Source organism: Mercenaria mercenaria, chromosome 18 (genome assembly GCF_021730395.1).
Source record: "Mercenaria mercenaria strain notata chromosome 18, MADL_Memer_1, whole genome shotgun sequence".
Taxonomy (NCBI): Eukaryota; Metazoa; Mollusca; class Bivalvia; order Venerida; family Veneridae; genus Mercenaria; species Mercenaria mercenaria.
Genome location: NC_069378.1, coordinates 53,333,757 through 53,403,415, shown reverse-complemented (window position 1 = coordinate 53,403,415; position 69,659 = coordinate 53,333,757). Strand labels below are relative to the sequence as shown.

Below are 69,659 nucleotides of genomic sequence, written 5' to 3'. Positions count from 1 at the left end.
TGGCTACATTAATTAATAAGATTTTAGACATTAAACACATTGTCTTGGCCTAATATATGTCACTGTCAATTTTAAATTTGAATTTTGTACATCTCATATTTTTCGTGCAAGTCGTGCATAATTACCATCATGGAAATACAGTTATTTTGTTGCGCGTCTTAAATGGATATTCGTTTGAAACAATTTTAAAATCACGTGATCCCGAAGAATTTCCGGCCGATTACGGAAAAGCGATAAACACGAAAGTAGGACAAAATGACCCCCCCATGTCAGTCTAAGAAAATACAGAAACAATCATTTGTTTCTCTGTACATATGTTGATTTCAAGGGAATATTGCACGGCTATCGTAATGTTAAGTACTATATTTCAAAATGTGTAGTCCTTTTTTAAGATTTATGTCTATTCATTTGTCTTTATTTTGCACCTTTAACAATACTTGAAAGAAAAAGAAAACAACAACATAAGAACGCATTTCACAGTTAGGCATGAAAATATCAATATATCAGACTTTTCAGTATTGACAAGCCACTGAGCATGCATCGGTTTTATGACTGATTTTGACACCACTCAGTTCGACACCAGTAATTGACAGCTAATTTCACCCGCATAATACTCCTGAATTCGGCTGAACACATGATTTGATGATTGTCTTTCATAATGGGGAGCTTCTTTACAAGTGTATCAGTTTGAAATTGGGAAATAGATTTTAGTTTTGCGTGCTTTATTGGCCAAATAAAACATTGTTTTGAGTTCAGACGCGTGGTGCCGAATGCCTGAGTGATTAGTTACGACGCATCTGAACGAAACAAAAATGTGTTTTATTTGTTAACAAAGCAAGCAATATTAAAATCTATTTCCATTCTAACACGTTCGAATTACACCTGGAAGGATGCGGTTTTAAATACGAGGGAGTAAACCGGAAGTAGGTCATTCTGCGAAACGTGTTCTAATCGACCGACGGTTAAATCCTTCTTTGTTTATATAAAAGAAAATCTGTTAAAGAAAAGTGGCAGAATTGTCAATTATAGGTCGATATGTCAAATGCGACAGGTGTGGAAAAAGAAAACGTATACAATACGTTAACAAACATATGTTAAAAGAAATGTATAGACCGGTTTTGAGATCAGTGATGTTTTTTACTCTACTTTTAATAATGGAACAGTCAGTCCATATAGGTAGTATTATAGGTAGTATTATTACTGGTATTAATATTATAGTAGTCTATAAGTAGTATTATTCATTACGATAGTGGTTATTACCTTAATGAGGCAAGGTAAATCATGGTTATTTTCCTAATCGGCTGACGAGTCTATAAATTGAACTCTCAAACGTCAAAATCAAACTATACAAGTGATTAATGAGTTTGTTAAATAGAAGGTGATCAAAACTGTGTAATATGACATTTTCATTCCATTTCATTTTGATTTGTGAAGCGTCTAACTTATAAATGTTGCGTGCAGGACGTCTTACTGTTTAATCGAATTACATGTATGTACTACAATTTCACGGATTTAAATCTCAATCACTCGTAACATTATCATTGATTCATTTTTGACAGGTCGGGAAAAAACAGCAAGTGGTTTAGTTTGGCGATGTTTTGACAGCGGGTTTTATTTTTGCGGTTGAGAGCTATAGATAGCGCCAAATCTTAACACCGCCAAAACAAGGCCGCCAACATTTGGCCACGCACATATAGAGACGGATTATGAATGATGAGTGGAAATTATAGATATCTGTATAGTATTGCAAAACATTGTTGACTAGGTAAGTTATAATTTAACATTTACCCTGCTAAGTTTCCAAAATGGATTAGTCCATCATTCAATTTGGGCAGTACCACTTATTATTCAAAGAGGCGTTCACTGAAAATTTACTGACTAGCGAACAGTGCAGACCATGATCAGACTGCAAGGATGTGCAGAGTGATCTTGGTCTACACTGGTCGCAAAGGCAAAATCACTTGCCGCCAGAAGGCTAAAGGTTATAATATTACCATTTTAATGATGTATGAAATATATTTGATAATATTTTGTCGAAAGTATTGATCAAGTCGATACCCATAATCTAGTTATATGTAATTACATCGAATGCGCAAGAAGAAAACCAGACACTATTTTTTGGTTCATGGTAATTGTCTATATTTTGTAAAATTATAAAAAAATTATTAAAAGAGGTTTCGGCTCAAATGTTTTAAGACACACCACATGTTTAGTGTTCAACCCGTTTACAGTTGAACGCTACGCTTCCCTCTTTGATTGTGTGCGACTTAAGAGGAGGAGGACTCTGTGATAAGCAGTTTTAAAATCCCGCCAGGGCTGAACTGTTTTCAGTTTTGTCTTCTGGCCTATTTCGTCGTGCCCTAAAGGGTGTTTCTCTTGATGCTCTATTTTCTGCAAAGGCATTGAGTACAGCATTTTTGGTTCTTATGATTTGCTTTTTATATAACTATACAGGAACATTTTTATGTGCCTTCTGTTGCATTTGCGTGCGTTAGAGTGTATTTTAACGGGCGGGGATTACTTTTACTTATGCTGTCCCTTGACTTTGGAACATGGTGGAAGTAAGAGTGAGATTAGGTGGTGGTTTAAGCTGCCCATACCGTTCCAGTACTTTTATTAGTAGTTTCCTCTTTTATCCGCTATATTAAATGAAAATCATGATAGGACAATGGAGCAGATGACCGCCATCTTTATTGAACAAAATTTGTAGAGTTGCAATAGAAAAAAATATGCTCATTACTGTGTACAGTAACAAGGTGGATAAAGCTCTTCTGACCTTATGTTATTTGTAAATGTCTTCCCAAATGTCTTTTCTTATCTTATCTTATCCTATCCATTTCTGTTATTCATCTCAAACAAAAAAATCAAGCTAACGTTTATACTCATGATTTTTCAGACAATGAGGCGAGTGGATATTGATCAAGGAAACGATATACTACAAACCAAGCATAGACGGGTTATGCAATTGACAGGGTAAAAAAATCTTTATGACTTGTTATTTAGTGTTTTGATTACTGATTAATTAAGTAGTAAACAAATTGTTTGATAAGTAGATAGAATATTTGATAAGATAGTATATGTACTATATGTACTGCTGGTAGCCAACTTCTAGTGGATGGTCAATTTGTACGATATCTAGTGTCGATAGCATTTTATTTTTCAATGGTTGGTGGTGAAAATTGAATAAAAAATGGACAAAGAATTAAAAGCATTAAATAAATGAGATAAAACAACTGTTCGTGGGAAAAACGTCAGTAAGTAGTTAAGATTATGATGGTTTTAATACAATTTTGACCTTTGCTGACCGTTCCCCTTGACCCTGTTGACCTCGGCTGACCAAGTAAAATCCCTTGGTTTTGACTAAGTGAAAACCCATAGGTTTTGAACCTGGTGAAAAAAAATCTGAAGTAATACAGAAAGTGAAATAGAAACTACTATAAAACAATATTTTAAATACATATAATATCAATGAATCAAAAACAAATATATTGTGTAAAAGAGAGAAAATTTACTGATAGTATCCTCAATATGTTACAACAAAAATGGCGAATTGATGTTAAAAGTAACATGTGCATCTTGCGGCAGACTAAAAACAAAGTTTGTGAAACGTACCGGAGGTGCAATTGATATTCATAAAGCTATGTTACCTTTGTTAACTAAGAAAGGTTTAACGATTCCCGGATACAACTACTGTGGCCCCGGTAACCCTTCAGAAACCAGAATTCCTGCTAATGAACTAGACGCAGCATGTATGAGCCATGACTATTGCTACGACAGTGGTGTAAATAAAAGTAAATATGACAAGAACATGTTATCTCATCTAAAGAACACCCAATCAAAATCAATTGGAGAAAACAAAGCAAAACACTTAGTAGTAAAAGCAACAATCGGTATGAAATATAAAATCGAGAAGTCGAAATCAAGAGCAGGTTAAAAAACGGAAAAAAGAGGGAAGCCTTCAAAATAAAATTAATGGCTGGATTTCCTGGAGTAACAAATTAGCAGAAGAATAACATAAACAATTAAACGGAAATTTTAAAAACGTCGTGTTATGGTGAATAATATGGATGAGATTTGGTCAGCCGACCTGGTTGACATGCAGGTATTTTTTAAGTATAATAAAGGTATTAAGTACTTATTAACTGTGAATGTGTGATAGATGTTTTTGCAAATATAAAGCTGGAGAATCTGTTACAGAAGCATTTAATAAAATAGTTTTAAAAGGAAGGACTCCAAAACATTTATGGATGGATGAAGGGAAGGAAAAGAAAATTATAATAAAACTTTTCAATCATTTTTAAATAAACATCAAATAAATATGTATCATACATTTCACGAAGGGAAGGCAGTAGTTATAGAAAGATTTGATAGAAGTTTGATAAGAATAATGTGGAAATACTTTGCAGCAAATAATACTTAATATACTTATTTAAATAATTTAGAGGCAATGGTCAATAAATATAATAACACAAATCATTCTAGTTAAAAAAAATATGACACCGATTGAAGCCAGTAAAGATTCAAATAAAGGTATTGTTTACTTTGATTTATACATAAGTTAAAAGTATTAAAGAGTAAGCCGAAGTATAAAATTGGTGACCGAGTTCGTTTGAGTAAAATCAAGAGGAATCTTGAAAAAGGTTACACACCAAACTGGACAGAGGAAATATTTACAATTAATGGAATTCGCAACACAAAACCAAGAACATACCAAAATTAAAGATTTAAATGACGAATAAATTGTAGGCGCATTGTATGAAGAAGAACTTTTGCCTACTAAGCAAGGTTTTAGAATTGAAAAAATAATAAAACGAGACTATAAGAGAAAAAACAAGCCTTAGTAAAATGGAAAGGTTACAGCGACAAATTTAGTAGCTGGGTTATAGTTATTTTTCAAAATATATAAATTAGTTTAAGTTTAAAATTGATAAACAACAATGGAATAGAAACGACAGATCAATTCATTTAATCTAATTATACGCCACTAAACTTGCAGCTGCTTACAAAAAACGTTATAAATTTTGTGGAAGAGTAAATACTGCGTTACAAATTACAGCCGGAATTTGGGTTGTTCAGCTGCTTTAGCAGTAGTTCCTGCTATTCTTACATTTGTTGCAATTGTCGGAGCTGTTCTATCAGTAATTATTATATTTTCTAACAAACTGAAAGCAGGAAAAAAGAAAAGTTTTTAACTGTTTTAAAATTACATCATCGCAAAATAAAACAACTAATATCTCAAACTCAAATAAGAAGACAGTAAAGTTATTGAAGATATTTTTACAGCACTTTTAGAAATGCAGAAAGAAAAAAAACTATTCAATGCCTCTTGAAATGTATATGATAGAATTTAAGCTGAATGGATACAGAGATCTAGCTTAGTGTGCCTTTTTCCAAGTATTTTTTTCCATAAGTATAATATATAGGGATGGTTAACAGACTCAACTCTAGGATTACAACAAAATTGGCATGCACTTTAGCTGAAATAACTAATCCAGACAAAAATCATATATAATGGTACGAAAAAATAGAAATATCATTAAATCTAAACTTGAACAAATATCAAGCGATGAAATATTATTAACGAACATGTAATTGATAAATTAGAAAATGTTATAGATCCTTATCTTTTAAACAAAGAAATATTTGAATGGAATTGTGGTTGCTTAATACCAGAACAAGAAAGTACAAACAGGATATGTAATTGCCACAAACAGAAGAAAAATAATAAGTTACGAAACAATTCTAAAATTACTATTGCAACAGAGTGTGGAACAACAAACGAAAAAACATATAGAAGCACTAACGTAGAATCCAAAGACCTTGGAATAAATTCTGGGTTTAACTTTACCAAAATGTGTTTTGAAGGTAATAATCGAGTAAACTGTGGAATATCAAAGATTGACGGAAAGAGATATAGTTTTAGATATTCAGAGTGAGTTTTTCTTAGAGAAATTTTATATAAATATATATTATATAGATGCCTGTGAAAGAAATTGAGGAATCTTCAAGACGATACTTTAAAACAATTGAAATTACATATAGACATGATCCAACAAAAAATCTACATTTAACTTTTAAGACTATTTGAATATTTTAAATCTGAATTAATACTTTGAATAATTCAAAATTAAAAAATTTTTTTAAAAGAGTATCATTAGCAAAATTTCTAACATTATTTACCTACAAAATAGAACTAAATATTAAACATGAAATTATTTTCAATCAAAAAAACTTAATATTACCAATTTGAAAATGAAACTTAAAAAAACTTTACGTCAAGCATTTGTTGAAATAATAAATAGAATTGGTAACTGGATTTCAGAAGGTAGCGGATGGAGAATAGAGTCAGTAGATGCTCATTACATACATAGATATAAATATAGTCCCTTAGCTGCTTCAAGTTATTTAGAATTACAAAAACCTTTACAGTATCCAATGAAAGGAATGATAAATATCAAGAACAATGATAATGAATGTTTTCGATTGTGTCATTTAGCTTACAAATTTCCTGTTACAAAAAAATACTCGAAGAGTATCAAAGTATGAATGTACATTGAAAAACTTAACTCTACTGGGATGAAAGTTCATGTAACATTAAATCAAATACCAAAAATAGAAATTCAGAATAATATTTCATTTAATATATTTGGTTATGAAAGTAATAACATTTTTCCATTGTATCTTTCAAATGTTCAGTATTAAGAACATTGCGAGATGTTATTGATTAATGCACATAAAATAAATTCGAAAACGAAGTTTTCTAAAGAGCCACAGGTTCTGACTCACTATGTTTGGATTAATGTTTAATAAAACAATAACATCAAAATAAGAAGCATGATATTAACATTTATTAGAAAATTAAGTAAATATCAAAAAGTGTAAGGTATTAAAAAGTCAGTGGTAAAGAAAACAATAGTACGTGAAAATAGTTCAGAAAGAATTGAATGTCGTTCAGTATGCGACATTTCGCAAAATATTGAATGTTGTGCAAAAATGACATTGGACAAACGACATTCGAACTTTGACAAAAAAATTTAAATGCCGTTCAGTACGCGACACAATACATGCGGTATTCGAAAACAAAATGTTGTGCAAAATACGACATTGGACATACGGCATTTGAACAAACTTTGAATGCCGCTCAGCACGTGACATACGACATACGACATTCGATGAAATGTTGAATTTGGTGCAAAAAACGACATTGGACATACGACATTCAAACTTTGACAAACAAAATTTGAATGTCGCTCAGCACGCGACATACGACATTCGAAAAAAAAGAAAGTTGAATGTCGTGCAAAAACGACATTGGACCTACGACATTCGAACTTTGACAAACAAAATTCGAATGTCGCTTAGTACACGACATAGACATTCAAAGTTTGACAAACAAAATCTGAATGTCGTTTAGTACGCGACATACGACACAGACATTCGAACTTTTACAGAAAAAAATTTGAATGTCGCTCAGAACGCGAACACATACGACATTCGAAAACAAATTGAATGTCGTGCAAAAAACGACATTGGACATACATTCAATTTGAAACATAATTTGAATGTCGCTCAGCACGCATTAGACATACGACATTCATACGGAACGAATTCCGAATCATTTGACAAACAAAATTTGAATGTCGCGTACTGAACGACATTCATTTTTTCTAATTCGTGTGTCGTTTGTTGCAAGACATTCATTTTTTTTAATGCCATATGTCGTATGTCGCGTACTGAACGACATTCATTTTTTTAATGTCATATGTCGTTTGTTTAGCCAACTTCACAGAACTGCTCAGATTTATATTCTGCAAATTTACTTGAAAATGTGTCTAACAAATCTTGATTATTTTTTTGTTATGTCAGTATTAATTTTATTTATTTCTGTTTTGGTTTCTAGCCGATACATATTTTGCAACTTTTTCTCAGCTTCAACGATCTGGTCTTTTAGTTCTTCATGTTTAATCATACTATCTTTTAATTCCCGTACTTGCTCGTAAATAATGTTTAAATTGACCCCGAATACTTCTTTGAATTGACTGTTTGTGAAATCAGATATTTTTTCAAGTTCTTTCATTATATTTTAGTTAAAGCTTTGATTTATTGATCAATTTTATCTTATAACTCAACTATTATATTTTCATTGTTTTTCAAGTCTTTTGTTAATTTTCAACATATTTTACTCCTCCTTCAAGCGTCTGTTTAAGACTTTTAATGTCATCGAAGTTGTAGTCATAAAATAAATTTTGACATATTTTTAATAAGAACATTGTCCTATACGTTTTGGGTGAAAATACTATACACCACAAGAAGCGTTTGAATATTTTTATAGTAGATCTGAGGATCCTGAGAAAAAATGACAGAAAATGAGGTAAAAGGTTAAAATCTATTATAATAAAACCCTAAACAAGGATATAAAAATAATACTAAAGCAACGTTTATATAAAACATAAAAAAGCCAACAAAAGCTGATAAAGAAGAAGCAAAAGATTTAAGATATAAAGTAGATAATTTAATAAAATACAAAATATGATCAAAGACATTCTTAAACAAGGAAAGTATGTGGCAAAAAGGAATTGGAATGAAATCTTAAAATCCTTAATAGATAAATTTAAAGATAAAACAATAATAAAGAACATTTCATACTTTCTAGAAAAATATTTAAAGAATTAACAGAAAGATCAGGATTACCTATTAACAAAAGATCTTCGAAATTTAAAAAAGTAATAAGAGGCAAAGAATATGATATTTGCTTTTGTGATCTTGGTAAATTAGCTAAGGAACTGGAACTTATTTGTGGTTCTATTGATGCTGGAAATAATAATCAAGAACTTCAAAAACAAGATATTAATATGATAGATGAATAATTAAAAATGGAAAAGTTATCAACAAAAAAACATGACTTTTTCATATAAAAAATATTTTTTAGAAATTTATAAATGGAAGAAAAATGTTTTTAAATTCTACATCAGCTAGACTTAAAAATGATAACAATACCCCAAGCAACTTTACAGTTACATTCAGTCGTCCTTTGGTTTTAGATAAGAATAAGAATTATGCTGTTGGTTTGGATAGCATATATACCATGACGTACTCTTGGCATAATATTAGTGAGGAATATGACAATAAAAGAATTCGTTACAATAATGGAAAAAATGATAATACATTATTTTTAAATGGGTCTTACAGTTACACAGATATCAATAATTATATCAAGGAAACATTAATAGCTAATAATGGGTTTGATGGAGATTCAACTATTACGCCTATAAATTTGGAATTTGATTTAAGCAGTTTTGAAAGTTTGATATCCGTTAATGATTGTTTTTTGTTGGACTCTCAATTGTCAAATGTTCATACATTGCTTGGTTTTGAAAACAAAAAATGATAAACAAAACTGAATGGGGTCAGTGACACCAAATATTACCAATTCTGTGGACACAGTTTACATTCATTGTAATCTAAGCGATAATTCACTTGTTGATGGACAATTTGGGGATGTTTTGTATGCTTTAAGTACTGCAGATCTAACAAGGGCTTATCCATTTACAGGAGAATCAAACAGAGTAGGATATTCTGAAATTAGTAGAAAAATAATAAATTCAATTTAGATGTACATCACAGATGTGTTTGGTAGAATAATAAATCTTAATGGAGCTGAATTACGTTTTACATTGATCTTAAAAATAAATAATATAATGTACGAAAAGAAATGACGAAAACAGAGGAATATTTATTTATTTTAATCCTTGGACAGCAACGGAAGTTCCTCATGAGCATTTTGTTGAAGACTCGGGTATCTTTGACACTTTAGCATCAATTGGTCAAAAATAATTTTCATCTTCTATTGGTAGTGTTGGAAAAAAAGAAACACTGGAAACTGCAGGAACAGGTCCTTGAAAGTGGTACAAAGAAAACTGGAACAGAAGTGGGAAATTTGGCTGCCGATAAAATGATTGATGTATTTAAAAAGAAGCCAGTAAAACATAACAAGTCTACTGGTTATTTAATTGTTAAGGAATTAAAAAAAAAATTCTAAAGATAAAGACGATGATGATGATGATGATGTAAATGTAAGAATAAATAGAATATTATAAGGTAGTGGGTATTATCAAAACAAACCGCTTTGATATCTGTTCTGGGGAATACTGTCAAGTAACAAAAATGTAGATATCACTTTACCATTAATGATAGAAGTTCATATTTCAATTGGTCTAATGGTTATTTCGAAGTTAGCTTTAAAGTCAACAAGCTTGCTTATGGTAACAATTATGCTGATGCATTATATCAGATTGCTTTAATCTGTAATGCAGCTTCACTTAATAATCAGCATGTTATAAAACAAAATAGAAAGATTGTATACGATTGTAATAATTTGTATAAAGTTGTAAATATAAAACATTTAGTTCAATCATCTAAAGATTAGGTAGGAATAACTGGAACAAATGAATTTATTTATTTAGATAATACCCCTAATGTTGAAAGCAGAGACGACGAAGTAGGGTTTAATAAAGGTTTCGCTATTAGGAAGTCATTAATCTAGGGTGGTAAAGAGGTAAATGCTAAAATTCCATTAAATAATTATTCCTTTTTTCGGGGTTTGGAAAGCAATATGCTACCCCCAAGTTAAATTCAAACTACACTTCAATTAACAAAGTAAAAACTTCAGGGGTGTATTTAGTGGAAATAATTGCCAAAAGCACAATCAAAGTTAAATACTGAGTGTGGAATAATCAATTTAGATGATTCTTTTGTATCTGGGACTCATTGGATGTGTTATGTTGATAAAATCTATTTGGTCCATTCGGGGTTCCCCCTTCAAAAGAAATAATCAAATATATTCCAGGAGTAAAGTATAACAACATACAATATAACGGAAAACAAGTGTATTGTGTGGTTTAGTTATCATAAAAATGTTACAAGGCAAAGTACCGTTGTATGATCTTTTGTATAAAATATTAAACATCAACGACAAAATAAAGAACGAAAACAGAATAAAAAATATTTTAAACAAGTATAAATTCAAGTATAATTTCAAAGAAAAAAAATCTGATTCTGGTGAGGATCGAACCAACGACCTTTCGCTTACTAATCGAACGTCTGAACCACTCGGTTACTGCTCATGGTGTTCGAGATACCGCGTTTTAGTATATAACAAGATTTTTCCAATATTTTGCTTCGGCTCAAGGACGAATTTGTCTCACTAGTGAGACAACTTCAGTCTCGAACTCGACCTTGACCATTGAAGTAACCTTCTCGAATGTACGATACGGTTATTTATTCTTTGTTGGATGATGATGTGGTCTTAGTTGTATTTGGATTAAGCATGGAGCAATTAAAGGAAATTGCAGTTTTTCCGGATAATGCGGTAGCCTGGGCGAATTAATTTTAAAGGACGTGAAAACGTGTTTAGGTAAGACTATTACTATAATATCTATTGAAACAACGGTGTATATATTAAGTTTGAAAGAATTATTTATAAATGATACGTTTGGTATATTGAACAATTATTAAAAAATGTTTGTCGGAAAAAGCTTCTTCGGGAGATTAATTTATGCTTTCTTCATATTTCTGGAAAAGCTGCATTTTGAATATACCTTAATATGCTTTGTTTTAGTAAAATAAAGATTTAATTATTATTATAAGGAAAAGCCGACGGTTGAAAAGGGTAAAAAGGCCAAGATTCCATTGAACGAAGAAATATTTCAGAAAGAACATAATTCCTGCAATAATGAGGTGTGTGCGTGAGTTGAGAAAGGATCTTAGAGCCAGATGTCTGTTTAAACACATTAAGGTAGGACAAATCAATACGCGACTTCTGTTCTACATTATGAGACATAGCTGTTGTGATACTGGAAAAATATACAGCTGCTTTTTTAAACAAAGCGGTCAAGTTGTAAATGGCGTACACGTATTTAATCAATAAAAGCGTCTTAGTTCTGTGTCGTTTTTACAATGTTTTAATTCTCTGTTTCAGGCTTTGACGTTCGATGAATTGATTAATCAACACGTTAGAATTGAACAGAAGGAAATAAGTGCACAAATAATGGACAGATGTTTATGAAAGGATACAGCGTAGCAAGAAACAGGTTTGAAGGACAATTTTCCCGATGGCTTAGCGATAAAAACTTGATTAGAGGTAAACATCAACCTACACATCAACTGTACTTCGTTTTCCGAAGTCAATGTTGTGTGATCTTAAAATCCTTAAACGCCAGAACAAATTGATAAAATATGTTGATGAAAACAACGGGGTGGCAGAGTCCGTTGAATTCCGTGTGGGACTGAACACGATCACAATACCCTTACGGGAATATAAATTTCTAAGCGCGGAAGGGTTGTCGTCTGATCCAGATTGGAAATTTTTAGATACTTTCGATGACGTGGAGTTGGAAACGATTCCTCTGGTGGAAAATCCCGCTAAAAATATCTGATGATTTTGACGACTTGGAGTTAAGCCCCTAAATACAGAAAGAAACTAGTAACTATCAAAACTTGTGCGGATGGAAGAACTAGAATTGTTATCAAAAAGCATTCTAAATTGGTGTTTCGAAAGACATTTGAGAGATAAAATTTGTTATAATAATATTGTTGTTGTCAATAATTAAAACTCTTTTACCACACAGAAACGTTTCCATTCTTTTTTCTATTTTCTTCAAGAATTCTGGTGTCATAACAATCTCTCCACATCTGTCCTTTGTTTTTATTCTTTTTGGCCGGGTTTCCGAAGAAAAATCCGGCTTGTAGATTAGGGCTGTCCGGGCGGATGGGCTGGCGGGCGGATGGATGGATGGATGGGAATAATGAGTCTCATGTTAACCTTTTTGTTCATTCTATATCTGCACAAGTATTTCACCTAGGACCTTGAAACTTCACATGTATGTTGGTCTTGATGTGCACATGATCCCTATTTTTGGGGGGGTCACTGAGTTAAAGGTCAAGGTCACAGGGACCTGAACATTTAAAATTGTTTCCGCTCAATATCTGGACAAATAATTCTCCTAGGACCTTGAAACTTCACACGTATGTTGGTCTTGATGTGTACATGACCCCTATTGATTTCGGGATCAAAGGTCTAGGTCACAGGGAAATAAACATTAAAAATGGTGTTTTTCTTACTTTAATTTTTACACCAAATTACAAAGTAATATGTACTGCTTTGTAACAAGGTATACTTCACACATAGTCATATTACAGTTTTTTATTTCTTTAATTTCATTTTCTACCTGTCGATTTCTTTTCTTCCCCTTTTCCTTCAACAGTGCTTATTAATTTGGGGTTTATTTATTGTATGCCTTTCTTAGAACTTTAACGCATTATCACCTAATTCGGAAAACCAAAACGCCGTCAGGCGTTAGCTGCTTGTTAGACAATTATTCATTGATGTTTGAGATATATATAACCGTCTGGTTTAATTGCGTTCTGATCTTCAACAATATGGTTATATATTGCTTCCTCTACTTTACCAATTCTCCCATCCTCAACGGCCGAATTAAAAAAAAAATATGTCTCTATTACTTAACCAACATCTATCGATTATACAATGTTTATATTCCTTTGCTCTTTTCATAGCTTTAAAATGATAATGACTGGTCAGCATTTGAAACATTGGTGTGTTTTTGGCGCTGTGATACATTTCTTTTAATGGGTTTATACCTCCAACGCCCATTCTTCTATTGGTTCTGGAATTGTGTTTATTTGGGAATATTCTTCTATACAGTTTAATAGTGTCGGTTTTCCCGCGTCAATATTTCCTTCAAGACTTATTATAACAATTTCATATTATATCTGAGGATATTTTTTCTATTGTATTATTTCTCGTTTATATTCTCTTTCTTAAAATATCTATTTCACTGGGTTCAAACCCTATGGATTTTCACTTGATCAAAACCAAGGGTTTTTAGTTGGTCAGCAGAGGTCAAAAGAGGTCAAGGGAAACGGTCAGAAGAGGTCAAAAATCGCCTTAGAACGGTCAGTGGTAAAGATTAAATCGGTTTATCGTGAACTCCTTACCTGAATCTTACCTCAGCCATGTTCCAAAGTCAAAGCACAGTGTAAATAAAAGCAATTCTTGCTAGGCGAATTCCTAACACACGCAATTGCAACAGAAGGAATGGCTTGACTTAAACGCAAAAAATGGTCTTGTAAACAAAAGGCAAACTTTAAGAACTACTAAACGCATTTATTTTATGATTTTGCAGAAGAGCAGAAGACAGAGCATCAAGATAAAACCCTTAAGGGCCAGAAAACAGATATCTATACAGCTCAATCTCTGCGGGTTTAATAATTGCCTTTCATAAGAGTTCTCCACCTGTTCCGTCAGACGCATTGAAAGAGAAGAGCGTAGCGTCCCACTGTGAGGGTTGAACATGAAACATGTGGTGTGTTTAAAAATAAAACCCTCTTTTAACAGAACGTTTAATAACTTTACCAAATACAACTTAAAAATTACCGTTACCCCAAATCTTACAAAGTATGTAAACAGCATCCCCATAAAAATCAGGTTTTGATATACCTTCTCCAAGAAGTGTATTTAAATTACTAGATTCTGCTATATTTCAAAACCAAATCTGAAATACGGTAGTAAAATCTAGCAAAGTACTTACATACACTATAATAACGGCTGCCCTGGAGAAGAAAAAACTATATTGACAACCTTATTGAACTCCTCAACATGACTATAAGCTCTGGCAAACCGAATTGAGAAATATATTTCCCATAAAATGTTGTCTAAGGTACATCCCCAGATTATCATATGATGTTGGACATAGACAATAGACTGGCTACATTCGTAATTTTTAACATTAAAATCTATCAAAGTCCTAGTTTATGGGTATTCTTATACATTAATCATTCAAACCTAAAGAAAAAATTTGGATGAAATAATGTTAACATTAATGTACATTTTCAGATGTATTGTCCTGCTTGTTTTGATAACTACCATCACAGCAAATGGTACAAACTTGCAATATTCAAGGTCAAACAAATTCAACGTTACCATGGAAACTAAAGGTCAGTATAAGTTACAATTTCCTACATTGAAAAGATCTGACACACGCGTAAAAACATATTCTGAAAATACAAATCATCATCATCAACAACAGCAGAAACAGGAAGTACGTCATATAGGATTCCTGAAAGTTCACAAAGCAGCAAGTTCTACTATGCAAAATATATTCTTCCGGTTTGGACTAAAACGGAATTTAACGTATGTATTTACAAAGCATCCGAATTACTTTTCTAGATCGGCCGAAATGCACTTACCATTAGTGAAACCCCGATATAGAAAAGGATATGATATCCTTTGTAACCATGGTGTTTTCAATTATGACATTTACTCCTCTCTTCTACCGAAAGATACCGTTTACCTGGCTATTGTAAGGGACCCTCTTGCAGTGTTTATTTCAGCCGTTAACTATTACTCGCAAGAACTAGATTACATTGCACAAATAACAGGAAACAGGCTTCAGGAACTTATTCAAAGACCGGAAGTGTATGATAGGGAATTCTTCTCGTATACTAAAAACGTGATGGCACGAGACTTCGGGTTTCCGGAATCTAACAATAGAAACCGAACAATCGCTAAGCTGAAAGACTTAGGTCAAATATTCAAACTTGTCCTACTTGTTGAATATTTTGAAGAGTCACTTATATTAATGAAACGGTACTTGAGATGGAAGCTGAAGGAAATCTTGTTTCTATCACTCAATGTTTATAAAAATGGGCAAACAAGTAAAGATCTTACCTTAAATGATACAAAAAAGTTCAAAAAACGAAACCAGCTCGATTACACCGTATACAATTTTTTCTACAAAAAATTCTGGGATCAGTATAATTCGGAAACAGATGACATTAACTTAGAAGTAAAGCATTTCAAAAGTGTTTTATTTGATCTAAATATTTTTTGCAATAATAAAGCACATGAAAATGATGGCAGCTTGATGACAGTGGAAGAATCGAAATGGACAGAACAATTTACTGTGATAGTTGAAGACTGTAAGTATATGACAAAGGACGAGCTAGAGTTTATTACACTGTTACGCCAAAAACAAGGAAGTGAACTACGCGGCTAGTTATGTGGTACAATGGGTTTAAAAGAATCCATTACACCAAATAGTTTGAAGCTTTATTAATTCTTCCAGTTTTTCGGTCAGTGATATAAGACGTACATAAAAGAGTGTCTCAATTCCTTATTCAAATAGCTTCAGAATTTAGTCACATGAAAAACTGACAAGATAAAAATATCTCGCCCAAGTAAACTACCCGCTAGCCACGTAATGATTGTTGTTTTGTCCAGTTACTAATTGTTTTGACAAGCTGACTAGAATTTATGAAATGTTCATAAATATTTAGTCATTTGGTGAGCAGATTTCCTTTAAATACCGCTAATTTTGAGATAGAACTTCAGTATCATTCTTGCATTGTCTGGTTGTAGATACGTATGCTGATAAGTTAGATTAGGAACGAGACAATTAACGTTGAAGTTAAAGATTAAAATAACAGAGATCATGTTAGAGAATTACGTTAGAGAATTGTGAAGAAAGACATTGAGTTATAGCAGTATTGCCATGTCTAAAACTATACTGTGTATGAAAAAAGTTGCCTCCATGCAATGAAGTTTAGCGAGTATCCTTCGTGCAAGTGAGTATTCTTCTTACATGTGAGTATCCTCCGTGTAAGTACGTATCCTCCATATAAGTATGACTCCTCTGTAGGAGAGTATCATCCGTGCAAATAAGAATCCTCTATGTAAGAGAGTATCCTCCGTGCATGTGAGTATCCTCCGTGTAAGTACGTATCCTCCATATAAGTATGACTCCTCTGTAGGAGAGTATCCTCCGTGCAAATAAGAATCCTCTATGTAAGAGAGTATCCTCCGTGCATGTGAGTATCCTCCGTGTAAGTACGTATCCTCCATATAAGTATGACTCCTCTGTAGGAGAGTATCATCCGTGCAAATAAGAATCCTCTATGTAAGAGAGTATCCTCCGTGCATGTGAGTATCCTCCGTGTATGTTAGTATCCTTCGTGCAAGTATGTGTCCTCTATGCGTGCAAATGCCTTCCATGTCATCATGTATCCTCCTCGGATGGAAGCTATCTCCGTGTAAGGATGTATCCTTACTTTCCGTTGCGGTGTAAAAACGTATAAACGTAAACATTATTAATAAATTCAATAGCCTCTATATAATATTGTCACGAAAACTTTCTTAAATGATAAAAGTTTGCTCGCAACTTGACGTAAGGTCGAGTGAGAAGTATGAATGCTTAATAAAATATAAGATATTTTCTTCGATAATGAAAAAAACTGTAGGATAATAGCATCTTGATAAAACAATACTTTCTGATGATAGAAATCTTTGAATTTACTCCATTTAGAGACGTTCAGTCTTAAGGCCATTTTGGGGCAAAAGTGTCTGTATGTATGCACAGAAATGCACAAACTACGTTATGCTCAATAAAAGCGAGAAAAGTATACATTCAGAAGCGTTAAAACGTCTCATCTACATATGACTATTCTCCCGTGTTTATTATTTGTTTCAGTCAAAGCAGCTGGACTGATTCAGAAAATCAATACCCGTTTCTTTTTAAAGACGTTTCTCACAAAGTCAGTTATAAAATGAATGCCTAAGAATCAGTAATTCCGATTAAAATGCTCAAAATGTACCCGGCTCTAAATGCCACCGGAAAATGTAAACAAGATGACCAAGGACTAAAACCAACGTAATAGTATTGGACAGTGTTTTACAAGGTATATTCAAATTCGCTTTCATTGTATTCAATTGTGTGTTCAGTTGGGGAATAAAAATAACAATTTTTTTGTTTTCTGGATTCAATGTAAGATGCAAAACTTCTAGCTTAATTGACACGTATCGTGTATATGAGTGCATCTCAATTTCTTTGTTTTGATTCAAATCGACACAGTTCATGTAGTATTGATTTTTACGGACGAGGATTTCCCCGGATGCCCCTATAGGCGGGGACCTAGGTAGAAATACCGGACTTCCGCTAGCCAGGTGAATCACTTTCGAGAGACGACCAGAGCAAGGCTCGGGCACACAGACCTGCAGGACAAGTGATTGGAAGCGAGATACCTTAACCACTCGGCTACAGAGATCACAAAAGCCTAACTTTCGAAAGTACTTTACCGCATAGTTCATTTACAAAACCCTTACTAATAGTAACTGCCTTCGGGCCTTCGCTTAACAAGTAAACTACATTTTTACACATTAGTTTACACAGGGTTAAACAGTTTGAAAATTGAGGGAGGGATAGGACTTTAAAGACTGCCTCCAACTATTGAAGAGTACAATTATTGATTTTTTCGACACAAATAGTTTACACAATATTTTTTTTAGATTTGTAAAGGGCATCACATTCCTGTAATAACTTTTGTTATCAAAATTAAGTTATAAGTAGTGTCGGCCGCTCTGGAGAGGTATTCAGATATAAGCTTCCGTAAGCTTAATGCTTATCTTTTCAGAATGTTTTTTTTTTTAATGGCGAAATGAAAGCTTGGGAGTATAATTGATCTGCGGAATACTTTAGGTATTGATTGCAAATTTGGAGCGGAATTTTTCAAATCGATAAAAACTACCTCTCTTGTAATTGAGAAAACAACATCTTTCGAAAATGTCTTTAGAAGTACTGTTCAAAATATTGTTTCAAGATTCATGTTTCAAAATTCATAATAAAGCTATTAACAAAATCGACATTGTATAACTTGTGTTTATTAATGAAAGACATGAACTCTTAAAAATGTAAAAAAAAGAAACCTTTTATTTTTCTTTGAATTATTGTACACTAATTTTGTACTGTATTTGGAGAAAATCCGTTCGAGCATGACTTTTCTACACATAAAATTGAAACAAACGAAAAGTGAAAACGTATTTAATGCATTGAAATAAACAGAAAAAGTAAAAGAAAGGACGTAATATGAATAACGCAGTTTCGAACATCGTAACTTATCAGGTTTACATTTAGGCAAAGCACGTTAATTATTTGTTTCAACATGTATTTTCATTCATAATATACATGTATTATCAAATTAAGAAAACTATGTTACTAAAATGAAATATTTTGAAATTTTAACGTTCAGAGAGTAATACTGATTAAAATGTTACGCCAAAAACATGGAAGTGAAGTGCATGGAGAGAATTCAGGTCTCGTGTAGTGTTAGATATGTATGTGATAAGTGTCTATGATTACATGCTTTTAATGAGGAAACTGTCTGACATGGAGGATACTTATATACACGGAAGATAATACTGACACGGAAGACATTTGCACGAAAGGAGAACACTCAGTAGCACGGAGAACACTAACTTGCAAGAAGGAAACTTACTTGTACAGTTGTCCAAATGTAAAGTTATTCTTTGTTTTCCTTAAGTTCTGTCATAACTATAAACAAAGGCGATGCTTCCATTAATACATAAAAAATTGAAAAAGGAAGCCAGTGAAAATGCAATGTTGCAGAATATAAGAGGTGCAGATGGAAACATCTGGCTCTGTAGTAACTGTTAAGGCGGTAATGAGGCTCTGTCGAGTTACCGCAAGACAGTTACACGCGAGCCGGGTGTTTCTAGCTCTATTCCGACCTTCATTAGTGACATAGTCTTTTGTTCTTGCATACTGCATCCTTCAATTAATAGCAGAAATAAAGTAAAACTAACACTTTTCGTTAAGCAGTATGTTATTTTAGTAGTGCAAGAATTTACGCATTCATTCATAAATTACAGCACGAAAGTCATCATCCAGCACAGGAAAAACACCGGGAAAAGCTTTTCTAATTCAGTGTAGAAATTCACCGTGTTTATTTCTATTTACAAATCTGCTCTATGGAATGCAGTGATATTTTGATTTGTTTGTGAAAATGGTTTTGTGCTTATTGAAAATAAGATTTGTGTGTTACGTATAAAACCTCCTTAAATAATGAATTTATTATCATTATTTGTTTTGGTTTGTTAGGTTTACGTCGCACCGACACAATTATATGTCATATGACGACTTCCCAGCTTAAATGGCGGAGGAAGACACCAAGTGCCCCTCCGTGCCTTATTTCATCACGGGCTGTTACCTGGGAAGAGTCATCGACCTTCCGTAAGCCAGCTGGATGGCTTCCTCACATGCAGAATTCAACGCCCCAAGACAGGCTCGAACCCACATTGCTGAAGGGCAAGTGATTTGAATTCAGCGACCTTAACTACCCGGCCAAGGAGGTCCCTATTATTATTATTACCATTTTTATTATTATTATAAAGTGCATGTGTATTGAGCATTATAAAGTAACGTCGAAACAGTTTATTAATGACAAAGATACTTTATAGTCTACAACGACTTCTCTTCACAATATGTCTGTGAAACACATACAATGAAATCTGACTGGTAGTGCCGACCGATATATATATTCAAAAATAAGCTGCGTAAAGCAAAGGGACTGGAATTCTTCTAATGAAAGATTCTCGTGACTTTTACGGAATGCTTTAGGCGATATCGATCGTAACTTTGGAGCGAAACTCCGAATCAATGTAAGTCTGATGAAGATATAACGTGTTACAGAAATATTTTTTGAAGTATTGTTTCAAAAGTTCATTATACATCGCCATGTAGTTTCGTTACTGACAAAATTAGTTTTAAAAAACTGTTTATTAATAAAAGAGTTGAAGTCTTATAAACAAAAATGCTGCTTAAACTGTCTTTGCCAAACATTTTTTACCATATTTAACTTTAAATGTAAGAGGGCCTCCGTGGCCGAGTGGTTAAGGTCGCTGACTTCAAATCACTTGCCTCTTATCGATGTTGGTTCGAGCCTCACTCGGGGCGTTGAATTCTTCATGTGAGGAAGCCATCCAGCTGGCTTACGGAAGGTCGGTGGTTCTACCCAGGTGCCTGCTCGTGATGAATTAATGCACGGAGGGGCACCTGGGGGTCTTCCGCCACCATTAAACCTGGAAAGTCGCCATATGACCTATCATGTGCCGGTGCGATGTTAAATCCAACAAAAAAAAAGAAGTATCTTCATGGGAAGTAACACAATTCATTCAACGTAGTCAAATATAGACAATTGTCTCGCTTTATATATGAAGTACAGGGCAATTACGCCTATTATTTACTTTGTTCAATTTCACACTTTTGGTTTAATTTGGCACATTTCGTGTTCGAAATTATGAATCAAATCTTCTAATAAAATCTTTAAGTTATAAGAATAGTTTCTTTTTTTTATGTGCATGTGCGCGCGATATTAATATTATTTTTATTCTATTAAATGTATGTTATTGTAGAATATGATTTTACAAAACTTCTATAAGAGTCATAATTTTTTCATTTTTTCATTTTTTCATTTAGTAAACGATTATCTATCTTTACCTAATACATGTATCGTAATTACTATAACAAGGCAGGAAATTTAGAAACATGAAATAACGTTTTTTCTTTGTTTTCTTTTATTTATTTTTATTTTTTTTTATTGTAAATGCGCGCCGTAAACTTTGCATCGTTTGCATCTGACAACGGGCACGTTTCAAGCATCACAAAAGAATCTGACATACTGGGCCAGAGCTATTACATACTGAAGAATTGGGCAAAAATCGATTCTATTATCTTTCCTTGTTTATTGAGGTCAACGCTATACATAATTGTCTCCCTTGGACCGTATAGCTAAATATCGATCATTATCGGATATTTTTAGCGAGTGTTGCAGATCGTTATGGTTCGGCTATCTCCGCTTATCGTATCACGGGAGGTGCCTATCATAAAAAACAAGGATTAGAGATCTACTGTAAATTACGTTATTTATTCTTTTATTTTGCATAGTATATGAAAATATGATCAACACTATATTACTGTCTTTATATTTTACATTAATGAAACTGAGACTTAAAACAAATATAAATACACATACACAAAATCATGTATGTTAGGCGAGCATAACATACATGTACATGAAACTACTATTATCTTAAAAAATAGAAAGCAGGAAAAAATTATAATTTTTAAAAGTGCTTACAAACTTGACAATTTCATTTTCAGTTATTATAAATCGTTGTGAAATACGTTTTTTATTACATTCAATGGAGTGATAATTTAAGTAATTAATCAATTGATTGCATTTAATCGTATTTAACTTGTCAAAAATAATTTTGCTATATAATGAACATTTGAAAAACATTGTCACACACTAAAGAAAAATGAACAGAAAAACAAACGTACTTGACAATGTAAAAGGTATCTTTTATGACACCAGAGCCGAAAAACAATTAAGTGATATAAAAATATTTACATACGAGTTGCAAGAATATAAGAATCTTTCAGCGGTTGAAATATCTGGCTTGAGAGTAACTGTATAGGCTGTAATGAGGCTTTGCCGAGTTACCGCAAATACAGTTACCCGAGGGCCGCACGTTTTACCACTAAAAGATTCTTTTTCGTGCATACCGCATTTTCAAATAAAAGAAGGGATAAAAAAACGAATGTTTTTTTAAGCACATTTTTATCATTATAATAGCGAATACATTTACGCATTCATTCATAAATTACTTCACGAAAGTCTTTCCAGCACCGGTAAAAACACGGAAAAGTCCTGTCCGGCATGCAAGAATAGATAAGTGACATGTGTGTAGATAAGACGCTTCTGAGTATATACTATTCTCGCTTTATTGCCCATAATGTAGTTTATGCATATCTGTGTATACATAAAGACACAGAAGATGGTTCACATTTGCCCCTAAATTGCCTAAAGATTGAAAGTCTCTAAATAGAGAAAAATCAAAGTTTTCTATCATCAAAAGTATTGTTTTATCAAAATGTATGTATTATTATACAGTTGTTTTCATTATTGAAGAAAATATCTTATATGAGCCGTGCCATGAGAAAACCAACATAGTGTCTTTGCGACCAGCATGGATCCAGACCAGCCTGCGCATCCGCGCAGTCTGGTCAGGATCCATGCTGTTCGCTAACAGTTTCTCCAATTCCAATAGGCTTTAAAAGCGAACAGCATGGAGCCTGACCAGACTGCGCGGATGCGCAGGCTGGTCTGGATCCATGCTAGTCGCAAACCCACTATGTTGGTTTTCTCATTGCACGGCTCATGTAATCATTTATACGCCAAGCTGCGAGCAAACTTTTATTATCATACAAGCACTTATCAGTTAACGCTTTTGGCTCAATATTATTTATTTCATAACAACATTATAATAACATACACAAGTTAGCCAAAAAAATATTATGATAAAAATAATTTATTGTTAATATGATCTGCATTTGTTGTGTAAATGTAACTAAAATGGTGTTTACATGTAACAAGCCGTTACTCTTGGTGCGCTATTTTTATGCGACAACAGCACCATTGTGATTATGCCTCCCTTCCTGGATTACGGAGAGTTTTAATTTCTAAAATCATTACACTTTTATAACATTCGTAATCTGATTGTGTTCACACCTTTGAAAGGTTCTGTATAAGAAATGTAAAAATAACTATACAGCTTTGAAACATAGTATCAAGTAGAAAGCGTAGCTATACAAATTTAAGAAATGAAATTGTTCAAAAAGACCTCCATGAAGATATACCATCTTGATCTTGCAGAAAGTGTAACTACACATTGGAGAATTTAAAAAAAAATATTTAATTAATCAATATTGAGTTTCAAAAGGTGCATTATATTACATGTCACATACACCTATCGGTAGTACATATAAAGGGTAAAAGAATAGTTATATCTTTACATCAACCGACCCTTAGTAAGCTCACCTGAATTTTCCTGAAACTGTTTAATATGTGTGGATGGTCTGGCGTCTATCGTTAATAGTCGTGCGTCAATATTTTAATAAAACATCTTCTCCACTAAAACTTCTGAACGAAATTCGAACCCCTCCAAATATGCTCTTCGGCATCCTAGAATAGACTTGCACCGAGTTTGTTTAATTGGTCTCGCTTTCCTCAGAGCTAAAAAGGTAAGGAAACCATTATACCAAGGGTTCAAATTCACGTTTGAACAAGCACACAGTTAATAACGTGTAAAAGCAACATTTGCATTTACCAATGCAAGGCATCGTCGGATAAATAATATCGATTGTAGATAAAGTGTTGCGTTTCTAGATGTACTCAGATTTCAACAAATTCGAGGAATATGTTTTCAAATAAGTTATAAACATACAGTAGCAGACCATGTTTAACTGACAGAAAACAGATCAATCACTGAACACGTTACAGGTAGGCGCATTTAAATGAAACTGACATAGTGGTGAGCGTCAAGCATTGTTAAAATTGTGCCTGACTGAACAATATATGTGCGTTTAGGACAATATTTACACCAAATTGGTATCTTTTTGCCTATAAATCTCTTTGCATAAGGAAAGACATAACTGAAAATGTAATGCGCTGTATACTTGAAAGAAATAATGATATTGTAAGTATAGTTATAAGTTGTTTTCCTTCCATGCGCAAAGGGCTTAGTATGAGTTTCTAAACAGAATGGCATGAAAAGATGATAATTTCAAATATTTTGATTAATAAATAACACTAATACATCTTCAGACATGTATTTGGACGTCGTTGTGAAAATTATAATTACCAACGTTCCTAGCTGTGACGTCATTTATGTAAAATACTGTATAAATCTAGACAATACCGTGATTTTTGTCATAAACTCAAGATTTAAACGATAGCCACATTGGACAAACTTTTCAATATTTACATGATCATGTACAAGAAAGGTTATCTGTGTCATATGACAATGTTTTAATGTTTGACGCTTGCGGATGGTGAGTATTTTGCAAAGATCCAACGCCGGAACATTTTCAAAAGAAGCTAAATATTGTACTAAAATGATTTTCTTTCCATTGTAAAAGAATACTTAGAAACCGATATGCCTAGGCCCTACAGGTTCGTAAAATGGCTCGCTGGTAAGCAGTGTTTTCAAGGAGTACATTTAAATTCAACTATTTATTTAAGCCCTGCTCCGTGGCTATTCAAATTCTGTTGTGTGTGTGCAACCCGTGATTACAACAGGTAACAGTTAATGGTCACGCGCCGCACTTTAGCACGCAAAACTACAGGTACTTTATATAGAATTTTAAATGAAATAGACTCTATTTTGACAGGTGTCACTATTCATAGTCAAGATTTTCATGCTTTTTCAGTGATAATTTAAGGTTAAAGGGTAAGACTGGAGCAGGTCTTTAAACGTAACTTTGCCAACACTGAAATACGTTTTGAGTGATAGCGTACTACTTTTGAGCCACTTTCAGATCTACATTATTTTGCATAGGCATTCATGCATTTCCAACTTCCATTGTAAACCGCACTGCTTCAAATTAATGTAAATTATAAGCCATCAACATTCTATTCACAAAAACGGATGCAATAGTGTTTAGACATAATACAGATGCACATTATGTTGATAAATCTAAAAAGGAAGTGTTGGCAGTCTTTAAACTTGAATTTTACATATATAAACTATTTTGTGTTGGTATCATTTTATACTGAATTTGTTAAAACGAGTTGATGACATAATAAAATATAAGGTAAGCCTTTTTGCTCATTTTTATTATTTTTCGGAGTTTTAATAAATTTAATGCATGTGTTTCTGTCGCGTTCCCTTTATAAGTGAATATGTTTCCAGCATGTTCATTTATGTATTGAATAAAATTTATAAATCGATTTTTTTTAAACGTAGAATGCAACCAAAACAATAATAGAAGCCTCGTTTTAATTAAGTCCAAGTGGGGTAATGAAATCTTCATATTGTATTAGGTTATATCTTGAGCAAGTTTAAGGCAATTGTGCATTTAATATTTCTATTCTATGATTCTTCCGTAAGAATAGTGAAATTGTTCTTTTATGCGTATTTCGTTGATTAAGATGTTAAGATGGAGTATTTTCCTATTGTTTTGAAATTTTGAAATTTCACACCATTTAAGACTTTTAAAAATACACTTTTACGGCACGTTATGCTAATACTCAAGGGTGATGAAATACATTCATTATACCTTATACTAGTAACAGAGTTCCGATTAAGAATCTACCAGCGGTCGGGAAATGTATGTGTGTGGGGGTGGGGGCGGGGGAAAGCGCAAGAAGTGTGTTGTTCACTATCTCTCATTATATAAAGATATAAATAAGTACGTAGAACTCAGAGAATGGGATGTCCCTGCAAAGAATGTGAATATATTACATTCTTTTTGAAAATCCATTTATTTAATTTAGTGCGTTGTTATGACAAATATACCAGTTAAATACTAGTAAACAAAGGATCGATTTTTGTGAATGGTGCTTGTCCAGTTACTCTTAAAAATCAACAGCACTTGTGAATAATCCCGTGTCATAAACTTGCCAGAGGATAACTGAAATATAATACTAATCTAGTGTAAGTTTCTCAAGCTTTCGTAAAGAAGAATGGTTAGCAAAGTATAACCACTTAATGTTACTTACATGTACTTTATAATATGAGCCGCGCCATGAGAAAACCAACATAGTGGGTGTGCGATCAGCATGGATCCAGACCAGCCTGCGCATCCGCGCAGTCTGGTCAGGATCCATGCTGTTCGCTTTTAAAGCCTACTGCAATTAGAGAAACCATTAGTGAACAGCATGGATCCTGACCAGACTGCGCGGATGCGCAGGCTGGTCTGGATCCATGCTGGTCGCAAACCCACTATGTTGGTTTTCTCATGACACGGCTCATATAAGTTTACATATCATTTTTTTGGTGAAAAAAATTAAACTATATTTTTATCAAAACAACCTTTAAGTAACTGCTGATAAACTATGATGTTTCGAGAAAAAATGAAATTTACGAACGTAAAACATACATATTATAGTTCGATAAAGAAATAAATTTAGGTCTTAAACTCGCGCATTGTTTCTAGTGCGTATTACGCGTGAATTCGTCCTACCCGTACAAAAGTGATTTCACAGTAGAAAGAAAGTACACTGTTAAAGTACCCATCCAATTGATACACTCTTGTATACATATGACATTTTTATGTGTGTGTATTTTAGAAATGCAAACGACAGTAATTGAATCTGCTTTAAATGATAAAGAAGAAAGATTGAATTGGCTCAGTGATCTTTAATAGCAAGGTTTCATGTTTCATCCATAATTTTTTGACCTTTATAAAAATTTGGTAGTAATATTACGTGTTTAAGCGGCTTGATTTTTTTATACTTATTTTACTTCAGTGAGATAGATTTAACAGGAAAAAATATCTGGAAATACGCAATAAATGAATTGATCAGTTTTATCTATGTTAAGATTGTGTATGAAAACATCGATTATGAATGGTGAATGGAACGAACAAATATCTTTATAGTATTGAAAAATATTGTTGACCAGGTAAGTTATGATTTAAACAGTATTATCTTAATAATTTATGAAATATAAATATAAAACCATATTTGAAAACATATCTTGTCGAAAGTATTGATCCAGTCACTAGCCATAGCATCGCTATATTATGTAATAACATCGAGTACGCAAGAAGCAAACCAGTGAATTTAAGCAAGCTGTGGAACTTTTTTTTACCATAGTAGCTAAATTATATGATCTTTCCTTTAACTGAAATTAATTTTTACCTCCTTACCTCAGCCTAAATGAAAGTTGTTTTTTTCCCAATCAACCAATCAAAATTCTTTATGGACAAATAAAGTTATTCAACAACGTGACTTGATGCGCTGAAAGCAGTACATTGTATTCATGTTTGCTGATGAAATTAAAAATTTAAGAAACAAAAACATGAATGTGATTACGGTGTTCCGTTTGGACATTCGTGACTTTTTATTTAATACTAAATCGCGATTCACGATGGTACGATGACAAAAACGCGATGGCGCGATGGCACCATGATGAAACAACGATGGCAAGATGGTGAAAACGCGATGGCACGATGATGAAATCGCGATGGTGCGATGGTACGATGGTGAAATGTCGATGTAATATCGCGTTTTCATCATCGTACCATCGCGTTTTTACCATCGCACCATCGTGCCATCCCGTTTTCACCATCGTATCATCGCGTTTCCACCATCGTGCCATCGCGTTATCATCATCGTAACGTTGTGGTTTCACCATCGTATCATCGCGTTTTCACCATCGTACCATCGCGTTTTCACCATCGTGCCATCGCGTTATCATGATCGTACCATCGTGGTTTTACCATCGTACCATCGCGTTTTCACCATCGTACCATCGCGTTTTCACCATCGTACCATCGCCTTCCTGTTAGAAATGCGTAGTCCCATACACTTGTATGTTTGTCAACAATAGATGAATGTATCTCAATGTATTTTGTATGAAGAAATTTACCATTTAGATTCTGCTGTTTTGCAAAATGTTTTACAAAATGTTCAGTGCTCAGTTCATTAAAACTGTAAAATCTTCAAGGCCACGTCCTTTGTATTTTATGTATGCATGAAAGTAAATAAAAAGCTGGGTGTAATAGTCACATGGTATTATTCAAACTCAGCTTATTCTTGTTAGGATATAGAAGGTACATAGTGCAATGTGAAAATGAGATTGTATCAAGCCTGTATTTTACTGACACATGTACTGTACCACTGCGCATGATCACCGGAAGGCGATGGTACGATGGTGAAAATGCGATGGTACGATGGTGATAACGCGATGGCACGATGGTGAAACCACGATGTTACGATGATGATAACGCGATGGTACGATGGTGAAAACGCGATGGTACGATGATGAAAACGTGATATTACATCGACATTTCACCATCGTACCATCGCACCGTCGCGATTTCATCATCGTGTCATCGCGTTTTCACCATCGTACCATCATCGTTGTTTCATCATCGTGCCACCGCGCCATCGCGTTTTCGTCATCGTACCATCGTGCATCGCGGTTTAGTATTAAATAAAAAGTCACGTTTGTCCAAACGGAACACCGTATTACGATTGCCATGTAAAATGCAGGAAATTAGATGTTGTTTTACTAGACGCGGAAAATATCGACTAAAATTACAATGAAGTTAACAAATAGTTTTTGATATTTTGCAGTTCTAGGAGCACGATAATTAATGTAAGTTTTCCTTTAATGTCAAAGCGTAACATTTCAGCAAATTAGGTGTGATGAGCTTTCAACCTTTACACTCTGCTTAAACCAAGTTTTACAAGAACGTATGTTGCTGCAAAATGCAGCAAAAGGAAACTCCGCGCCAAAGAAAGCAGTCTATGTAGTACTGATAGAACAAGAGGTGATATAATATAAGCACTAAGAATCTAGTTAGACAGGGAAATCCAAAAATGGTGAGGTGTGAGGGAATCATTTGAGTCGCACCATGAGAAAACCAACATCCGCGCAGTCTGGTCAGGATCCGTGCTGTTCGCTAACGGTTTCTCTAATTGTAATAGGTTTTGAAAGCGGACAGCATGGATCCTGACCAGACTGTGCGGATGTTGGTTTTCTCATGGTGCGGCTCAGTAATTTTATCCCTGCATGTACCTGATCCTATGCGAACAAAACTAAAGAATCACCAATATGTTAATCTTGCTATGTTGCTTAAAGGTGGTGACCTATTATCCCGGCATGAGGATGACTGTATTTTGAGAGTTAGTGATAACAGTCCTTTGCAAACTTTTAATGGTGGGAATACGCTTAAAAAATTAGTCGGACCCTCGACTGATGCATTTTTGTCGAGCCCGCTTGCGGAAGCAGACATAGTTGTCCAGTTGGCCGTTCGGTGTACGTACGTGCGTGAGTTAGTGCGTGCGCGCATGCGTGAGTTAGTGCGTGCACGCGTGCGTACGTCTGTGTTTGACATACATGGAACAATCTTGTTTATATTTGGCAAAAATGTTAATCTCAGTGAGACGGAGTGTCATGCGAAAACACCAGATTCTTACCTCAAAGGTCAAGGTATGGCTTGGCGGTCAAAGGTCATGAGAAATCTTTTCCGACCCATTACTTTGACATGCATTGACGACTAATGTTTATATTTGACATGAATGTTTAACTCCGTGAGACTTACTCTGTCTCAAAGTTCAAGGTCACAGTTACGGGTCAAAGGGCAGGCTCGACATATTGCCCGTGGGTTTCTAGTTATATATAGCAGTATATACCTGTCCGCTGATACTGCATGTATTAGTATATGTCGGTAATACGAGAAGCAACACAAAAACAAATTTGATTCAGCTGGCGTACATATGATGAACAATTTAGATTAAGGCAAGGCGCGAAGTTGTAATCATGTGGACAAATCAATGCAGACAAGTGGCTCTGACTTTTTTCATTTTCTCAGTCCTACTTTGCGGTTAAACCATCAGTATCTAGAGCGAATCTAAACAGACAGATATGTAAATAAGGATTTCAACACAGGTTTATATCAGGGGCCTAACTGTAGGCATACGCCAAATGTAAAATCTGTTTTTCCTATTACCATGGCAAGTTTAATTGTCCGCTACCTGCGTTTAATACATGTAATCAGATTCAGAGTATCCAGCAAGTAACACGTGATAGGGTACCTTTTAATGGATCCTTTCGGAGAAATAGGGACACAAAATATTATCCGAGAAATTCTGCACGTGGACGTTTTACAAATATGACAAGGCATCAAGAGGATATTTACCAATTAGCAACTGCAACTGTATCTTTAAAACAACTTGAAAATGATTTTTCTGTTTACACTAATAAAAACGAATCAGAATTTCTATTAAATGTTTTTAAAAACGGATTTCCATTAAATCATGAAGGTCCGTGGGAATCGGTTAAATCCAAAAAAAATGAAATCGGCAGACGGAATTCAAAACCCAACAATTATGCGTAAACAATGAGAAAACGAGGTAAACTTAGATCGCTTGGCTTGCCCATTTATCACACGGCCGATAGGAAACTCGCCTTTTGGACTGGTGTCAAAAGAGCACCTAACGAATAACTCATTTGTCATATCGGCTGGGCTCGGTAGTATACGTAATTTGATACCGCCGTTCAAATGATAGGAGTTGGGGCAGAAATGTGAACTTTTCAAATTAGATATCAGATCGAGTTTCCGATTATTGCCTGTTGTGGTTAAAGACTTTGAATTTAATTAGGTTTCAAATTTGATGTTAATTATTTTTATAAGTGCATGCCATTTGGATGTTTGGGGAGTTGCAGTATATTAGAGAACATTGCTACATCTTTAGAATTTTGCGGGCGCAGAAAGGTAAGGATTAAGCATTTAATTCATTATTGTATGGTTTCTTAGGAGGTAGCAGATCAGATACGAGCGAATGTCTCTATCGTATGCGCACTTTTAACGAAATTTAGCGCCTTAATCACCGAGTGTTCTAGTAATTAAAACAGGTTACTTGTCTCTAAGAAAAATACACGCCCTAATTATTGAAATGCAGTCAAACGTTTAAAAAGGTTTAGGGACGAATATAATTAGAGTCATCAGCGGCCGGTGTAACGTTGGAAACTGACCCCCATAGAATAATGACCCCTGGTCATTATTTTATACAGAATAATGACTCCACGGTCATAATATTTTGACTCCCCCACACGTAGAAAAATGACCCTTACATAGAATTGTGACCCCCATAGGATAATGACCCCCTTACCAAAACCCTAACCCTAACCAATCTAAGGTACACTTACAACACAATTACCCCCCACCGATAGGCATCGGAGGAGAATATGGTAATGGCACCCGTCCGTGCGTGCGCCCGTGCATAATTGATGTGACCGCAACTCCTCATTCATTATTGGACGGAATTATTGATAAAAACTTTCAGGGATCACTACTATTGATGCGTAGTTGTGCAGGAAGAAAAAAATTGGATTTGCTCCACCTGTTCGGGAGTTTCTTTTTCTTTTATATACATTTGTATATATAATATAGTGCAAATTTTGTGATCGCAACTCCTCATTCATTATTCATTCATTATAGGATTGAATCGATTCAAACTTTCAGGGGTTACTACTATTAATGCTTAGTTGTGGAGGAAGAAACAAATCTTGGATTTGCTCTACCCATTCTGGAGTTATGACCCGTTTTTAATCCCCCGCCGTGGCGGAGGGATTATAGGAATGGTCTGCGTCCGTCCTTCCGTCCGTCCGTCCTTCCGTCTGTCCTTCCGTCCGTAACACTTTCGTGTCCGCTCCATATCTCCTAAACCCCTTGAAGGATTTTCATCAAACTTGGGTCAAATGATCACCTCATCAAGACAATTTGCAGAACCCATGAGTCAGCCTTGTCGGTTCAAGGTCAAGGTCACAACTCAAGGTCAAAGGTTTGAGCCTGCCATTTTGTGTCCGCTCTATATTTCCTAAACCCCTTGAAGGAATTTTATAAAACTTGGGTCAAATGATCACTCATCAGATGATGTGCAGAAACCATGAGTCAGCCATGCCAGCTCAAGGTCAAGGTCACAACTCAGGGTCAAAGGTTTGAGCCTTCCATTTTGTGTCCGCTCTATATCTCCTAAACAACTTGGAGGAATTTTATAAAACTTGGGTCAAACGATCACCTCATCAAGACGATGTGCAGAACTTATGAGTCAGCCATGCCGGCTCAAGGTCAAAGTCACAATTGAAGGTCAAAGGTTTGAGCCTTCCATTTCGTGTCCGCTCTATATCTCCTAAACCCCTTGAAGGAATTTTATAAAACTTGGGTCAAATGATTACCTCATCAGAACGATGTGCAGAAATTATAAGTCAACCATGCCAGTTCAAGGCCAAGGTCACAACTAAGGGTAGAAGGTTTGAGCCTTCCATTTGGTGTCCACTCTGTATCTCTTAAACCCCTTGAAGGATTTTCATCCAACTTGGGTCAAATGATCACCTCATCAAGAACTCATGAGTCGGCCATGTCAACTCAAGGTCAAGGTCACAACTGAGGGCCAGAGGTTTCAGCTCTGTATCTCCTAAACCCCTTGAAGGATTTTCATGAAACTTGGGTCAAATGATCACCTCATCAAGACGTTGTGTTAAATTTATGACTGAGCCATGTCAGTTCAAGGTCAAGGTCACAGCTAAAATCAGAGGTTTACCCTTTCACTATCCATAGCAGTGGCGGGGGATTTAGCTGTCGTTCAGACTGCCTTGTTCAAATGGCATCGGGGGGAGATATGGCTGTCATTTGACTGCAGCCCTTGTTTTTTTCCTAAGAAGTGGTCCTGGCTTCCCTGGTTTCTTTAAAAACACATTACAACTTTATATGTAAATCGTGACGGGTATCGTAACAGAAACTTAGTTAACATATTGTGCAATGGCTTTGACTGTTATAAAGGGGTATAATAATTGCTCAATACGTGTTACTTAAAAGCTCTTGAAAAGTGACAAATATCAACCAAACCTCCAGGAGAATGACTATATTTCAATATTATACTGAAATATGAACATCTTATTGTCATGGGCGTCATAGGTCATAAAACGTGGGACTTCCCAACAACCGATTTGCATATTTTATGCCTTATATTGATATAATTGTTGATTTTTTTTTCAATTTGAAAACGCCTGAAAAATAACAAAAATACCTAAAATCCAAACAAGGATGTCTCTTCAACAATATACTGAAATTTGAATAGTTTCTAACGACGAGGAACGTCATAGGTAATAAAACCACTGGGCTACCTCATACCAGTTTCGCCTATGTTTGGAAATACATATAAGTGATATATAGGTGACATAATGAAGGTTCTCAAGGGTATTTGGCATCGCTTTCAGGGGTAGCATAAAATATTGTGATTTTCCACGTATAAATTGCCATTTTACAATCTTACACTCCAGAAAATGAACTATTTTACTGACAATAGCATTTTTTCGTAATGAGACCGCGAGCCCATGCTATTACGAAATAAATGCAACGTGTAGGATGCAATAAGAAAATGATGTTTCCTCTAAAATATCGGACAAAATCACCATTATTATAAGTTCCAGAGAATCTTGGAAAAGCCTTAGAAAAATAAAACTTAAGCCTATTAAAATACTTGAAGCATGAAACTTGTATAGGTAACAAAAAGATTTAGATCTAAAACATGTTCTAAACAATAAGTCATGCGCCTTTTAAAGCAGGAGTTTCGTGATCTATGTTCTAAGTATGTTCTACCGTGTACCTTGAAAGTTGCAGGGGTTCAAAGTTGCAAACGGATTCCTTTATGTATCCCCTGTCCATTAGGTCATCTGTTTCGTTTGGCAAAAGTTTGATACGGCGAAAAATTATCCCTTCGGGGAGACCTATCCGCTTTAATAAGCAAGCGCGCTACCATTGCGCCACCGATGCTCACAAAAGTGGTACGTATTTAAAAGAGGATGCGTAATTCAGCCTCAACCGGAATAGCTGGTTTTTAAGATGCGTTGTTATGCCACTACAATCCGAAGAATAGAGTGAATTAAGGTGGCTTGCCAGTCTTCTTTGACGTCGGTCGACGATACAATGGTCGAAAAGTAAAGATACCGTATTGCCCTGATATTTGTTATTCATATACAAGGACAACTTTCCTTCATTTTGTACGATTCAGATTTTTTATATTCCCTTTTTGTTTAGCAAAGGGCTGTTTCGTACAATTAATGAAACATTGAAGTATCTGGAGTAAAAATGGCGTATTGTTTTCGTTGGATTAATTTCAAAAACAACATTCGGATGCTCTTGATAAGGCGAACAGAATGATATAAGTCAATCGGAAATTTCATAACATGTCACTATGATGGGCGTTAAATGTTCTAAAAATGCGCGATTCTTTTGATCTTAGAGTAGAACCATACGAGCTTCGGTGGACGATTTGGTCGACGGAAAACGATTCAATTTACTAACGACTTACGCAGTCTTTTTGCTATGAAAATTCCAAGCAACATTTTCGTTTCTGTCGTGTTAAGCGACATGTGAAGTTTCCACTTTTCTCTATTTAATATAAAATATTTCACAAACTGCGGTAGAAACATATATTTGCATCGCGTGCATCACTAAACATCATCCGAGGTAACACAAGTATCAACGTTACAAAATCTTAATGTTATTGCTGTTTGTGAAAAAAAGATCACGGTAAGACCCTTATTTTCCATTTCATAAATTTGTTCATATCCATATTATTCATATTCAGTTTAATTTAACACCCTCTTTAAGATAGCCAGAATTGGCTAGTTTTTAGGCGGCGAGGATGCCTGGTTTTTAATCCAGTAACGCTGGTTTGCTTACCAGAACTCCTCTAGTTGAGTGGGAAACATGTGTTTCATAATTTCCAGCTTCCCCGCCCGGGTATCGAACCCGCGCCGCTGGATTAGGAGTCAACGACCTTTGCCACTCGGCAACTCCAACCAAATACCTAAGCAAAATCACTGTAAGTGACAAGTGGTTTGAATCATTTTCCGTAGGTCAAATCTCTCACCAAAGTTTGTATGGTGATGCTTTTGCTTTATTTCTAAAGGATGATCTCAATTGCTAGCAAGAAAACATGACCAGAATCATTTCAGGTGACTAATAAAAGATGATAATACACTGTTTGTAAACAAAACCAGATTATCCTCCAGCCTAAATATCGGTTCTCTCTATTTCTATAGTAACCTTATAATGACTTTGGTATATCTTCTATTATTGTAATATTTCTCTTCATGTACAACAATGATTATTCAAATAAAAACCCTTTTAAATTTCATTTTTCAGTAGATGTACGTTTTTTTCTTAGCGGGGCCTCTAAGATATACTGCTGTTGTGTCAGCTGTAGACGCAGCAGTAGCAGCAGAAACAACAACAACAACATATATAAGCAATAGAAATACGACAGTGACTTGAAATGATAAAGAGTATGTTAGTAATAGATAAGGTGGGGGTGGGGGGCGGCGGGGGGAGTCAGTATTTTATAGAAAAGGGGTCATTATTCTATATGAAATAATGATCGGTGGGTCATTATTTTTTGGGGTTATTTTTCAACGTTACACCGGCTCTGCTGTCTCATATTGTGTTGTATATTTCTTTCTGCTTTAAATCTTACTTCGGTTACTAAGTGGTAACGATGGCAGACTTTTATTGCTGCGGCGGTCCTGGCTCGATTCCCGATGTGGCGTCCTTTTGTTTTCTTTATTTGGCATTTTTGAGATAGTTTAGAAACATAAAGTCATATTCTAATATCCGTAGTTTGACCAAACTTCAATTTTGAAGAAAGATTATTTTTAGCCAAAATCTGTAGGTCAGTGCCTTTAAAATGATAACTATGTGGGGTGAAAAATTAAGACGACTGTAATAAAATCTATCTTGTCACTTTGCAACAATTTATGATAATGCTTTCAAGGTCAAAATTATTTATACATTGTATATAAAAAAGTTTTGGTCATGTTTAGTATAAAGTCTAATCTTTTTCATTTCCCTGTTTGGGGTTGTTGATACCGTGATAAACAGAATAAAAGGCAGCAAGCGGACATGTATCTGTACAAACATAATAACATAAGATTAATTAGTATAGTTGCTGTGGTGCTGACTTACTTTATAATCAAGCTAATTGCTAGCAATCATATGCTCTCAGTAAGAACCTAATTAACACCTTGGTGTGAGAAGGAAAGAAATGTTGTAGTATTTTTGCTTTCCCTGGGCATATACCATGAACTGTTTATGATTATTGCGATTATAAACAAATATGTGCAATGTTGCGCGTTTTCTTCCATTGCAGCCATAAACACAATGAATGCGAGTATAGATCGGCATATTTCATGTGCGTCTATGATTAAAGCGATCATAGATTTATGCTTTTATGGTTATTGCGATCATAAACAAATATGTGCAGTGCTGCGCGTTTATTGCGACCACAAACACAATGGGTGCAAGGTATAGATGTGCATATTCCACGTGCGTCTATGATTATGGCAATCGTAGACTGATGTGTTTATCGTTATTGTGATCATAAACAAATAAATGCAGTGTTGCGCGTTTATGGGCCCGTGCGACCAAAAACACAAGAGTGCAGTGTATAGATGGACATGACCTTTCGATCATCGGTTGGCTTTGATATTTATACATCTCTAATTAGCAAAATTTGATAACTGAGAGAGATGTCTGCGATCACATTTTCCATATATATTTTGTTCCTTCACTCTAATCCAATGTTACGTACAATAATGTTTAATTCCTGACATCTTATATGGAAGTATGTATAATAACAATAATGATAATTGTGATAGTTTGTTTGTTGTTCATTAGCAAATAATTGTGATAACATAATGTGTTTACACAGTTTTAAAGGACTCTATAGTCCTTGTCTCAATTAACAACATAGTCACATAACTTGATTTGTGATTTTAACAGGCCACTTTCAGTTACTAAGTCATACCAATATTTCTATTACATATGAGAAATGAACATGTTAAATGACACACCTTCATTCAGCATAGATAGCTGTTGTAAATACACAAATAAATACATATTATGTTGTTACAACGTCGTGTTAAAAGATCGCCACGTTCTCACTGCAGTTAAGCCGGTTTACCCCAGTCACAACAAGTTCGCTTTCAATTCGTTCTAAAAATGTAGCCGAACGGGCTCAAGCCGTGTGCCAACGGAACAGACGAAGTAGCGACGTTCTACTGTTTGTCTAAGAACTTTATGGACTGGCTCGGACGCCGTTGAACGGGAATGGTGCTCCAGAACTTTGAGCCTGCTTAAAATTTTGTGCCGATCATCCCGTCCTGCAGTTACACGGACTGATGACGTACTTAAAACGATATGGACGTACTAAGAACTGAACTGCCGTACTTCAATCGTACTAGAGACGTGGTATGACGTAATGCGATTGGACGTAAATTTCAGTTCGTGTACACACCGACCGGAGCCGTTTGTAGCTCGTTCAAACCGTTCACAGAAATACTTAACTGACCGCATTAAATCCTTAGTGCGTCGTTATTTCGTGTGAGTACGATGAAAACAAAATACTAAGTTTGCAATACTGGTCGAGAGCTCACGGACTTTTATTGCAACAATTAAGGCCAAAAGAAGTTTATACTTTTTTAGAAACAGTATTTCACATCCTCCATGAAAACCCATTTCTTAAGTGTCAAAGCCGTGCCTATCTATATTTTGTTCACTTATGTTTGTGATATGGGAGGTAAAACTCACTTGTAAAAATATTAGGGGGTAGGGTAAAGTTTACGTCTACAAGTTGCTTCACTGTTTAATTACAGTAACTATCTTATTGTCAGTAAATGTATAATTGTCAAACAATGACAGCAATAAGAAATTCATTAAAAAGGACTGAAGGGCAAACTGGATATTTAAGATCAAAGGCCAGATTTATGTTAAAATCACAAAAATTGGCACATTTGAAATTTATTTTTATTCTTAAAAAATAGTTTGTTATCATAAGTCACTCATCTTTATTTATGTAATGTGTATATATCAGCCAAAATCAGAAATGCAAATTGTATTGCAAAAAGTCAAGGTCAACCCTGATAATTGAAGGTCAAGGTTCATTTTCATGCAAAACTGTGAAAATTATTATCTTAACCTTCTTTTAATCTGTTTAATATGTCTTCACATTATTAGTCACTGAAGTTAATTCGTTTTAATGTTTGTATGTCAGGCAAAGTCACCAGTGCAGATGTAACCCCAAACTGCCAAGAGTAAAGCTAATATCAAAGGTCAAAGGTCAAATTTGTGTTAAAAATTGCACGAATAGCTTCCTGTTTGAAATATAACAGATATGTTTTCATCATTATAAGTAATTGCTCGTGGTTTATTTTAATGTATATATGTCTCACAATGTCAATAAAGAAGATATCGTCTAAAGGCAGACAAGTTCAAATGAAATATTAAGGGTCAAAGGTCATTTTCAAGTAAGATAATGAAAAATAAAGCTCTTTTACTTTTCTCTTTGTTGACAATATCCTGTCGATCTAGTCAATGATATCTGTTCATTTTAATGTATTAATGTTAGGCAATGTCTGGTATGCACATATAATTTCGAAACAATCAAGTTCAACCATAATATGAAAGGTCAAATGTCAAAAAGTGAGTAAAATGTTGCAGTAATATCACCTATTTGTAATATTTTTTATTGTTTAAATGTATTTGTTTTGTCATTTCAGTAACTGATCGTTGTTCATTTTACTGTATATATCTCAGACGAAGTCATGAAGTGAAAATAAGTCAAGGTCAAACCTGGTATTATAGGTCAGGGGTCATTTTTGTGTAAAAGATCAAAATGTAGCATACTTACTCATTAATTTGTTCATAAATAGCTTTTTGTAATAATTCACTGTTAGAAATTTATTTTAATGTATACATGTCAAGCAAGGTCAGCAATGTAGGTTTTGTCCTAAGAAGTCGAAGCCAGTCCTTTTTATCAAAGGTCAAAGGTCAAATTTGTGTGAAAATTCAGAAAAACAGCACTTTTGCAATGATTTTTCTTTATTGTTTTAGGTTTTTTTTGTCAACACAGTAACTGATCATTATTCATTTTAAAGTATATATAACAGGTGATAACAATCTTCCTTAATTATAAAAATAATAGTCAGTGTCAAACCTGACATTCAAGGTCAAAGGAGAGCGTCTTCAAGAAACTTGCCATTATGAAAAAATGGCTTGAACAAGTTGGGGAGCAAATGAAAAGATCATACGGCAAGTCTACACAGGCACCGAACGGCATAGCAGAGTAAGCATCCACCTCATGGGTAACTGCTTCTATAACCAGTAAAGATAAACTGGACAACGTTCAAAATTCAGGCCTGAGGATAAGTCTTTGAGCAATGTAAACAACTCCAATAAAGGAAATGAAAAAGACATCCAACCTTGTGCCATTAGAGACAAGACGAGAGTACAAAGCCCATAGGCAGGCAGAGAAGGCAAAGAGACTACAATCACACCCACTCTATTCAAAACTCGAGAGCAGAACAAAGAACAGACTGAAACGACAGAGTCTCAACCATATCGTCAAAGGACTGCAGAAAGGAAAAGCAGAAGCACTGGACACAGAGAAGGGCCGCTTGTGCCCGGTGAATGGTTCCTAGACAATGTGCTCCAAAGATAGATTGAGTGCCAGGAGTAAAGAAAGGGAAAACCACATCAGGCTCACCAACAATCTTTCACGCTAGAAATGATCAATGACCGCTATCCAGCACACTCTTGGGTCCAAGCATATACCGATAGATCAGTGGAAAAAGCAGTTCAGAATGCTGGGAATGGTGCCTACATCAAATTCTCTCACACTCTGTCATCCAGTCGGCAAGAGATTCTCCAACATTAGAGCCGAGACGCTAGCCCCCATTTCGGCCACACCCCAACTGTATGAGCGAGGAGAAAAGGGTCAAAATATTGTTTTCCTAACAGACTCCAAGTGAGCTCTTCAGGCTCTCTCAGCAGGTCCATCAGACATCTTAACGAGACAGCTGCTGAAAATGTGGGCATAGCCGAAAATGAAGCTGCGGACGAACTTTTGCAAAGGAAGCACCAAAAATACAGCCCCAAAACCTCCAACTTCATACAGAGAATCTCAGATTCTGCTAAAGAATAGATTGCGTCAGACTAGAAAACATAATTTGATGGCGGCTACCTGCCCAATAATAACGGTCTGCACAAGCAAATTTCCGAGAAAGCCAAACAACTATCCTCCTTTAGTGCACTGGACACTGTGGCTTGAGAAAACATATGAAGAAGCGGGGTGTTGCAAAGACACCAAAATGCCAGTGCGTATCAGAGGAACAAATACCATTACACATCCTGCAGAGCGGTTTCTATCTGGAAGAAGTACGCCAGAAAGTGTGGTCCACAGACATCCCATATGAGCTGTGGGGAAATGCCAGCGACCTGCAGAACCGGTGCAGTTCACTGCCGCATCTAGTGTCAAAGCCATGCCTATTTATATTTTGTTCTGGAAATTTGATGTAGGCACCACTCCCAGCATTCTGAACTGCTTTTTCCACTGATCCATTTTGTATATGCTTGGATCCAAGAGTGTGCTGGATAGCGGTCATTGATCATTTCTAGCGTAAGAGATTGTTGGTGAGCCTGGTGTTGTTTTCCATTTTCTTCTACTCCTGGCACCACCAATTTGATCTTTGGAGCGCATTGTCTAGGAACCCATTCACCGGGCACAAGCGGCTCTGCCTCTGCATCTAGTGCTGCTGTTTTTCCTTTCTCCAGTCCTTTGACGATATGGTTGAGACTCTGTCGAATCAGTCTGTTCTTGGTTCTGCTCTCGAGTTTTGAGTGGAGTGGGTGTGATGGTAGTCTCTTTTCCTTCTCTGCCAGCACAAGGGCTTTGTACTCTCGTCATATCTCTAATGGCTCAAGGTTGGCTGTCTGTTCCATTTCTTTTATTGGAGTTGTTTATCCTCAGGCCTAAATTTTTAACCTTGTCTAGTTTATCTTTACTGGTTTTGGAAGCAGTTACCCATGAGGTGGATGCGTGCTATGCTATGGGCCGTACGGTGCCTGTGTAGACTTACCGTAGGATCTTTTGATTTGCTCCCCAACTTGTTCAAGCCTTTTTTCATAATGGCGAGTTTCTTGAAGACCCTCTCCCTTGACCTTTAATGTCAGGTTTGACCTTGACTAATTTTTCATAATCAAGGAAGAATGATATCATCTGTTACATATACTTTAAAATGAATAATGATCAGTTACTGTGTTGACAAAAATACCTAAAACAATAAAGAAAAATCATTACAAACATGCTGTTTTAGCGAATTTTCACACAAATTTGACCTTTAACCTTTGATAAAAGGGTTGGCTTTGACCTTTTAGGGAAAACCTAACCTTTGCTAAAAGTGAATTATAACAAGAAGCTATTTTTAAACAAAGAAATGAGTAAGTATGCTACATTTTGATCTTTTACACAAAAATGACCCCTGATCTTTAATACCAGGTTTGACCTTGACATACTTTCTCTTCCATGACATCTCCTGACATATTTACAGTAAAATGAACAACGATCAGTTACTGAAATGACAAAACAAATACATTTAAAACAATAAAAATTGTTACAAATAGGTGATATTATTGCAACATTTTACTCACTTTTTGACATTTGACCTTTCATATTATGGTTGAACTTGAATGTTTTGAAATTATTTGTGCATACCAGACATCGCCTAACATTTACATATTAAAATGAGCTGATATCATGGACTAATATCGACAAGATATTGTTAACAATGAGAAAAGTTAAAGAGCTTTTTTATTTCATTCTTTTACTTGAAAATGACCTTTGACCCTTAATATTACATTTGAACTTGTCTGATTTTAGACGATATCTTTATAACTGGCATTGTGAGACATATATACATTAAAATAAATCACGAGCAGTTACTTATAATGATTAAAACACATGTGTTATATTTCAAACAGGAAGCTATTCATGCCATTTTTCACACAAATCTGACCTTTGACCCTTGATATAAGCTTTACTCTTGGCATTTTGGGGGTTACATCTGCACTGGTGACTTTATCTGACATACAAACATTAAAACGAATTAACTTCATTGACTAAAAATGTGAAAACATATATAACTGATTAAAAAAAGTTAAGGCAATAATTTTCATATTTTTGCATGAAAATGAACTTTGACCTTCAATTATCAAGGTTGACCTTGACTTTTTTGCAATAAAATTTGCATTTCTGATTTTGGCTGATATATACGCATTACATAAATAAAGATGAGTGACTTATGATAACAAACTATTTTTTAAGAATAAAAATAAATTTCAAATGTGCCAATTTTTGTGATTTTAACATAAATCTGAACTTTGACCTTGAATATCTAGTTTGCCCTTCAGTCCTTTCTAATGAATTTCTTATTGCTGTCATTGTTGTTCATATATACATTTACTGACAATCAGATAATTACTGTAATTAATCAGTGAAAAAACTTGTAGACGTAAACTTTACCCTACCCCCTAATATTTTTACAAGTGAGTTTTACCTCCCATATCACAAACATAAGTGAACAAAATATAGATAGGCACGGCTTTGACACTTAAGAAATGGGTTTTACGGAGGATATGAAATATTGTTTCCAAAAATGTATAAACTTCTTTTGGCCTCCATTGTTTCAATAAAAGTCAGTGAGCTCTCGGACTATACGTTTCTATACAGTTCTAAGTACATTTATTACGTTTGTTCGTAGTTCCTATAACGTCGATCCTGTCTGCAGTACAATTACACAATGTAGGGTATACATACAGGGCGTAGTCGAACAGGTTCAACATTTGGGCACAAGAAGCCGGAAGATGGGTGTATGTCTTCGCTTTTTTCTTCTTTGGTTTCTGACTCTGTCCTCCATCCTCAGACTTTGAGACAGAGTCGTCACAAGGTGCAGGGGACAAACTACAACGCTTTTCCTCTCGTCTTTTTCATTCAGGGGCTGGTTCAGGAGGCTTTGTGTCGGCTTCTGTTGTGCAGGAGCTATTATACGTTGGGTCCTTTACTGTTCTGTTTGGCTCCATATTTCTTTGGACGCATATTGATACTTGCCAATTACTGTGTTTTTTCTTTTGTTTAGCTTGAGAGCTTGGTGATACAAACGACAAAAAGAACAGACAAAACGTGATGGATTTTTATAGCCGTCAGACGAGACCGTTCTGAACGTACTAGGGACGAGGTGAGGACGTAAACAAAACGAGTTAAACTGTCTGTGAACAAGTTGTCAAGACTTAGTTACAAACTAGTTAGAACGTATTTGACGTACTCGAAACGAGGTAGGACTAGTTAGGAGCCGCTTTAATCTGACTACAGACGGGCTTGGACTGCTTACAAACGGTATTATTCGGCCAAAGTACAAACAATCTAGCCAGATCGCAGCCCGTTTACGATGTTTCAGGACGGGTTGGGATGTTTGTGATAGGGGGTGAAATAAATAATTTTTTATAACACATTATACGGAAACTCTTATTATAATTTTCTACAGAAATTTAGGTTGCCTCAATTTTCACCTTAAAATTATTAAGTTCAATTCCACAACCCATCGCTTACCAACGGAATTCCTCGCATATTTAAACAGTTTAAAGGAAGCTAAACAAAATCCTGTTGAGTTTTTACCAGAAAAAAGGTTCCAAACGGACTGACACTGTATTGCAATTTTAGTTTTTGACTATGAAAAATTTAATAAATATCAGTTATCATCATTATTGATCTGACTGAACTGATTAGCATCTGAATGGTATTTTTTCTTGGTACAAGTTTTTATCCACCGAAAACTGAGGAATAAAATAAGTTTCACACATATATTACACAAATTGAGAAGGTGTCGTACGCAAGTGGCAGATAAAATCAATTGCGACGCAATTGTAATGTATTTCTTGTGAAAGTCATAACTAATATAGAATTTCTAAACAAATTTAATGCATTAATTCAAAAATGTTTCAAATAAGTTTAACTTGTGTAGAAGATGTGTAGGGTCTACTTCACCTCCCTTTTTATTTATTATTCATTTACCACAATAGTTGTGCTCCATTTGCTTTCGAACTTATGAGAATATGATTGTCGTCTTGGTGCCATTTTCAATATTTCCAGTGTCAAATGTTCCATTTCGGTGGTATTTGCTTGGCAATAAACATGCTTGTTTATGCGCATTTCCCTCGGTGTAATATAAATGTCCACTCTTGTAACTTTTGTACCGGTTTTTCTGATTGCTGACAAAAGTAAAGAATTATTAACTACATAGCCTCCCCTTCAACTTAGTGCACCACTATCCCATTATTTTAGAAGTTAAGTTTTGCCTAACTCCTACAAAGCTGTTTTGTATTTTGTATTCTCTCTGCATCTTTGTTGACTTCAACATAATGCAAAAACCTAGGGCAAAAACATGTATCTATTTTTTCCTCTCTATTTTAAATGACGTAGAGGAGTAAAGTAATTGCAATAGGGTTTTTTTTCTGTTTTTCTCCTTTTTTCCCACGTAAGATTTCCCCAACATTTCTGGGAACAGGAGAATTACAAAGCTAACTCCATTTTCATTCAACGTTTCGACTATTTTTATTAGTCTTCTTCAGGAAGTAAACAAATATGATATGAAATAAACAACGTCATGAATATATGACGTCATAAAAGATGACGTTACGTTACAAACGTTTTGGCGTTAAAATTACAATGTACAATAGGCTACATAATGTTTACACAAATGTATATCTAAAGTACTGTTTAAAGTATATTATGACAAAAGTAAAATTAAAAGTGGTTATACTAAATACATAGTAAGATTATAGACATTATTTAAAACAATAATGTTAATAATCATAATAACAGTAAGTACAGGATCACAAAGATACGAAATCACTGGGTAAATTGTGTTATAGACCAAAAAAGAAAATACCAGCAAAAACAGTACTAACTGACATTAAGAAAACCACAGTTTGTGTTACATAACAGAAAACACAATGAAGTGAAGAAATTTATGAAAAAATATACATTACTTTTGAATTCATTCCTTTTGGAAAAATAGTATCTAGTTTGTGCATCCAGTAAGTTTCCTTTAGAAGCCTCCTCATATCATCATGGATAACATCAATAGGCATAAAGCTAAAGTCATTTAAGCTATGACCATTTTGATTAAAATGAATTGCTACATGACTAGAAAATGCAGGATCGATAAAACTTGTAATATCAAAACGATGTTTATTCATGCGTCTTGAAACTTGCTGGCTAGTTTGGCCTACATATTGCATTTTACACTTCTTACATGTGATTAGATATATTACATCTGAACTTTTACAAGTTGCATTATTCTTAAGCTTGAAAGTTTTCTTACACTGAAAGCTATTAAAACTATCACTTTCAGTAATGTAAGAACAATGTGAACATCTTGAACGATTACATTTAGACGAAGTAAAATTAACATCAGACAACATATGAAAGTCAGTTTTAACTAGAATGTCCTTCAAATTCTTAGGACGTTTAAAAGCCATGGTAGGATTACACAAATGTAACATTTTAACAGCAGGATTATCTGACAGCTGAAGTAAATCCCAGTATTTGTTAATAATGTTGCCAATATTAGGAAGAGATGTGTTGTACTCAACTACAAAAGGCACAATATTTTGATCTTGTTTTACAGAGGCTCTAAGTGCATCATCTTGTGACATACACATAACTTTCTCAAATGCTGTATTAATAACAGACTCTGGGTAGTTTCTAACAAGGAAGTGTTGCCGAAGCTGTTCGATATTACCAAAAAATTGATTCTCATCAGAACATATTCGGCGATACCGTTTAGCTTGACTGTAAGGTATACCATCCTTACATGCTTTAGGATGGCACGAACTATAATCAACATACTGGTGAATATTGGTAGGTTTGACATGTACATTGGTGCTGATGTTATGTTCATCATCTATACTAACATCTACATCTAAAAATGATACTTCAGATTCAGATATGTTATATGTGAACTTAATCATTGGATGAACTGTATTTAACAACTCAATAAATTTCTTAAGCTCATCTAAAGAATGACTCCAGAGCATGAAAATATCATCCAAGAATCTAAACCAAACATCCGGTTTCAACTCACAACTATTAAGAAAAGATTGTTCAAGTTTACCCATGAATAAGGAAGCAAAAGATGGAGCCATGGGACTACCCATAGCTGTCCCAGTTTTTTGTAGATAATTATCATTATTAAACTTGAAGAAGTTGTTTTCTAATACAGTTTGTATAAGTTTACATACACTGTCCACTGACAATCTACCATTATAGTTACTTTTTTCCAAAAAATATTTGCATGCTTCTATACCTTCAGTGTGTGGGATATTTGTATACAAAGAATTAACATCCAATGTAACTAGAAATGTTTTATGGTTGCTTAGTTTATGCTGTTTAAGCTTTGTAATAAAATCATTTGTGTCTTTTATATACGACGGCAGGGACTGCACAAATGGTTGCAGAATATGGTCAACGTATTTAGATATATGATCCGTGCATGAATCATATGCAGACACAATAGGTCGGCCAGGGTATCCAAGAGGTAGATTATCATCAAAAGTTTTATGGCTTTTTGGCAGTATGTAAAATTGTGGGGTCCTCAGATTTTCTGGAAAAACATCAAATTCATTCCTAATGTTAGGTTCGATGTTTTCAATTTCTTCGACACATTTGATAACGTTCTGAATAGCTGCAGGTGAGAAGTCAGTTTGTACCTTCTCATAATATTGATCATTATCCAATTGCCGTTGAACTTCTTTTACATAGTCTTCTCTATTCATAACTACTACTGAACCAGATTTATCAGCTTTTTTGATAATTATACTTGGGTCATGAGACAGGCCCTTTAAGCATGCAAGTTCATCTTGGGAAATATTTGTATGCTTGCGTTTATCTTCTGGCACATAAAAGGGGGAAAAAACCCAGTAATTATTTGTTTTTCCTAGTCACCTAATTGTCTTATCCATACTGTTTTCAATTTGTAGTTCCTTTGATGATGCGATAACACCAGAGTCATGTCCATTAAATAAGCCATTATTGCAATATCTCACATTCTTAATACATGAACACTTTTATCAATAATTTCCTCCTTTATCCGCAAGTTCCAATGAGAGCCATACTAAAAGACAAGGAACCGGAAGGCCGCCATCATTAAAGAAAAAAAGGTTTATTTGTGTGAAAAGAAACAAATGAACAAAAATGTTCATTGCGGCGGAAAGTAACGATGTGGATATAGCCTTTCTGACATTGTGCTATTTTCAAATGCCTTGCAAACTCAAAAATACTTTTTTTTATCTTATCTTATCCATTTCTAACATTCATCTCAAGCAAAGAATCAAGCTAACTTTATACTATTTCAGACAGAGAGGTGAGCGGATATTGAAAAAAGAAAGTAAATGCTACAAACAATGCATGGACGGGTCATGCAATTTACAGGGTAAGAATTCTATTTATGACTTGTTATTTACCGTTTTGAATACTGACTAATCAAAAGAAGTGAAAAAAATGTGACAAGTAGATAGGTCATTTAATAATGTGATACTACTGTATATATAGTGGGAGAAACTGGAGTAAACATCGCGTGGGTTTCATGTCAATCTACTATCTAACAATACAGGCTTACGTGTAAAATCACTTGACAATATTCTCACCAGTTATTTATGGTTTAAAAAGAAGATTAGCATAAACGTCTCATAAAATCATCGGAAGGTACAATAACTACGTCTAAAATAATATTGTAAAAACGCCTCAGTTAACTGAATATCAATTAAAAGATGTTTCATGTTCGGCGAAGTGTCGTGCACCAAAAGATGTAACATGACAGAAATACGCAACTTAGAAAACCAAATCTAGGAAAGTATATACACAGATTTTAAAAAAAGGTAACCCTGCAGAAGAAGTAATTTTGACTACATTCATTGGAACTCAGCAACATGAATACAAGCTCTGATATCCAGCAGGGAAATAAAATCTGGAAAGTAGATCCCTCGGAAGCACCGAGAACAAGGCAAATAGTGAAAATTGCAGACTCGGTTTGATTGAGTCTGTTCATGGGCGTTAATGGAAAAAGCAACACTGCCCACGCCCCCTAGCACCGGCTTAAGCAGTATTCAATCTTCAAATCTAAATGAATTGAAATCAATGATCCCGAACGACCAGAAAATATAACAACACTGAGATGAAGTCGGGGCGACTTTTTACGGCCGCCACACAGCACTTAACACCCGCTGTTGTGAAGTAAATAAAATCTGGAAAGTAGATCCCTCGGAAGCACCGAGAACAAGGCAAATAGTGAAAATTGCAGACTCGGTTTGATTGAGTCTGTTCATGGGCGGTAATGGAAAAGCAACACTGCCCACGCCCCCTTTCTAAAAATGCAGCCTGCTCACAACGTAAATCCAGCACACGAACGCGCACACGACCAAGATACACACACATCGCGCGCGCGCACACGCACGCAAACACAAAGTAAACACACAGGTACAAAACAAACAAATAAAGGAACACAGTGAGGCACCGCCTGGGAAGGTCAGTGACAAAACCACCACTGGGGAGCTTCAACCGGTTTATTGTGCACCTTACCTTACTCTTACCCCCACCATGTTCCAAAGTCACAGGACAGTGTAAATAAAAGTTATCCCCGCAAGGTGAAACCCTAACGTTCGCAAAGGCAACAGAAGGCGTGTAATTTTCAAACAAGCACAAAAATGCTTATTTATATATGTATATTTAAATGCAATCGTGAATAACCTAAAACGCATGTACTCAATGCATTTGCAGAAGACAGAGCAACAAGGGAAACACTCTTAAGGGTCCGACGAAACAGGCCAGAAGACAGCTCTTAGAACTGTCATTGGCAAACTATCGAAATAGCTCATTCCTGGTGGGATTTAAGAACTACATATCATAGAGTCCTCCATCAGTTCTGTCCGACACAATCAAAGAGGAAAGCGTAGCGTCCAACTGTAAAATACGGAAGCACAGAGGGGACATCGGATTGTTTTATTTTAATTTATGTCGTAGCCACGAGATAAAACTAAGAAAAAAACGAAAAACAAAAAATGTTATCTCGTGGCCACGAGATATAACTAAGAAAAAAAAAACAAAAAACGATTTCTTAATTCGTGACCACGAAATATAACTAAGAAAAAAACAAAAAAACGATTTTTTGCTACTTCGTGACCACAAAATATAACTAAGAAAAAAACGAAAAACGATTTTTGCTAGTTCGTGGCCACGAATTAAACAATTTTGTTTTTCGTTTTTTTCTTAGTTATATTTCGTGGCCACGAATTAGCAAAAGTCGGGGTTTTTTTTGGGTTTTTTTCTTAATTATATTTCGTGGCCACGAAGTAGCAAAAAAATCGTTTTTCATTGTTTTCTAACTTATTTTTCGTGGCCACGAATTAGCAAAATATCGTTTTTTTTCTTAGTAATATTTCGTGGCCACGAATTGGACAATAAAAATCGTTTTTTGTTTTTTTCTTAGTTTTATTTCGTGGCCACGAATTAAGAAATTGTTGTTTTTTTTTGTTGTTGTTTTGTTTTTACTTAGTTAAATCTCATGGCTACGAGATAATATTTTTTGTTTTTCGTTTTTTCTTAATTATAACTAGTGGCCACGACATAAATTAAAATAAAAAAATCCTATGTCCCCTCTATGCTTCCGTAGTAAAAGCATGCAGTGTGTCTCAAACAGTTGGATTATAAACTCTTTTAATAAAACGTTTAATGACTTTACTAAATACAATTAGAAAATTGCTATGACTCAAAATCTTACAAAGTTTGTAAACCATATCCCCATACAAAACAGGTTTTGATATACCTTCTAGCAGAAGTGTCTTTAAATTGCTATTGTATTTTAAAACCAAATCTGAATTACGATAGTAAAATTTAGCAAAATATTTACGTAACTGATAACCATTGTAGCCCTGTTGAAGAAGCTTATTTGTAATATATTGATTACGTTCATTGAAATCCTCGACATAATAAATTTAACAAATGAAATAATGTTAATAATGATGTACATTTTCAGGTGTATTGTCCTGGTTGTTTTGATAATTACCATTACAGTATTGATGGGGCAGAGCAAGACTGACTACGCCGTCTTTGTACGCTTCTATGGTACGTATTTGAACTATTCGAGGTCAAACAAATTTAACGTAACCATAGAAACTACTGGTCAGTACAAGTTACAATTTCCTACATTGAAAAGATCTGACACACGCGTAAAAACATATTCTGATAATCATCAACAACAACAACAGCAGAAACAGGAAGTGCGTCATATTGGATTCTTGAAAGTTCACAAAGCAGCAAGTTCTACTATGCAAAATATATTCTTCCGGTTTGGACTAAAACGGAATTTAACGTATGTATTTACAAAGCATCCGAATTACTTTTCTAGATCGGCCAAAATGCACTTACCATTAGTGAAACCCCGATATAGAAAAGGATATGATATCATTTGTAACCATGGTGTTTTCAATTATGACATTTACTCCTCTCTTCTACCTAAAGATACCGTTTACCTGGCTATTGTAAGGGACCCTCTTGCAGTGTTTATTTCAGCCGTTAACTATTACTCTCAGAAATCGCAACAAATTGATTACATTGTACGAATTAGAGGAAACAGGCTACAGGAACTTATTCAAAGACCAGAAGTGTATGATAGGGAATTCTTCTCGTATACTAAAAACGTGATGGCACGAGACTTTGGGTTTCCGGAAAGTAACGATCAAAGCCGAATAGAAGCGAAGCTAAAAGAATTAGATCAAATATTCAAGCTAGTTTTACTGGCTGAACATATTGAAGAGTCACTTATATTGATGAAACGGTATTTGAACTGGAAACTGCAAGACATCTTGTTTCTATCAAATAATGTTTATGGAAAGGGGCAAACAGGGGCAGATCTTACATTAAACGATACGGAAAAGTTCAAAATACGAAACCAGCTCGATTACGCTGTATACAATTTTTTCTACAAAAAATTCTGGGATCAGTATAATTCGGAATCAGACGACATTAACTCAGAAGTAAAACTTTTTAAAAATGTTCTTTTTGATCTGAATAATTTCTGCAATAACAGGGCACATGAAAACAATGGCAGTGTGCTGACAGTGGAAGAATCGAAATGGACTGAACAATTTACTGTGAAATTTGAAGACTGTAAATATATGGCCAAAGATGAGCTAAAGTTTATTACTCTGTTACGCCAAAAACAAGGAAGTGAACTACGGATTCCAACTTTTGTGTAATGATATATAATTTTAAGTATAAGACGAATGTCTATAATTATACGCTTTTATACTGGAACATTAACTAACAAACTGAGAATGTGATACTGACTAAAACGGTCACCGTGGATACTTCCATGCGTGGGAGAAACAATGATGACATGAGAGATATTTTCACGCACGGAAGATATTGATTTGCACGTGTGATATTCACATGCACAGAGATTTCTTACTTATACATAGGATTTTTTGCACGGATGGTATTTACTAGCACAGAGGATGCTAGCACGGAGGATTCCTGCTTAAAAAGAAGATTCTTGCATCGAGGAGAAGAAATTTACTTGCTTAGAGCATTTAGTTTTGCACGAAGGGTACTTACTAGCAAGGAGGATGCTAGTACGGAGGATTATTACTTACAAGGAAGATTCTTGCACCGAGGAGAGGACATTTACTTGCTTAGAGCATTTAGTTTAGCACGGAGGGTACATACTAGCAAGGAGGATACTTACTAGCACGGAAGATTCTTACTTACAAGGAAGATTCTTGCACCGAGGAGAGGACATTTACTTGCTTAGAGCATTCGGTTTTGCGCGGAGGGTACTTACAAGCACGGAGGATTCTTACTTACAAGGAAAATTCTTGCAACGAGGAGAGGACATTTACTTGTTTACAGCATTCATTTTGCATAAGGATACCAACTTTTCATTTCAAAAACCGGGGACACATTGATATATTCATATAATTGCAAAAATCATTCCAGTGGAAACAAAAAAAAATTTAAGATTAATCAAAATAAATGTTAATTGTCAGCTATTAAATACGTTTGATACCAGGGTAACATTTTATTGCTTAGATATTTGAAAGAATTTGAACAGTAAACAGCAAATTCTTTGTTATTTTGATCTGGGATTTATACAATATATGCTCACCATGAACAAATATTCAAAGGTAAACAACCTGCTGCCATATTTGTATTGTTTAAAATATGCTGCTGAGACACAGTACTGAACAGCTTTTACCATTAGCACGCATTTTGTTTACTATACAGTATTTTGTTTCATTACACGTTTTTCAGTGAATTATCGAAGTTTTATAGTAAAATATGTCAGGCATTTACACAGTGAAAAATAATTAATTCACGGGTAACAAAATTATAAAACGGGTAAATTTACTCAAAAACATGAAACAAAGATTGTTTGCTTTACACACAAGATCAGTTTATCTTTCACTTATCTTTTTTTATGTGAACTTGAAATGTTTTATTTATTTGTTTTTACATGTATAGTCTCCTACAAATCTGTAGAGATTGGCTTTGTGTTACATGTACTGTACATATTATATTTGTTCATGTGTACACTGAGTTTGATTTGAATTGAATTGAACATGAACAGCGTATTTTACATTTTCACTCGTTGCTATGCCAACCGTGAAAATATTGTATCCAGTATTCACTCGAGAAAGATATGTCAATTTTACATTGGAGCAAACGAATCTCCTGTCTCTTCAACGTATATATTTGATTTTACTATATAATACTGGATTATGTTATTAAACTTGATATGTAATAAAAATTGTTTGTTTGGATTTTTTCAAACTGGGGGTTGACTTGCTTTTTCACTTGTTCCTCTGCAATTGCATATTTCCCATTTTACACAATGTCATGTATTATTATGATGCTGTTTCACACCAGTTTATATATATTTTGGTATCTAGTACAACGACTATATGCATTGCAAGAATCATAAACATCTAAAAGATCAGGACTCTTCAAGATACATGCTTTTAAATCATTTGCCACCCTCACCACTGCGGGTTTGAATCCGGCTCGAAATTTAGACATTCCATTTGGTACACGAGGCTACTCCCTGTTGAAGTTAAGTGGTTCTACCCATTTTCCTGTCCGTGTAAGCACGGAGGGCATATATGGTTCTCATCAAATGTCAGAGCTTAAAATGTTGACATAGGATACAACTGGAGCCTGTGCAACAAAGTGGCAAAAAAAATCAACTGATTTTTGTATAATATATAACTAAGAATAATCTTTGTGACTAGTATTGCTTTTCTCAGAATGAGGTAAAACATCATCTATGCAGACTGCATGTGGTCAAAAACAAAAAGCACAATTACATATTTTCTTTTTTAAGTCGTTACTAGCCAACAAACCTGTAAGTACGTCGTATATGAGTAGCATTTATTACTGTACAATGGTCGTGATTTCCCTAGATCGCTTTGACATTTTAGAAATTAAACTTAATAATATTAAATAACCACAGTAAAGTCACAAAATGGTTCCGAAACTAGGATTTTTTTATGCATCCTAACATCTGCCGCCAAAGTATATTCCAAACTATTTAAACTTGATTATGATTGAATCTAAAACGTATCCTAACATGGGTCAATTTGACGACAAGTTAAACAAAGAAGAATGTAGGGATAATACACGTTTTTTTGTGTATTAACGTCTGCAGAAGCCCGCGGGATTGTTTGTGACCGAGACCGAAGGTCGAGGTCACAAACATATCCCAAGGGCTTCTGCAGGCGTTAATACACAAAACAAACGTGTATTGTCGCTATTCTTGCATAAAAAACATTACACGACGACTAAATGCATTGTTTTCATATGTGATGACTTGACGATTCCGGTACATTTTTTATTTACCATTCTTGTTGTTCTTGGAAACGGTAAACATGTTTTAAATATCCATAACTGGGGCACACATAACAACAACACTACTAAAAGCGTGATTTGAAGGTTTTTGAGCATCTTATTTTTATTTTTAGTTGTTACAAACGTTACATTACACATAATTTTGCATATAACTTAAAAATTTGATAAACAGGAACACAATTATTTTAAGAGTAACAACTTTACATTCGAATTATTTTGAGTACGAACAAACAGAGTACGGATGAGTACGAAGCAAGAGACTAGCTTTCGAGGACTATTATATGAATTCTGCGAACAATGAGGTAAAAACAAACCGACTGATAGTAACAAAAGTCACTAATATAATACCTAAAAACGGGCAATAGCACAAGTTACACACGATACTTATTTATTCACAGTTATTTACAATAACTGAACAGACGCTTTGTAAAGGGAGTAAACTCTAAGAGAAGCTAGTGCGTACATTGATGGGGGCAGTACGTTTGGGGTTGGAAACTGATACAGCTAAATATACTATGGATTGCATTGTATCTATAATGCTACAAGAAGAGGTTTTTATGGAAGAAACAAGATGCAGATGCCAAATATCAGTCTGCGCAGAAATACATACATACGTTCCTGGCAAAGCATTTCAAAAATAAAAATCATGTATTAACAGCACGTGAATTGCCTTGTTTGCACACGATTTTTCTCCCGTTTGTTCATGGGCGGATCCAGTGAAAAAAGTAGTTTTTATGCAAGAATGTCAAGCTATGTACACAGCGATAAACAACGGCTGACAAGCGGACCGGTAACAAAGCATTAAGACGTCAATTATGACGTCAGTTATGACGTCAAAATGCAGCATGATGTCCGGTTCATTACTGCTTGGAAAAAATGAAGCCACCATAATTTTTAATTACACTATTTCGGAGAGCTTATACGAATGAAAATAATTCAGGCATTCTTATGGATTTGCGTCGTTCAAACACTTAGATATTTTACCACTAACGCTTCCTGCGCATTTGAAATCTCAACCGTGTTAAATCAGCGACAAACCAGCCGAAAGGTTTGAATATTTGATTAATCATAGTCAGTATTTTGCAATGATACACTTGAATAACAATAGGACCGAGGCGAAAAATTTACGCTCAGATCTTTTCAATTCATTCAGACTCGTTGCCTTTCATTGACAAAAACAGGTTATCTGACATCATTTTTTATTTTCTTTGTATGGATGAACTGATTTATAGTCAAGATTACTTTAAAATTGCGAAATTCGAAACTGAGACACTAAATCCCTGCTTTAAAGATCTTTGAAAGATTTATTTCGATTATACGTTTATTTGTTGTGTCATCTTAAAAAAAATATTGTTACAGTTTTGAAGCGAAGATAACAAGCTAGTGTATAACGAACTGCCAAACGTTAAACAATAATATGCCATACTGACATTAAATGATCGCTCATACAACTGCTTGTATAAATTTTATCAGATAAATAATAAGTTATCCCTTAGTTAACCTTAAGTTTTATACAATTTTGTCTGTACTGATTTATTCCAAATCCAACAGAAAATCTCCATTGCTGGCTCTGCACTGCAGATTAAGATTGTATACTCGTACACAAATAAAGAAATATAGGAAATACATTTTACAATGTACAAAAAAGGAGCAAATACATATGAAGAACACAGCAAAGCACCGCCTCGAAACGGTCAGTTTCTTCCCCTAAATTAATATGCCTCATACACTGACAGTCTGTTGAGATCAAAAGATCTTGAATGGAATTTTTGTCTCTTTGTATAATGGACACTACACTCTTTTGAAATTCTCTTACCTCTGCAATAAAAATGAGATCCGAAATAATGTTAGGATTTTATGATAGAGAAAATTGAAAGGATTCTAGAGCTGCATCAAAGTTATGTATATGCATATAAAGAAAAAAAACCGTATTTTTTTATTGTAAGAAAAAGCAGGATGTACAATATTTAAACAAATTAATGTAAATTGGAAGCTGTATTAAGATTCGTACTGCAAAAAGATATTTACTTAATAACTTTTAATTTAATGTGATCTTTTAAATACTAGTTTAATGATAGCCTATTATGTAGTATAACGAAAGCAGTAGCATACAATGATAACGGAAACCCGTGTGGAAAGCGAGTCCCTCTTAATAAATAGACGACCATCTGTTTATTAGTATTTTGTTTTACATTTTCGATTACACGAAAAAAGTAAAAATGATTCATAGCACTTTAAATGTAAACTATCAAAGGGAAAGAACACTTACAGTAAATTAAAGCTTCTTTAAGATCTTGTTAGAAAATTTTATTGAGAGTATTTGGATTAAGTCATTTTTGCAAAAGATTCTGAAATTAGTGATGGTAATCTTCTAATTTGTAAAGAACAAGAAAACCGATAACCATGGTGTATTCTAATTAAAATCTGATGGTATAATTTATGAAGCCAATTGAAAAAGCAACCATTTAAAACCAACAATTTCAATTTTTTTTTTTTCAAAGTCAAACATTATTAGTCTCCAATAAATGTATGAAATGAATTTATTTGAAAATGGACACTGGCGAGTAAACGAATTTCATGGATGACATTGCAATTTGAGGATAGTTTGATAAAATAATAAAATCTTATTCCTTTTCAACATAGTTACCGCTCCAAACGTAGCTGTGAAACACAACCACATTCTTCCACTCAAGAGATTTTTGACAGTTTAGAAGCTGGTAAACAGACTGTTTTGATTGTCATAGATTTAAGTAAAAAAATTAGGACTGTACCGATCACACGGCAAATCGGATCCGATTCGATTACTAGGTGAAACCGGTTTCAGTTTTGCAAAACCGTTAATCGTTCTTAAACAATAAACATCACGAATCGTACTTTATCTTTATACATTTCTTTGACTGGCACATAGACCCGCAGTATATTTCCGCTAAAACACATTCAACATTGTCAATAGTCTCGGACTTGCCTGTCGAGATATGTTTAGAATCAAATGCACCAAAATATGACTTATCAATTATCACATTGCTCGCAAACGATAAAGTCCGTAAGTTCCTAATGTAAGCTGTTGTAAGTAACTAGATAGAGTCGTCAGAAAAAAAACAGCATTTTCAAAATGGCGGCCAATCAACCGGTTCGGTTCGATTTCATACAAATGATTAACCGATTTCAAAATTTTGAAATCGTCCCAGCCGTAGTAAAAATCGACCGTCAACTTCTATATAAATAAATGAACTTGTGCATTAACAAAAACATTGCCTCGTGAATTAGATATTTTCTGAAAATTCATACAGTAAAAACAGTAAATATAAAGGGTTCCCATTCATACCGAGTAACAGTCATGTTTGGGGTACTTCAAGGTTCTGTCCTAGGTCCCTACCCTTTCCTTTGCTATATGAGCGATACAATTAAAAGTAGACTTTTCTGTAGATACTCTAAGATTCTGATGTAACAAAATTAGAAAAATTAGAATCTCAATGGTCAATGGAATTTGTTAAATATACAGTATTTTATCTTGCCTCCTACAAGTTCCTTGCATTTCTATTGGTCAATAGACGTCACGTGGAGACAGGGTATATTCCATATCCTGCAAGCACATTTAAGATATAAATTTTGATTAAAACAAAATGGCTGCCGCATCGCTGGCTTACTTGAATCGAATCAGATTATCAATTAGTTCCAGCGATATAGATATCGTTTCAGAGAGTAAATTTAGTGCTTTCTTGCCGTTTTCATTCGAGTTAGTTTAGAGTCGTAAAGTTTGACAAAAGTTAGCCGCAAAAGCGGAATAACTCTGTATGGAAGACACGGATGTTAAAATCTTGTTTTAAGTTAAATCATCGTAAAACAAAGGAATTGTAGGATCATTTAATCTACGTGCAAGATGACGGATTTAACAGGAAACGGGATGAAAGCCGAAGTTTCAAGATATTTCTGACATGGTGAAATCCGGATGAAACAGAATTTCTGATGTAAACCAATTCATAACCTGTGTAAATGAGCTTTTGTGTATTGTGATTTAATCAAAATACAGGTCATTGTGCATTTTATGGCTGGTGTTAATCAACTATAAACAAAACATGATGACCTAACAAATGATCAGATGATTTCAGGATTCCAGTCTGCACTGTAAGTAGCTTTGTCAATTTACAAAATGTGTCGATTATAGCATGTAAGTAAAGGGTAATCGGCAAGATAAAATCGTTACACAGCTTGTTGGTGACAGGATACGGGATATGCGCTGTCTCGACAGCAGTATAACAAGCAGTGTAACTAATAATACAAACAACGTGTATTTCGCGCTTATTAGTTTTTTTTATCTTTGTTATTTTACTAAGTGATTCCGTGTTTCTTCTATTAAACTTAATATGTTACAAACATAGTTTGTTTAAATTCTTTCTAACTAAGGGGTAAATAACTTGCTTTTTCGAACGTTTCGAATAACCTACTCCCGGTCATATGTGTGTAAGGATGGTGCTGTTCCACAACAATTGTATAATAATATATATTAGTATACATTTTGGTAGTTAGTACAACGACTATATCTTAACATTGGCGGCTTCATACCATTTACAACTTAGACCTCTGTGGGTTTCAAACCTACTTAAAATGCAGATATTCCGTGTGGTACACCATACTACTCGGATATAAAGTACTCGCAATTTAGCGTAACTAACTACAAATAGTTATGACTTTCAAACAGTTGATTTGTAGAAAAACATGAAATCGTGAAAATGAGCTTTTTGGCCACATTCTATAAACGTTACTTAACCTTCGACCAAGAAAACAATACCAGTGTCTGTATGTTTCCCCTTAATAAATTGTAATATGATAAATGCTGAAAGCTCTCTTTTCGCTATTTTGGAAGTTGCAGAGACTCATTTTGTGTACCGTATAGTGGATTAATTCTGCGGTTTTGCCCTAAAATAGGCCTAGTTTATTTCTGCGCTTTTTTTTATTCCTGCGACCTTCGAGAAAAGAAGGAATTAGTTAGTTTTTGCCGTTTGCATAAACCAGAAGTAAATTCTCCGCACACGCATTTATTACGTCATTATTAACGACTCAAATGCATATCGTTCTCGGTCGTAATCTAGAACACTGAACTTGGCGCACCTGATTTATGTGAAAATCTCATTGCTTTTCATTAGCGTGCATGATCAGAATTCAGAGTTAAAAATAAATACTATAGGTCTAGTACCGGTAATTCACTTTGAAAGACATTTTCATAAAATGTAACACTGCTGGTATTTTTTATTTATTTACAAATATAAACAATATATATTTTATTTTCCCAGATTTAGAAAAAAATAACGTGTGTCAAATTTTTCATAAACCTATATATATAGCTAGCGTGTTTTGTGATATACACTTGTAAAGATTACACGCCCGAAACCATTCATAAGCAATCAACCACAATCGATACGGTGTGACTAACTTGACAGCAGACGAAATAACTCTTGAGATAAAGATAACGGGTTATGATATTAAAGAGGCACCACAAAATAACTGTAATCTATTGTGTTTCCATGATGGTAATTATACATGATTTGCATGAAAAAAGTGGGAAATACAAGTATCTACTAACAACTTGACAATGACATTTATTAGGCCAAGACAATGTGTTTAATGTCTTAACATTTGATTGAATTAATGTAGTAATATATATATAAATCAGTGCATTTAGTTAAATTTCAATCTCATTTTGTTTCTACAATGTAAGACAGTTATTCATCTATATTCTTAAAACTATGCCGAAAAGATATTGGCTGAATAAATTTACAGATAAAGTTGTGAAAACATATTTATTCAGATAGGGCCTAAATTGTCCACCTGAAAACTTGTGGTATAGCTGTACATTACCTGTATTTTACGAATGATTTTTATGAAGTTTTAGTGGGCATAAAAAGTAGGTCACTAGGTCGTGGTGGGTCTTTAAAAACAAATTTAACTGAATTCTTACATATTGCTGCAATAATTTTAATAAAATGTAAAGACATTGCACACGTTGCCTTGGCCTAATATATGTCACTATTAATTTGAAACTAGATACTTGTCATTTCTCATTTTCTTCATGCAAAGTTTGGTAGCCCCACTTTATTTATTTATTTATTTATTAACTTTTGAGTTCATCCTTTTAGATATAAATATTTCCTTGGTGTACAGCCACGGCTATAATATACTCATTGTATCTATGGGACGGGTTCCTTAAACATGGGACAACCAAAAGAAAGTTTGCAGACTATAATAATCAATTTAATGTCTCTTTCTTGTACCAAGATCATAATGATACAGATATTTAACATGGACCGTTGTATATAATGGTGTATCAGTATCCTGGAAATAAAAATAATTCAATTATAATTATTATCTATTTAACAAATTATTCAAATGTCAAAATTACAACGCGATATGACAGATGACAGCTGTGAAAAATGTAAACAGACTTTGACCACCTGATAAAATCAGTCATGCTTAGCCTTGTTGCATTACATGTAAAATAGAATGTGTTTACAAATAGCGATCATACAATTATGTACCGATGATAAAAGAATATATAAGTCAAAATATTTACCTGGAAATGTATAAGTACCAGTTGAAATACAAAAATGCACAAAATATATGAGCGGCTTAAAATGCAACAGACATCTTGAAAATTGACTTAAAAAGTGACCAGTGCAGTGATTGGTTGTTAGTGATCACGTGCATACGTTTTATATAGGTTCATTTATAGGATTCATATTGGAAGATTATTGAGTTATTTCCCTTGGACTAAAAAAGAAAGTTTTGGAACTATGGAACGTCATACGTGTCATAAGTCTGACAACACACAAGTAAAAACAACGGAGTATTATTGGCAGATCATTTAATTTCACTCTATGACAAAAGCATGTATAATTACCATCATGGAAACACAAAAGAATACAGTTATTTTGTGGTGCCTCTTTAAGCGAAATATCAAACTTTATTTCTGCGTCAAAACTTGCTGATGTGCGGAATTCATTTCTGCGTGACAGCCTTGACCCGCAGAATAAGCACAAATGAAACCCAAGAGAATTAACCCGCTGTACGGTGATTTCACAATTTTGTAAATAGGCAGGGGGCCAGTTTCGCATTTGGCCTGGGTACGTTTTTTCAGGAAGGTCTTATACGTATCAGTTGTTCCAGTTTTTTTTAAATAAAATAGACAGATGCGCTTTAAAAGCATTTATATTAGACTGGTTATTTATGATGTTTATAGAATTGAGGATTCCTGCGTACGAGTAGTTATTGTGTAAAGTAAATATGTGCTTGAATCGATTTTCCTAGCTCCGTGCAGACGGCCGGGTCTAAAGTCTTACCTGAGGTAACGGAATTCAGACGAAATGGAAACGGTCATCATTAATCATTGCCAAAACACGCCGTCACGTACACGTATCGATACCACGGTTTCCTACCAGTTTTATCCCACTTCCTTCTATTCGTAAGTATTTATAGTTGTCCGGAGTACGTCTTGTCACTGCACAACTCTTTGCTAGCGAATGCTTTCATCTGCAACGATATAAAATATCCTCGAAGAACCATGCAGCCGAACATGAACCGACTACTTGATAATCGCTTGTTTATTATGCGTATTTTGAGTTCCTTGTTTGTTGTCACATTCTCATTATGGCTTACATGCCTCCTACTTACCGCTGGAGATGTCCACAGGAATCCAGGTCCAGAATCAACTTCTTCTGTATCATCTCAGTCAAATACACAACCGTATGCACAAGCGATATCAAACCATCTTTCTTTCATACATTTAAACGTTCAGAGTATACAACATAAACTCGATATCTTATACGCAGAACTTTATGAATTTGATATCTTAGCCTTTTCTGAGACTTGGTTAAATCGTTCAGTTACTTCTGAAGACTTAGTACTGCACTCTTATCATAAACCTGAACGAAAAGATCGTGATGGTGATTCTCATGGAGGAGTTATTTTGTATGTTAGAGAGAATATGCATTACTTGCGTAGATCAGATCTTGAGATCAATCGTCTCGAATGTCTATGGGTAGAAATAGTTTTTTGTAATAATAAACATATACTTTTTGGAGTCTTCTACTGACCTCCTAGTTCTGACACCATATACAATAACCTGATTGAGGATTCTATTGGTCTTGCAATTGATACAAACATCTCGGATATAATAATCACTGGGGATTTCAACTACAATGCTCTGTGTCCAACTCCACACAGAAACATTCTTTCCATCACGCAACAGTTTAATCTAGAACAGCTTATTGAAGAACCAACCCATTTCACTGAACACTCGGCATCCATTTTAGACCTTATTTTCGTGACAAACAGAAATAACATTCTTCTTTCAGGTGTTGGGGAACACTTTCTTCAACAAGATCAACGGTACCACGTTCCAATCTTCGGGTTTCTTAAATTTGATAAACTGAAACAAAAATGCTTTAACAGACTAATATGGGAATATGATCGGGGTGACTATGACAGCCTAAGAGCAAAAATCGACAATTTTAATTGGAATAGCTGTATCGATCCAGACATCAATATATACGCCTCCAATATAACCAATCAAATCACAGTCATTTCAAAACATAACATTCCTAATAAAAATGTCACAATTAGACCCTCAGACGTCCCTTGGATGAACAATAATATAAGGAAGAACATACGAAAGCGAAAGCGTATCTACAGAAAAGCTAAGAGAACAAACTCACCTCATCACTGGCAACAGTTTTGACAAGTCCGAAATGAAACTGTTTTGCTCATTCGTGAAGCTTAATCACAATACTTCAACAAACTTTCAGACAAACTTAAAAACGGATCACTCTCTTCAAAAGATTGGTGGACTACCTTAAAATCCTTCATATCTAGAACGAACAACAATGTTATTCCTCCACTATATAAATCTAACACTCAACAAACTACGTCTTCTGATTTTGAAAAAGCTAACCTTTTAAATGATTACTTCCAAGAGCAGACATACATTGATGACGAATATATAGAGATACCTAATCTTGGTCCAACGAATTCTACCAGTATTTTAAATGAAATTCATCTTTCTCCGGCAGAAACTGAAGATCTCTTGAATTCTCTACCAGTTCACAAAGCCGCAGGTCCTGATGGTATAAGTAACAGAATTCTGCTTGAGGCTTCTCATGAACTATCCTTTCCTCTTTGTGACCTTTTCAATGCTTCACTTCAATCTTCTACTGTTCCAGTCACATGGAAAGAAGCCCATGTTAGCGTCTGGTTTCATACCGGGTGACTCCACAGTTAATCAACTTGTTTTCATATACTCTTTTTAAAGCTCTGGATAACGGTCTAGAGGTTCGTACGGTATTTTTTGACATAAGTAAGGCCTTTGACAAAGTCTGGCACAAAGGATTACTATGTAAATTAAAATACGCAGGAATCTCAGGTTCTCTTCATATGTGGTTTCAGGATTATCTCTTACATAGACGTCAACGTGTTGTACTGCCAGGTGTCAAATCGAACTGGGCTTTTCAAAAAAGCTGGAGTTCCACAGGGTTCATTTCTCGGGCCTCTTCTTTTCCTTATCTTTATCAATGACATCGTTGATGAAATCAGATCATGTATCAACCTGTTTGCTGATGATACAAGTCTTTACATTATAGTTCAGCAACCGGACATTGCGGCAAATCTTTTCCAGTCTGATATCCAAACAATTTCATCTTGGGCAGATAAATGGCTTGTCAAATTTAATCCCTCCAAATCAGAAGCGCTTTTAATTTCAAGAAAACGAAATTTTCAACTACACCCTCCTCTTCGAATGTTTAACCAGATTATTCCAGAGGTACTCGAACATAAACATCTTGGTGTATTCCTGTCAAATGATTGTTGCTGGCATTCTCATATCAACTACATTGTAGCAAAGGCTTGGAAGAGGGTCAATATAATGCGTAAATTGAACTTCTCACTTGACCGTCGCTCTCTTGAAACTATTTATATTTCTTTCATAAGGCCAATACTCGAATATGCAGACGTGGTGTGGGGTAACTGTACAAAGTATGAAATGGATCAACTCGACAAAATTCAAAATGAATGGGCGCGAATAGTCTCCGGAGCTACCAAACTTGTTTCCTTGGAAAACCTAAGGAGAGAAGTACCCTGGGAACCACTTTCCGATAGACGTTACAAACATCGACTTCTTATGTTCTTTAAAATGAAATCTAACCAGACTCCAGCATATCTATCCTCTCTAGTTCCTGACTCAGGTGATACTCGCTACAACCTAAGAAACTCTGAAAATATCCATGGTGTACCTGCAAGAACATCTTTATATTTCAATTCTTTTTTGCCTTCCGTTGTACGTGATTGGAATTTATTGAGACCAGATATCCGTAATTCTGAAACACTTTCATCATTCAGAAGTATTCTAAATAAAAACAAGCAGCGTACTCCAGCCTATTACTACACCGGAATCAGAAAACTTCAGGTGCTTCATACACGGCTAAGAACTAAGTGCAGTGCATTGAATCAACATCTTTACCTAAAAAGTATTTCTCCCACACCATCATGCCAGTGTGGACAGATGGAAACTAATTTCCGTTTCTTTTTTGAATGCAGAAATTTTTATCTTTGTCTCAACGATCTTCTTAGTAATCTGAGAGAATTTCGAAATTGACTTGGATACTATTCTGTTTGGAAACCCAGCCCTATCTGATCAGGATAACATGACTATATTTACTCATGTACAGGCATATATTTCCGAAAGTAAGAGATTTGGTTAGCAACCCTGAGACATTCTCATTTCTTCCAACTTTCTATCTTCTATTCTACCTTTTACTTGCTCTAATCTCAACATTTATGTGAATACTTTCCTTCTACCATATACATTGTCCCCTTTCCATTTTTTACATTCACAGCGATTTATTATTTCTTTTTTTTCATATATTTTTTTTTTTCATATTTTTTTTTCATATCTTTAGACCATATTTCTAGTCCCATTACAGATTAAAGCTCGATATGCCCATACAGTTATATTTTGTCCGCAAAGGAGAAGAATTTTATAAGACATGTCTTTCATTCTTATCCTTTCCTGTTTTGTCTTCACTACAGTATGTCATATGTATAAATACATGTACTTTATTTTGGGAATAAATATGTTTAAACTAAACGGTCATCCATCCATCCAGATTCAGCTCAAAATTGCGGAAAAAGTAAACGGTTATGAGACAATTTTCTTCTCACCATTATTTTCGTCTGGCCACATGCTTTAAAAATATACATGTGTTTTAGATCAGTCGTTTGCAGATAATACGGTTCAGGTTGCGCAAGGTGTGCATTTAGGGCCATTTTTTGCCTCAAAAATTATTGTCCTGAAACTTGTGTTTTACTCGTTTTTATCACAGAAGCAACAGAATTGGCAGGCTAAAAATGTCACATAATAAAGTGCTAAGTCTGTGCAATACATTCACTTAAGACTTGCCTTAAATCTGTCTAAATTGAATTTTTCATGATTTTTTTTTCGCACTAGTATCGGCACAGATTTGTGGAATTTTCAAATCTACTTCCCTTGCCCCCTAAGCTCTGACACTGACGAAGACCATAATTATATGCTCTCTGGGCCGAAGAACCATTTAACTTTAACGTGGGGTAGCCTCATGTACCACACGGAATATCTGCATTTCGAATAGGTTTGAAACCAACAGAGGGGTGGGTTCTAAATGGTATGAAGTCCCCAATATTAAGAATTCAACCTTCGAGAGTCCTGATATTAGAACTAATTATGTATATTAGAACTAATTATGTTCCATGGAATGCATATATAGCCGTTATGCACATTTAAAATGGGGGAGAAGGTCATTACACAGGGACGTTCGAAAAAGCAAGTCCTTAACTCCTTACATTGAAAGACTCCAAACAAATTATGTTATAACTATCACTGTATGATAACTACAACGGTAGCCGTGTACTTACAGGTTATACCCCAGTGGTGGTTTTGCTAATGACAGTTTCAGAGCGACGCCCAGGTGTTTAATTGTCTGTTTCTTTATTTCTTCTACATTACATATACGTTATATTATGTCTATATATTGTGAGTATAGTTTAATAATTTCGAGTGTTTCCTTCTTATATTTTTTTTCTCAAGCGTAGCAGTGAAAATACCACTGGGAGAGGAATGGCCACGGAAAGCTATGGACGGCACTTTTCATCTTTGTAGGAAATGCAAATGCACAAAGCTTTTAAACTTTTAAAAGGAAATGATCACCCGCTTGTTTACAAATATACTGACTTCGGTTCTAATTTCACGACTGTTTATATACATGTCGATGAAGATACCTGCTAACATACATGAACTTGACCATAACTTGCTAATTCAAGTCAAAAAAAGCGATTTTATTTTCAAAGAACAGAATAGTTCTTGACACCTGTGCGCTGCATGATGGATAATCAGAGTGAACATGTGTTTGAAGTTTTATTTCATACTTAAACGTGAGATGTGAATATGTGAGGTACCTGCTTACATATCAAAGCTACAGTAGTATTTGTTAGCACAAGCTTAAAGGGGCGGCATAACTCTGCAATTAGGTTAAAGTCAGATTTGCAGATCCTTACTTTCCATGTTTGATCATCACAGATAATTCATTTCCATCTATTGATCATTGAGATACCTGCGTACGCACAAATAGGTACAAAATTCAATTTAGTGAATCAGGAGAAGGGACATACCTTTATAAATAAGGAAACTAGAATTATGGAACATGTGATAATCACATTGAACAACTTACTTTCAATAAATTCACACTAGTCATTACTGATATAACATCTTACAAATAATTAACAAAGTGTACGCGGAAACCAACGAACGGATGCGTGCAATAGCCCTTCGTATTCTTTAATTAGTTGACGTAAACCATCTTGTGGAGTAGTGAAAATAACTAATGTGTACAGTGGTGCTTTTAATTTGGGAAGTGAATGGGCAAACTAACGTTTATGTTCATTTTGCGCCTATTTTCTAAGCATTTACTAATTTCTCTTCAGAGAAACAATCCATTGATAAATGCGATGATTAAACGAACATTAATTTTAAATGAATTTAAATCAAATGATCCCCGAGACGGTAGATGGAACCCAGGGTTAAAAACAAACAAAATGAATATCTAACCAGCCTGGTACTCAAATATACTTACGTTGCTTTATTAAAACTCGTTTTAATCTACTTAAGGATATCTATTGATTCATTTCAAAAATGTTCCCGGAAATTAAACGTAACACATTTTTATGCACCGGAAACAAATAATAATTGCAGTAGGTACAGTGTTAATTTCGAATCGTTTATACACATTTCTTCCTTGCAGCTTAGATATTTATTTTTATGTACTTCAGTTTATTTCTGTCCCTAGATTTTATGCAATCCATACAAAAGTTTACTTCTGATATCCCAGAAATAACTGAAGGAGATAGATGTGGTTGTATCTGGTTTTATCCTCTTTGATACCGATTTTTCATGCAGGAATGTGAATTAAGTTGCTGTACAAACCGGAGCATATCTTAAATCCAAACCGTTAATTGCTTTTATATTACTTGTATCCAAACCGTCACTTGCCCCTCATCGATGTGGGTTTGAGCCTCACTTGAGGCGTTGAATTCTTCATGTGAGGAAGCCATCTAGCTGGCTTACGGAAGGTCGGTGGTTTTACCTAGGTGCCCGCTCGTGATGAAATAATGCATGGAGGGGCACCTGGGGTCTTCCTCCACAATCAAAGCTGGAAAGTCGCCATATAACCTAAACCTGGGTCGGTGCGACGTTAGATAAAAAAAGCACTTGATATATTACTTTTTTAGCAAATATACCATACTTTCAGTTTAATGACAGAAGACAAAATATGTAAAAATCCTTCCTTCTTCTTAATTGATTTTTTTCTGATGAAACAATCAAAAGAGTTTTGATAACTTAAAAGTTTCGTTTTCGCTTCTTAATTCCCATAATCTGCATGTTTTATCACTTAGTTATTAAAACTGGAATGATGTGATCTTTTTATATCGAGTAATTTGAACCTTAGAGTAAAAACTGAAAACATAATAAAACCTGTATGTAAAATACATTGAATAAACGTAGAAAATAAACAAGAAATATCTTTAAAAATGATGGTCGGCGAATTGTAATAAGGAAAGAAGTTTATGAATTTTTCCGATCTAACATTCATCTTTCATCTAACATTTTTCAAATTGCAAAACTAAACACCGCATTTTAACAATTTAAATGGTTCTCTTTTAATTTTACGCAAAGGTTTCGTAGGGTTGCAATTTTGTTTCGTTTATCCTTAGACGAATAATTACAGCAGTAGATTGATGAAGATTCATGAAGCGGTTCATGAGAAGAGGTCATTAAACGTGTTTATATTTTTAGCTAAATTGGTCCCTATCCCCATTTGTAACAAAATAGCAGGAGACCTTACGATATTGTTACACATCGAGTTTGATAAAAATCCATTACATTTTAGTGGTTAATGCGAAGAAAGACATATCTACTTTTAGCTATAGTGGTCCCTAATAGGGCCCAAGTTCCTATATAAATAAATTTGGAAGAGAACCTTATAATGATGCTCCAGACAAAGTATGACAAAGATCCACCAAGCTATTCATGAGACGCTGTATAAAGGCATTTCTAGTTTTACCTCTAGCAGCCCCTAAAAGGGGTTAAATGTCCCAGCTGAACAAAGTTGGCTGCGGGCCTTATAAAGATGCTACAAATCAAGTTTGATTAGAATACATGAGAAAAAAATCAATTAAAGGATTTTTTTATTTATTATTTCTATTTATTTCTAAAATAGGCCAACTGATCCCGCTTTAACAAATGCATATTCGCTATTCATGAATCTTTGGACAATGACGTCACACCAATAAAAATGTGAAGGTCAAGCAAAACATACAATTGTAATTATTTCAATATTTCTGTTTCATAAGCAAAGTTTGACCGTAGTCATATCACATAGATAAACTGTATGCAGCGTACCTTCATTTCAGTGTAATGAGATTCAGTCATGATATAGCATATATATAATAAAACAGATTTCAAGTGAGTTCAATATTTGCATACCATACTAAAGAAAAATATTCATATATAATAAATCAGTTAAATAATTTATAACAAATATATCAAAGCACACAAGTACTCATTTTAATATGCAATCTGAATAAGTCAAAAAAGCAAGAAACCTTTTCATATACAGACGACAATTGTAACAACGAAAATCTTTTAAAAAGCACTTCTCTACATAAAAGAATCTTATCACACCCTTATGCATGTGATACGCAGGCCGTATTCAGCTCTTTCTTTAATTTGATATCTGTTGGTATTTGAACAGGTTTTTATCATATTTATTAAACTTACATATCATTTTGAGATATATCAATATTCTTGCTAAATATACTGAGCCAAAGTTAGCTTTAAAACTGTGAACAGC

The 69,659-nt window shown here is 34.6% G+C and overlaps 3 protein-coding genes across 3 annotated transcripts; 2 read left to right on the top strand and 1 right to left on the bottom strand.

Moving 5' to 3' along the window:
- Positions 1-14,999: 14,999 nt before the first annotated feature.
- Positions 15,000-17,284, top strand: LOC128550588 (galactosylceramide sulfotransferase-like). Its single transcript, XM_053529861.1, has one exon. The coding sequence runs from the start codon at positions 15,000-15,002 to the stop codon at positions 16,071-16,073; it is 1,074 nt and encodes a 357-aa protein (XP_053385836.1). The 3' UTR covers positions 16,074-17,284.
- LOC128550587 (uncharacterized) lies at positions 16,655-47,111 on the bottom strand. The gene is made up of 2 exons (XM_053529860.1): positions 45,747-47,111; positions 16,655-16,933 (listed from the first exon to the last, which is right to left on the bottom strand). The coding sequence occupies exons 1-2, from the start codon at positions 47,109-47,111 to the stop codon at positions 16,655-16,657; spliced, it is 1,644 nt and encodes a 547-aa protein (XP_053385835.1).
- LOC123538885 (galactose-3-O-sulfotransferase 2-like) lies at positions 27,129-53,099 on the top strand. The gene is made up of 3 exons (XM_045323292.2): positions 27,129-27,334; positions 47,691-47,767; positions 50,366-53,099. Exons 2-3 carry the CDS (start codon positions 47,727-47,729, stop codon positions 51,585-51,587), a joined length of 1,263 nt encoding a protein of 420 aa, XP_045179227.2. The 5' UTR covers positions 27,129-27,334; positions 47,691-47,726; the 3' UTR covers positions 51,588-53,099.
- The last annotated feature ends 16,560 nt before the right edge of the window (positions 53,100-69,659 follow it).

What these genes read in the sequence shown, in the direction of transcription:
- LOC128550588 (XM_053529861.1), top strand. Translation starts at nt 15,000, where the DNA reads ATGGAAACTAAAGGTCAGTATAAGTTACAATTTCCTACATTGAAAAGA.
- LOC128550587 (XM_053529860.1), bottom strand. Translation starts at nt 47,111, where the DNA reads ATGAATAGAGAAGACTATGTAAAAGAAGTTCAACGGCAATTGGATAAT. An exon ending in ACTTTCATATGTTGTCTGAT is followed by an intron (nt 16,934 to 45,746) that starts GTTAATTTTACT and finishes ACTCTCCTACAG; the next exon opens with AGGAGTCATACTTATATGGA.
- LOC123538885 (XM_045323292.2), top strand. Translation starts at nt 47,727, where the DNA reads ATGCTACAAACAATGCATGGACGGGTCATGCAATTTACAGG. An exon ending in CGGGTCATGCAATTTACAGG is followed by an intron (nt 47,768 to 50,365) that starts GTAAGAATTCTA and finishes GTACATTTTCAG; the next exon opens with GTGTATTGTCCTGGTTGTTT.